This window comes from Lactuca serriola, chromosome 1, assembly GCF_051521515.1.
Source record: "Lactuca serriola cultivar US96UC23 chromosome 1, Lser_US96UC23_V15, whole genome shotgun sequence".
NCBI classification, from domain to species: domain Eukaryota; kingdom Viridiplantae; phylum Streptophyta; class Magnoliopsida; order Asterales; family Asteraceae; genus Lactuca; species Lactuca serriola.
Window position 1 is genome coordinate 94979808 of NC_136408.1, and position 72089 is coordinate 95051896.

A 72089-nucleotide genomic window follows, 5' to 3' on the forward strand; every position below is an offset into this window, starting at 1 on the left:
TCCGGCCTTCCCAAGGAAACGTTCCATAACTAATCACATCCTCTACCACTGTGAAGGACATATACTTCACTATATCCATTACTCCAGCCACTCCCAGTGCTGGTCACTACTGTCGATACACACTGAATACTTCTTGCTACTATAACTTAGTGTTGAGCATCCAACCCAGCGAATGGATCAGATAATCCTTCGAGTAAAAGATTCATCTTTGTAACGGTTAGACTCATACGAGAGCTGCACAACAGGGCCAAACCCTTCCCTATGAGATTATTCAACCCTGCTGTGAGAGGCGTGGCACTCCTCGGTCAACTAGCTGTCTCGCACCAAACTCCTCTTATCATTACTCCCTCTTACTGAGAACCCTGCTATCTCTTTATCTGCCTTCCGGATAAACCGAGACCACCCTGGTCCCAACTAATCTGCCATTAACTGGGTTACCGGACTCCCACCGGTTACTACACCCAGCACAATCTCTTAGTCGCTCCCAACGACTTCCGAAGATACTTCGGCTATCTAACTACTCTATTTACTCTTCCACTACAAGTCCTGGGATCCTCGATCCCCTATCTTGACCCTAAGGTCCCTACCAGGTGCCACCTGCACTGCTATAATGTCACGGGCCTCATCCATGGGTCTCACCCAACTATATCCTAGAGCGGTCCTTCCCTCTAGTCTCAACTGTCTAGATACTGTCGCACGGGCCTCGCCCACGGGTCTCACCCAGACCATACTACTGAGCAATCCTGCTCCCAGGTCTCACTTATACTGCTACTAACATACGGGCCTCGCCCACGGGTCTCATCCAACTGAATCCTGGACCGACCTCTCTCAAGGTCTCACCTCTCTGGAGCTACGCAGACCAAATCCATACTAATCTCAACGAACTACCATTTCCTGATACCTACCTTGCTAACTAGGATATACTGGCCTCCGCCCACACTCCACGAACTAGGAGATATGAACCCCAGCCCACACTCTGCTAATTAAACTGCTAATGAATGCTACGGCTTACCCACAGTCTTACATCACTTCCCTTACTAACTCGCTACTGGGATAAGTTGTGGCTATTCTGTAGCCCTACTACGCTCTCCATTCTGTCTCAACCACCGGCTACTAATCCGAAGGCATCCTAAATTTCACTTACTCCGACTCCTGACTTCCGGAATAGGTCTCCCCCACTTTGATTCGACTAGGTTCATATTCCCCAACTTAAGAAGGATTCCCAATCCTTCTCTCTATAAAAAAAGGAGTCAATCTGCTGACATCCAACACTTACCACTGCTAGCAAAAACCGACACCAACACTGCACCATTCTCGAGAAATAATAAGGCAATTCCCGAACCCCCACTCACACCTGCTACTGGGACTGCATCTGAAGAACCGGCTAGATAAGAGGGTACTACTATGAACTACCGACCGAAACCCATGGTATGCAAATGGCATATAGTCCGAACACAACAGGAAAATCATCACATACATTTACTTAACATAACTGCATCACCATAACAAAATAATCAAGAAATAAACTGATATGGAATCAAACAATACTCACCTGCAACGCTCGGTGCTGCTCACGCCTCCGTTGTAGACAACTGGAAAGCCCTGCTCCCTACCGCAGTCGCTTCTGCTCGGCGCAAACAGCCGTCCGTGATCCTCAAGGTCGCAGGGGCAGGTGCCACCACCTGTCCTGCCGAAAGCAAACTCGGACACTGGGCCTTCTTGTCGCCCTTCTGACTGCAATGAAAACATATCAAGTCTGGTCCCTGAGTGGTGGTAGCAATACAATCTCTACTGAAATGACCAGTCCGGCCGCACTTGAAGCAGCCAAATTCACCATCACTAACACTCCTACACGCACCCTCGTGCGTCTTGCCACACTTCCCACATTGGTTGCAGCTCTGATGATCCCTCGATCTCGAATCTGACCCCTTGGGTCTCTTGCCCGAACCCGTGGCTACCTGAATCTCATCCGGTTTCCTCTTCCTGATCTGCTCCGGGTCAATCTCTCTCTAGCCCGTGCAGTCATATCCTCCAGCATTTTGCAGCTGGACCTGCTCACAAACTACCTGATGTCACTCCTCAACATCTTGTGATATCGGGTTTTCTTCATCTCCTTGTCCATCACATACTGTGGAACAAGAAGATCCCTCTCCCTGAACTTGGCGGTGATTTCCGCCACTGTCTCAATAGTCTGTTGGAGGTCCTGAAACTCCCGTGCCAACTGCTACACCTCCATAAATGGTGCAAACTCAGCCCTGAACATGGCCGAAAAATCACTCCATGTCATCGCGTCCAACGCGGCATCATCCCCCAAGACATGACCAATCTCCTCTCACCAATCCCGCGCTCTGTCCTTCAAAAGACAAGAGGCGAGTCTGACCTGTCACCCTCGGGACACCGGCTCGTGTGGAAAGCATTGGCAACATTGGCCAACCACCTGCTGCTAGCAATGGGGTCCCTAGCCCCATGATAATCTGGTGCTCTGCAAGCTCTAAACTCTCGGAATGTCAAGGTACGCACTCCTACTAAAGCCATCATCTCTACGCGAAAGGCTCCAAGCCTTTCGTCCAAAATCTCTAGTATACCCTCCTTGACCGTGCCTAAGATCACAGGAGTCCGGTCTAAGATATTGCGCGTGATCTCAGCTTATACAAACTCTCTCATCCACTCCTCGAGCTGCTCGGTCCCTGAACCCGAGCATGATCCCTCTCTGGCGCCTGATCCGCCTACCGGTCTCTCGCGCAATGTCGCCATGCTGAAAACACATTACAATAACTATCAAAATACACCTCACTTCTGAGGAATCATACACACACTACATGTTTCCTGGTCTCATCTCGTCCCTTCTCGAATCGAGTACAGATCCTCTACTTTCAGTAGTACGGGCCCATACTACCTTCCACATTTATCTGTACTTTCCTCGAGAATTGCCTCGACTCCACCAAGTCCCTTTCTCTACTACTACTGCCCCCAGCACTACTCTCATCCTAAGCTTTCCCTAGGTTAACCTCCAACCCACACCCAGTCCTCAGCTACTGAAGGTATCTTCATAATGCCAATTAGCCACCACCTGAATACCATCACATGTGAAGAGGTTCAGATAATCCTTCGAGTAAAGGACGCGTCCCTACAACGGTTAGACTCAAACGAGAGCTGCGCAATAGGGCCAAATCCAGCACTCTGAGATTATTCAACCCTGATCACATGTGACTTAACGTATTCACCTAATGGCTAACTTCCATCACTTAAAGTCCCACAAAGCACAAAGCATGTAGCATTTAGACAAAAGGAAAATCTAACCACAACGTAATCAAATAGTTATATCCACATAACAAGGATCTGTACTAGCATGCAATTCATAAAGCTCATACACATATAACAGGCACATAAGGCATCCTTCCTAGATCCTTAGTCCTAATCTAGCATGTTGTTCTACTAACTAATAATACTACCATAAACTTGTATGGGTATTTTGGGGTGCTTGAGCTCGGCTGATTGCATGCACCATACCCTTTTCTCTTTTCAGAGTTCTTTCCTTTCTCAAAGTTCTTTTCGCTTTTTCTAAAACTTTTTTCTTTTCTCAAAAATCCATTTTTACAAAAATTGATTTTTCCTTTTGAAAATTTTATACCAATTCCTTAGTTTGAGTTCAGACACACCCGAAAGTGTGCCCAAATCCCTCAAACCATGGCTCTGATACCAACTTGTAACGACCCAAAAATTATGACATAAAATTTCATTTTTAAAACGTTAATTAAACCACATTTGTCAATCCATAACATAAATCATAACATAAAATCAATGTGCTAATTCAAAACATATTCTTATTATCAGAGTCAAACATCCCAGGCTAACTAACTATAGTGTGTGCCATGTGATCATCCCGAGCTCTTCCCTCTACTACCGGAAGTACCTAAAACAAAAACTGAAAACCGTAAGCACGAAACTTAGTGAGTTCCCCAACCTACCACATACCATACATAATCACATACTGCAAGCATTGGGCCACGCCCGCTACTTCGGGCCTTGCCCGCTACAACAGGTCCCGCCTGGCTTCGAGCCCCGCTCGGTGTACAGATCTATTTCACTTAGACCCCGCCTCTCTCTGGGCCCCGCCCGCTAACATATACTAACATACAATCATATCATGACGCATAAACTGAACATATACTACTGGATTCCTGTTCTAAGGCCTCGCTTATCCTGGGCCCCGCCCCTATCCTGCTACCGATGAGTCATGGAACCCCGTCCACGCTCTGACTCATAATGAGATACGATCTCAGCCCACACTCACTTCCTTCCTACCTTGGGCCTCGCCCCTGCTCTGCTGCTAATGAGATATGGAACACCGTCCACACTCTACTATTGGTGAGATATGGGACCTCGCCCACACTCACCTCCTTATCAGGCACATACATGTGTCACACAGACAACAAGTATAAACTATCATGTAAACCATTCCTTGGCCACTCGCCCGCTAACATTTGACCTTGGTCCTGAATATCATACTAGCATACAGTGCCTAGTTCTAACCCCCGGGTCTTCCTACTCATAACTACATGGGCCGAAATTGTGGTCGTAGACCCATCCACACAAAGGGAAAACTCACCTCCACTGCTGAACTTTGTTGATAACCCTCTGCTGCTAACTGGAACTTCCCCGATTGCAGCTTCTTCGGCTCCCCGAGCTACCAAGATCACAATATCACTTGGCCCAATATCATAGTTACTCTTAAGGTAAAATAACCATTTCACCCCTACCCCATAATGGTCCACAACTAGGGCCCAAAACATAATATAAAAATGTCCAACACTAGGTAGGCTTCCCAAGCCCACTATTGGCCCATTAATGGCCCAATTTTCTACATTGGGCCCAATCCCTTTATTGATCCTTACCCTTAGCCCAACACATATACTTGGCCCATAATCAATAACTCATGATGGCCCACTAAGGCCCAAAGACCTATAGTCCAAAGCACAACCCATACCGAGGCCCAAATGCTCAAGGCCCAAACCTGGCAACGTACGTGGGGCGTACTTCTAGGTATGCTGAGCGTACTGGCTGATGGCTTGTACGTCGTGCGTACCTCCTTGTACGCCCAGTGTACAACCCTGTTAAGTCAACTTCTTATTAAGTGCTTAATACCCAGATTCAGAAGCTACAAACTCAGATCCAAGTCCTTATTGATGTCTTAATCCATAAAGTCGACTACTTGGTGTCTTGCAACCCGCCAAGAGGGCCCAAACTTGAAATGTGACAATATACTTTCATGAAAATGGCTAGATCTCATGCATGAACCCATTAAGACACACAAGATGGCAACTTTCTGCCTTGGGGACTCATTTAGAACACAGAATGGCAACTCAAGGCCTAACAAAACATGTTGAGTCATAAAGCTCCAATCTTAGGACCTAAATGGTCCAAAAACTCATCCTATGGAAGATCTAAGAAAATAATCTTCAAGCTCAAGACTTTATACCTTTAAAAGGTCTGGAAAGAGGCAAAAGTCCCAGATCTACGACTCCTTTGATCCATCACTTTGCTTGCTTCTTCTTTGCTTGGAAAATTGTCCTATAACACCAAGATGCTCGCTAATGGCCACCAAAGTTTCAAGAACACTTAAGGAAGGATTAGGGTTTCGTGGTAGTTATCTTAGGATGAGAGGGAGGCTGATATATAGGGAAATATATTCCTTATATAGTGGCATACCCTAAAAATTAGGGTTTAGTGAGTATGAGCATACGCTGGGCGTACCTATACGTACGTTGGGCATACGCCTCTCCACACCCGCGTTCACTTCCCCTTCTACGCTGGGCGTCACCCAACTTACGTTGGGCGTACCCAGCTACTTCACACACACGCATTTCATGCATATATAGGACTACCTTGTCACAATTCCTTATTAGAGACTATTATTGGCATCATTTTCAAAGTATCGCCACTTCTTCATTCTGAGTCCGTTTCCGACGAAATTTATATTCATGAAAAGGTGGCAAGATGCCCTACACTTCTAGCAACACACCCCGGCCCAAAACTTTCTCAAATAAACTCAAAGCCCATAAAAGATCAAAACGCCCCTAGCCTTGGCCTCTGAAATCCATAATGAACACTTTTTAGAACTGGGCGTTACAATAGGTGACAGTTAGAGTTGAGATTCGGAGTTGAGACCTCGTCAGCTTTTGTCCAGTTTGTGAGGTGAGCTTTCCTCACTATACTTACAGCTCTAAGGTAGCAAGGATGGCCCCTAGGATTCATATCCTGTTATACATTGATATGTTGAGCATGTAATAGATCTGTATGATTATATGCTAGTTGTTGATATGCATTGACCGTTAGATCTATACGATTACCTGTGATCCTGTTTGCATGTTTATATGTATATGTTCGTTATATGTTATATGTCGACATATTGTGTTGGGTTGAGGTTGTACTACTTTGTGCAATAACCAACAAACCCTGGAGCATTCCAGATATGAGTTGAGGTCAATTGGCATGCCAGACTCATACTAAGGGCTCAGGAGCAATCTGTTGGATTTGGTGTCTAAGCCCATAACTATAATTGGTATGTACTTGACCCGATAGTAGCATGGTCCTTTGGGTTGCCTTCACCAGAGCAATTTGATAGGATGGATATTCGAGAAAGAGGTTATTTGTGATTTATTAATATATTATAAGAAAAATATATTAATTGAGAAATCATATTATTTAATTGGTATTGGTCAAGAATTAATTTAGTGATCAAAAGAGATTGATTAAATGTGACATCCCCAAATTCACGGCCAGATAGCCAAGGGTTTCCTTATATGAAATTGACATCATTACTATAGTTGCTTTGTGTATGCATCATGGTTGTACATAAATAAGATTCTATTGCCTAAAAATGTTCGATTTGGCTTTATTTCTAGTTCCTTCTTTGGTTGTGGGCTTAAGGTTACGTTGAATATTCGACTAACTATAGGATCTAGTGTTATGTATGATTATCTTATCCGAGTGTTGCAGGGTTGGTGGAAGTTTCATGGATGAGTTGTGTCGGGTCAGTCGACCAATTGTGTAATGTTTAGCCTTCCTCTAGGAAGTGGGGATAGATTGCATGAGAAATCTAGTATGTATTATTAGGGTTGTTGTGATGATCCCCTGATACAAATACACGTAGGTGTGGAAGGTAGTATGGGTTCGTACTACAGGAAGCACAAGACCCGTACACGCAGCAGGCAGTCACAACCCCTAGAGTTTTGTTGGGAATTGGTCCTTGTGGTGTTATATGTGTTTTATCTGATATCTCCCCGGTTTATTTTTAGTATGGCAATTACGAGACGATGTAAGATGGGATCCGGATCAGGATCAGGAGCTGGTGACCAAGATAGGCCAGCATTGACTGAGGAGCGGGTTAGGGAGATCCTTCAGGAGGAGGTTGTTTCCCTCTTCCAGACACAGTTTCCGGAGATGTTTGGGTCTATTAAGACCATGATGGTGGAGTACTTTGATGAGCGTTATGTTGCACTTTGTGAGGTTGTTGTTGCTGCAGTGACCACAGTCGTGGCTGCTGTCAGGATTGGCGTTGGGAGAGCCTTTCAGTATCGAAACTTCGACAATATCAAGCCCCTGAAATTTGATGGAGATCAGGACCCGATCATAGCCATGAGGTGGTTGTCAGATATTGAGAGATGTTTCTTCACTTGCTCTTTCCCGGCAGAATAGAAGGTCAAGTGCGCTCTGAACCTTCTACGGTCCGGAGCGAAGGATTGGTGGAGACTTGTTACAAGCTCGTATTCTCCTAGGCAGAGGACAGCAATGACCTGGGAGCAGTTCTATGAGATGTTCCGTTCTAGATACGTTCTGCTAGTGGAGTGGGAGAGGTTAGCCCAAGAGTACTTGTATTAGAGACAGGGGACGGAGACGGTGTTGTTTAAGGAGAGAGCCATGTTTTCCCCTAAGTTTGCTACTTCTGAGCAAGCTCAAATGACCCGGTACTTGAGCATGCTCAAGACAGACATACTGAAGTTTGTATCCATACAGCGTTATGGTTCATTGATTGCGTTATAGGAGGATGCTAGGCAACAGGAGATCTAGATGGAGCTCCAAACGAGGGAGTAGAGACAGGCCCCGGTGCAGTCGTAGCTAGAACTGAAGCGGTTTAGGGCCGTTGATGTTAGATCTGGGGGTCCGAGGGTCCGCACTTGCGGAAAGTGCAGCAAGGTTCATGAGGGTACTTGTCGATCTTCTTCAGGATTCCACAATTATGGCAGGCAGGGCCATGTGGCAAGGGATTGCCGCCAACGGGCCCCAATACCCAGCACTAGGATATGCTATCACTACAACCAAGTTAGCCATATGAAGGCCAACTGTCCCTTTCTTGCTGCTAGGTCGGCGCAGGCTTCAACGCCGGCTACTCTGAGGATCATGGATGGGATTCAGGGCATGTCGGAGCCTTCAAGGGCTTGAGGTCGCACTTTCCAGCTCACGGCAGAGGAGGCCAGGGCTGCACCAGACGTCATGACCGATATTTTTCTATTTATTATTTTGTTGATTATGCTTTATGGTATGCTTATGTTTATGCTCCTAATAGACACGTTCTTAGTGAACTCTTTTCCTGCTCTTGTGTTATTTGACTCGGGCACGAGTCGATCTTTTATGTCTCGATATTTCAGTAGGGAGTTTGATATGCCTATTGGGGAGTTAGAGTGTCCGTTGCAGGTTTCTATCGCCAACGAACACGAAGTTTCTGCATCCATAGTGTATCAGGGTTGTGTATTGGAGATCTTCAGAGTGCCTTATCCAATTGATCTGATCCCTATACCCATGGAGGATGTTTGCGTGATAGTAGGTATGGACTGGCTGAGCAGCTTTGGTTCCATGATCAATTATAAGGGCCAGCAAGCGGTAGTTCGAACCACAAGTGGGGGAACTGTTTATCTATGGAGAGGGCACCAAGGTTGATTCAGGGTTTTGTTCGGAAGCCAGGGCACGATAGTATATTCAGCATGGGTGTGCAGGTTATCTGGATGATATGTTTGATACCCGGGTTAGGGAGCAGACTTCAGTTTCAGATGATCCAGTTGTGAGGGAGTTCTCTGATATTTTTATAGATGAGTTACCTAGTGTGCCTCCCGAGATGCAGGTTGAGTTTAGGATAGATCTAGTGCCAGGTACGGCTCTGATTGCCAATTCACCATACCGCTTGGAACCTCCTGAGATGCAGGAGTTGTCCTCTCAGCTTCAGGAGCTGTTAGGCAAGCAGTTCATCAAACCGAGCAGTTCTTCGTGGGGGGTGCTAATACTGTTCATCAAGAAGAATGATGGTTCATACCGGATGTGCGTTGATTACCGGGATTTGAACAAATTAACGGTGAAGAACCGTTATCCACTTCTACGGTTTGATGGTCTCTTTGATCAGTTATAGGGTGCATATTGGCTCTCCAATATTGATACGAGGTATCGGTATCATCAGATGAGAGTGAGAGAGGAGGACGCGGAGAAGACCATGTTCCAGAATCGTTATGGGCATTACGAGTTTGTGGTGATGCCATTTGGGCTCACCAATGCGCTTGTTGTATTTATGGATTTGATGAATCGGGTATGCAGGTTGATGCTCGATTGATTTGTCATTGTGTTCATTGATGATATCTCGATGTATTCCAAGACTAGAGAGCAGCATGAGGAGCACCTTCAAGAGCTTTTGGGGTTTTCTGACGGGAACGACTTTATGCCAAGTTCTCGAAGTGTAAGTTATGGTTACGAGAGGTCTAGTTCCTGGGGCATCTCGTTAACCAGGATGGGATTTTGGTCGATTCCGCCAAGATTGAGGCTATGATGCAGTGGGAGGTTCCGAAATCTCCCTTAGAGATCAGGAGTTTCTTGGGTTTGGTAGGGTACTATCGGAGATTTATTCAGGACTTCTCCAAGATTGCGGTACCCCTCACTAATTTGGAGAGGAAGGGAGTGGATTTTTGATGGGACCCTGAGCAACAGTCGGCGTTTGAGATTCTTCGCCAATGGTTATGTAAGGCCCCGATATTGACCCTTCTGGAGGAAGTTAAGGATTTTGTGGTATTCTGTGATGCATCCATCATAGGTTTGGGGTTGTCCTTATGCAGAGAGGATGGGTTATTGCTTATGCTTCGTGACAGTTGAAGCCACATGAGACGCGATATCCCACTCATGACCTGGAGCTGGGGGCAGTGGTGTTTTCCCTCATGTTTTGAAGACATTATCTATAGGGGGTCCGTTGTATGGTCTACACGAATCACAATAGTTTGAGATATCTTACGGATCAGCTGAACTTAAACATGAGGCAGCACAGGTGGCTGGACATAGTCAAGGATTATGAGTGTGAGATCCTTTACCATCCGGGAAAAGCGAATGTTGTAGCAGATGCTTTGGGCCACAAGTCTATCGGATCTTCAGCTGGGGAGGTGTGCATGAGGATGTCTATTGATTCTACGCTTTTGGGATTGATCAGGGAGGCAAAGGCAGAGGGGGTTTGGAAAAAGAACTGGGAACAGGAAAGGATTTGGGGTGAGATCGACAGGTTTTTCATTGATAGTCAAGGGTTATTGACTCGGTGTGGTCAAGTTTGGGTTCCAGTTTCTGGAGGGAACAGATAGATTGTGCTGGAGGAGGATCATAAGTCTCATTTTTCTATACACCCGCAAGCCACCAAGATGTATCAGGATTTGAGATTGAGTTACTGGTGGCCGTTTATGAAGAGGATATCGTGTGGTATGTCATGAGGTGCTTGACCTGCAGGATGGTCAAGGCCGAGCATCAGTGGCCGCATGGCAAGCTGCAGCCTCTGTAGGTTCCCATGTGCAAGTGTCAATAGATTACCATGAATTTCATCACCAAGTTGTCGAGGACGACCAAGGGTTTTGATGCTATATGGGTCATCGTGGATTGATTGACCAAGAGTGCCCACTTTTTGGCCATTCGGGAGAGCTCTTCGTCCGAAAAGTTGGTCGATCTTTATGTCCAAGAGATCATTTCTCGAGATAGGGTCTCGGTCTCTATTGTTTCAGACCGAGATGTTCGGTTTACTTCCCGCTTATGGCAGAAGTGTCCACGAGGAACTAGGCACAGGGTTACATTTCAGCATCGCTTATCATCCACAGACCGACGGTCAAAGCGAGCAGACTATACCAACCCTTAAGGATATTTTGCGGGCCTGTGTTATCAATTTCAGTGGGAGTTGGGACTCCTACCTACTTCTCGCGGAGTTATCCTACAAGAAAATTTATCACTCCAACATTGGTGCTCCGCCATTTGAGCTCTTGTATGGTTGGAAATGTCGTACCCCGGTTTGTTGGGGAGAGGTTGGCCATAGGTTCATAGGAAGGATCGAAGTAGTCCTTCAAACCACGAAGCTTATTCAGCATATCTTGCAGAGACTGCAGACAGCATAGAGTCGGCATAAGATCTATGCCGACCGGCGCCAATCTGAGTTGGAGTTTCAGGTTGGTGATATGGTATTACTGAAGATCTCACCTTGGAAAGGTGTGATACGCTTCAGGAAGAAGGAAGTTGGGTCCCCGATATATTAGACCTTCTTGAGTGATTGCCAGGGATAGCAAGGTAGATTACAGGTTGGATCTACTTGAGGAGCTCAGTAAAATTCACAACACTTTCCATGTTTCGCAGTTGCGAAAGTGCATATTGGATGATGATTCAGTGGTTCCCTTGGACGATATCCAGGTCGATGAGCGCCTGAACTATGTTTAGAGACCAGTTGTATTCTGGAGAAAAAATGAAGATCTTGCACAACAAGGAGATACCTTTGGTAAAGGTTCATTGGTAGCATCGGAGAGGCTCCGAGTAGACTTGGGAGCCTGAGGCCGAGATGCGAGAGCATTATCCCAATTTTTTCATGATGTCAGACTTCGAGGACGAACTCTAGTTCAATTGGGGGAGAATTGTAACATCCTGATGATAAGTTACTTCTAATTTTAACCCTATAATTTACTTATCTTGCATTTTGGTCCCTAAGTTCAAGAAATAGTGCATTCAGGGCCCTAGTGGCATTTTCATAATTTAGCTTTGGGGGTGTACGTCATGCATACATGTGTACGTTGAGTGTACTAAGGTGTGCCCTAGTACATTGGGCATACATCTCGTACACGGGGCATACTTGCCAGAGATGAAAACCCTAATTTTTAGCGTTTGGATTGTATTTAAACACCCTTATGATCTCATTTCCCCTCTCCTCATCCGCCTCCATCCCTCTTGATACGGTTTGAAACCCTAGTTCACCTTGAGAAGCAATTCCAAGCCTAAGAGTGTGAGTTTTTGTGCTTAGAAGAAGAAGAAAGGAAGCCAAGCTCATCTTGAAGGAGTGAAGCACTTTGGATCTGGGATTTTTATCTTATTTTCAACCCTTGGAAGGTATAAAGCTTGCAACTTTATCCCTCTATCATATAGATCTAGATTTGGATGTCTTAATGATGCTTTTTGGCCCCAAAATGTTAGATCTTGAGCATGGCATCTTCTTGATTCATTAAGTTGTATTTTCAGACCTTGGTAGAGGACTTAAGTTATAAAAATGGAGTCCTAATGGTTGGTCTTGTCCTATGCATGTTATTGAGAGGCTTAAGGTATTAAGATGTAGGGTTTTTATGGATTAAGCACTTCTTAAGCATGCAAGGTCATAAAGTTGGAAACTTTATGACACCTAATGACATTTGGACCTTGGATCTGCATTTGGACATATTAAGTCGTTATATTAAGCACTTAATGAAGAATGAAAGGGGACTGGGATTACATCGAGCATACCTGGGTGTACGCCCAGCGTACGTGGTCAACGGCCCCGATGTGGTCAATGAAGGAGTACGCCCATCGTAACTTCGGAGTACGCCCTACATACTCGCTCTGTGGTGACTCGGTTGAGTTAACTCAGTTGGGTTAACCCAGTTTGACTCTGGATTTGACCAAGTTTGACCAAGTTGACCTTAGGACACTTTTGGTATTTCGGGATCTGATTGTGACTGCTCACTTGATTGGATAGGTGACGGTTAGAGTTGAGATTCGGATTCGCGACCTCATCGACTTTTTCCAGTTTGTGAGGTGAGTTTTCCTCAATGTACTTACGAGTCTAAGGCACCAAGGCCAACCCATGGGATTGGTATCCTGCTATACATTAATATGTTGAGCATGGAATACATTTGTATGATTATATGCTAGTTGCTAATATGCGTTGACCGATATATATGTAGGACTGCCTGTGATCCTATTTGCATGATTATCGGTATATGTTTGTTATCTGTTATATGTCGACATATTGTGTTGGGTTGAGGTTGTACTACTTTGTGATGTAACGAACAAACCTGGGAGAATTCTAGATATGAGTTGAGGGTCGTTTCCATGCCAGAATCATACTGAGGGCATAGGAGCATTCCAGATACGAGCTGAGGGCCGGTAGGCATGCCAGACTCATATTGAGGGCACCTGAGCAAGCCAGACATAAGCTATGGGCCGAGAGCAATCCATACTTTTGGTGTGGGCTTGGGTGCAAGCTAGATGTGACAACCCGAAATTTTCATGTTCAATAGATCAATTCTATCAAAGTTAGACTCATATTCCTATCTTGTAGCACTGTTTAGGGTCTATTGGAGTGTTCTAAATGTAATACAATCAAGGTAGGAGCTTAGAAATGGGTTAACTCGATGCATATCAATCAAACCGGGCCAAACACTCCAACACATCGAGTGTGCGGCCACACACCCATTTCAGCCACACTCCTTCATATAAATAGAACACTTGGCAAATTTTGATCACTTTTCCACTCCTTCAACGCTAGAACTCGAGATTCTATCAAATATTCATCTTGATCTTCATAAAAGTAAGTAATACTTCCCTTTGATTTGTTGATGCAAGACCTTAACTAGCCTTTCCCTTTGATTTGATCCATGAAAACATCCATTTTAAGTCAAAAACACCAAGAACACCAAGAGCACACACTAAGTTTTGGACCATAATCACCCCTTTCAAGCCTCTATAACGTGTACACACTTATCAAAACTAGTTATATGCTAAGAACACTTGAAATTATACATGAAAACATCATTTCGTATAATCTTCAAGTGTGTGCGGCCGCACACACCATGGTGGCCGCACACACCCTTTTTAGGTCCCAAAATGACAACAAACTTCATTTAAGGCTAAGGAATGAAGAATAAAACCTCCCCCTAGATGTCCCTTATAGCTTAAAATCACGTTTTGGCACATTCCATAAGGAGTGTGCGGCCGCACACACACATTTGTTGTGCATTTTGACCATACACTCCCTTGTATAATCATATACCACTCATATACAATCTTATATGGTTGTAACACTTCATAATAAGTGTTTACTAGTGCCTAAGGTGGTTCCAAATCAATAATTAGTTATTACATACACTAATTGTATACATACATATATATATATATATATATGTCATTATATGGTTAATAGGATTCATCTGTGCTTAAGTCTTCAATTGGCACTCAACTTCCTATATCGATCTTACATTCGACTTATTCACGGACGGGTGAGTTTATACACCTTAAACAGTCTTTTAAATGCTTTTATTACAAAACCTCCTTTCAACTTTTGTATTGTTAAAAACCATATCTATACACTTATGTAGTGAGTGTGTGTATATATATATATATATATGTATTTAATAAGGTGGCTGTGACTTCAGCTCCAGCACCTTGTTTAGCAAAGGTGTATAAACATACATGGACACTTCAAACTACATTACTAGTAAACTATAATAGGTATAGTTTAGGAGATACTAGTTACTATTCATAGTAAAATTGGAACATACAAGAGTTAGTTCATTCATGAGTCTATACAAATGTAATACATACTATATGAAGAGATACTATTTCATACTATATGAAGAGTTACTATTACATACTATATGAAGAGATACTATTACATACTATATGATGAGATAATATTACATATTATATAGGTAGATACTATTATATACGTACGGGAGTAACCATTCTACACCCAGCTGTTAGCTACAGAGGGAACATGCACATCGACGGATGTCTACGGTTAATACTATTCGGCAAGTTACTCTGTCGTGTTTATCCTAGTACCAAAGGATAATATTCCAATGATTATATTATTTTCCCTTTTACTTTTATTGTGTGACACATTCACTTAAACGATGAGGTAGACTATATATTTTGATAATCATTGTTACATGGGGAAAAACCTTCATTCATACGGAGAAGCGAACCTCCAAAACTATCGGGTCTTGGTAGAAGACTACTTTTATTACTAGTAGGAAATATGGGATTTTCTAGGGTTTTCACACTTATACGAACTTTTTCATCAAACAGTTACAAGTCTTTTCCTTACAGTTTTACAAATCAAAGACACTAAAATACTTATGAATTCACCAGCTTAAATGTTGATATATGCTTTCAAAATAACTTGTATTCTCAGGTCATCAGTAGACAGGTACCGGTGACAGGTGTTTTAGAAGACGAAGCCCAGACAAGACTCGCCTTTTATTTTTGATCATTCATTTTTGGTGTCTATTACATTACAAAGAACACACGTGTATTAAAATTATATATTTAATGCAATGGATGATGTTTGTTTACTTGTTTACTATTACTGTGTTGTGATATTATACGTGACGTCCTCCGCCCCAGAACGTTTCCGCCGTTCTCGGTTTTGGGGTGTGACATGTGACCATACACATCCTCTATTTTTATGTATTTTGATCTATGGGATACTCTGATATGGAAAAATATTTCGAAAACAATGATTTTGTAAACATTCTATGATTTGTGGTTGTTTTAAAAAAGTTTAAATTTCTTGTGATTTTTAGGGGTGTTCAGCAACTATCAGGTTTACTTTGACCAGAAGGCATTATGCTTGGTCACCGTCTTGTGGTTTGGGGACTAGTCCACCCCCCCCCCCTCCCAATTTTGGTTTTGGAGAGTTCAGACAATGTGTGTTCCCATTTGTGTCTCTTTCATGTTCGGTCAGAGTGGTTGAACTTATCCACGTGTTCAATAACTTACTTCATCAATTAAGTGATGTAGACACGGTGAGAGTCTCACTGTTGTTTATGCTAGAGCAAGCATTTTTGAGGAAATGCCCTCGTGTAACACCCCGTTTTCACATTTCAACAGGATTCACTATAAACCGTTATTTATAAAATTTAAAGTATAACTATACTACTTTTTAGCCATAGTAATCATCATCAACATGTAAGAAACGTCAATATGATTTTCGTAGATATATAGAGCGCTCGGATTTGATTTCGTATGGAGAAGTTATTATTATTTGAAGTTTTGTGTTCAACCTTATACGGAAAAGTGCATCATAAAATACGAATTGGAGATAGACTTCTTATTATCCTAAGTAATCTAAACGAAAGTTGGAGTAGTAGTAAAAGTGAGAGCGTGCATATGGACAACATCTAAATCTGTCTTCATATGAAGAAATTATTTTTAGTTTCAACAGAGCAGGGTGCGACACTGAAATCGAAATAGAGATCGGTTAATTATTAGCTGAAGCAATCTAAACGAGAGTTCAGCATCTCGTAGATACAATTATGTCGATATAAAGACAATTATGAACTGATGTCGTATGGACGAGTTATGACTTTTATATGGGTTCTAGAAGTCTAAGCACTTTAAAAATATAACATTAAAAATAATATGAGAATTACCCAACGGATTTTAAATGAAAGTTGTAGATCTCGTCAATAGCTACGTGTGGATATAAAGAATTGTCGAAAATGGAGCTCGTATGAATAAGTTATGGAATTTTAAAAAAAAAAATGTGTTTCACACAGCGTGTGACACGTGCGTCTAGAAGGTGGGACCCAGACCATCAGAATTGCGACATGTGGCAGTAGGATAGTGGAGAGATGTTGCAGAAGCATCCAACGGGCCTTTAGAAGTGCTTGGCGTGTGTCCATAAAATCTGCCTATAAATAGCATTTCACCTGCCGTTCACTTCTTACATCAAACTTTCTCATATCTCTTTCTCTCTACTCCAACTTTTGGAGTATTTTCGGGATTCTGAAGAACTTCACTTTAGGGAACATCTGAGGCAGAGGGTTGAGAAAATAAAAGTGAATGAAGGGGTTACCACATCTCATGCAAAAGAATTATCTATCAAAACAATTTTATAAAAAATATTTGATATGTCATTTTTGGGGGGCTGTAAGTGACTCAATACATACCCAAATAAGGTGTTTCTGGAGACTATAACTATTTCCAAACAGTGAACTACAACTTTTTTTTATCAAATCAGCCCAAACGGACTTATAACGAATTAGTTATGATATTATAAAGTTAACTAAAATTTCAACAACAATGTTGTAACATAAACAAAACATAACTAATATCTCATTTTTTAAGGGCTACAAGTGACTTCATACACATGCGAATAAGGTGTTTATGGAGTCTATATCTATTTCAAAATAGTGAACTACAATTTTAAAAAATAAATTATCCCGAACAGACTTATAACGAAGCAGATATGATAGTTTAAAACTAACTAAAAATTCAACAACAATGTTGTAATAAAAACAGAACTGAATTGATATCTCATTTTTGGAGGGTTTTAAGTGATTCAATACACATGCAAATAAGGATTTTTTTTAGAGTCTATAACAATTGCCAAACAGTAAGCTACAATTTAAAAATAAAATCAACTTAAACGGACTCATAACGAAGTAGATATGATAGTTTAAAACTAACTAAAAAAACAATAATGTTGTATTAGAAATAAAACAGAATTGATCTCATTTTTGGAGGGTTGTAAGTGACTCAATACAAATGAAAATAAGGTGTTTCTGGAGTCTATAACAATTGCCAAACAGTGAAATACAATTTTTTTTTAAAAAAATAGCCAGAACAGACTCATAATGAAGCAGATATGTCAGTTTAAAGCTTACTAGAAAAACACAACAACAATGTAGGGAAAAAAAAAAAAGAAATTCTGGAATAGGACCCATACCCGGAATACCCAGAACCCGGATAAGACTATATACAATTCTTTCAACAAATTTAAACATTTCAAAACAACCCTTTTACTAATAAAAGTGTTTACAAAATCATTGTTTCCAAAACATTATTTAAAATCAGAGTCTTCCAAGATTCAAGCGGTCGTAAAACCAAGGGTATGTACAATCACGCTTTCGCCTTGCCACGGTCCTCCTAACTACCTAAAACCATAAACCTAAATAATAAGCACGAAGCTCAGTAAGTTCCCGCAAAATATCACATCACAAACAAATCACATGCACAAACACTCATGATTGCTCAATCAGCCTCGGGCTGGAATACTAGACATGTCTACAATGGGCCTAATCATCATTGGGATGGAATACTCTCGTATCATAAGCATGTTTGGTCCAATCAACCATCGGGTTGGAATACCAAAATATGTCAGGTTCAATCAACCATCAGGTTGGAATACCCAATATACTATGGGTCCAATCAACCTTCGAGTTGGAATACCCCAGGACCACTCAACCATCTGGTTGGAATACCAATCTACAATAGGTCATGTCATCCTCGGGACGGAATACCCTTGGGCCCAATCAACCGTCGGGTTGGTATGCCCCCGACATGTTGTCTTACGCACAAAGTAGTAAAGCCTCAACCACTAATAATATGTACCCATATAATAGAAAAACATATAAATAGTCTACAGACAGTCAGGCAGATCTATAGATCACTAAGCATAGCATCATCCTGTATACCAGGATACTAATCTAACAGATCACTACATCTCGATGACATACCATCACATAACAGGATATCAAATCCAAAGGGTTGGCCTTGGTGCCTTCGACCTGCAAGTACAGCAAGGAAAACTCACCTCAATCCGTTGACAATCAAATGCCCGCTCGGGTTACTGAACCGGATCACCTCACACCAACAAACAAAATATAATCTTAATCAATAATTATCCCAATAATTTAAAATCTGAGGCCCACTCCGTAAACCAACTTCCTAAACGGTAAAAGACCATTTTACCCTTTTCTTATTTGGCCCAAGACCAAGGCCTAGCCTAATCACACAAACGCCCAAGATATCAACTCAAAGCCCAAAATGGTCCAACAAGTCCCAAAACCACATCCCACTTCATGACCAGTCCTGGTCACGTCGTGAGAGTTCACTCAAACAGATCCCAACTCATGACAACTCAGTCTAGCTAACTTAGCCAAGGAAAACTCAACGGGGTTGCCCTCACGTCGTGAGAAACCTTATCACGTCGTGAGCCTCAAGCAAATAACCAGAAACAGGAACAAACGCTTCTCATGTCGTGATACCTTATGGCTCACATCGTGAGAATAGTGTGAGGCTAAAAATCAAACTTTTAAGTCCTTAATCTATTAAAAATTTCAATCCTAGTTCTTCCAGAAGCTAACAAGGACTCCAAAGGCCACTAAAAACGATTACATGATGGACATGCTGTAACATCCCGAATTTCAGGTGCATTTCTTAAGCCCTTCTCCTTTTCCGAGATTGTCAAGTTAAGCCCTTAATGGTAATGTTTAGGCAAATGAGTACGTTGGGCGTATTGAAGAGTACGTTGCACGTACTCATGCGCTTAAATTGGACGCAGACTTGCCTAGGTACGTTGGGCATACCCAGGGTTACGTTAGGCATAGCAAGCCCAGATGCAAACCCTAATATATGGCTTGTGCACTATAAAAGGAATGCTAAGGCCTTATCCTCAGCCACCATTTCAGAGAGTGAAACCCTAAGAGAGCATTTCCTTCGTCCTAAAGCTTGTGTGTGAGTGTTTTGAGCTAAAAGTGCCTTTGTGTGTTAGTGAAGAAGAAGGGAGGTGCTTGTGGAGGCTAAGGTTTGGAGTTCAAGCTTGGATCTAATTTCTTCAGAGGGAGGAGCTTCACTTAGAGGTAAAAAGCTCAGAACCTTCCTCTTTATTTTGGTTTGGTGTTTTATGGTCCATTTCTAGGGTTTAAGTCCCAAAGGTGGAGACTTTATGAGCAAAAGGGGCTCTATGGACCTAGATCTGTCCCATTTCAGTGTTATGTGTGTTGTTGATCCATAAAAATCCCAACTTGGTCGTCAATTAGGAATTCATGTTTGAGTTATGGGCTTTAAAGTGTTGGAAGTGGAATGATTTGGGTGTTGGTGACTCTCACAGCCATGCAAAGGCTTAAAGTCACCAACTTTATGGATTAAGAGGCTTAGGGGTAGTCAGATCTGGGAGTTGGACGTGTGTCTTAACCGTTTAAGACCCCAAAAGCAAAGGAGCATGAAACTGGGACTTACGCGGGGAGTAATCCCAGTACGCGCAGCGTAGGGGGTCGCGTTCCCTGATTCTATGAGGTTTCCGGGTACGCCGAGCGTACAGGTTTGGTACGCGCAACATGACCTGGAGAGTTGACTTTTGTTGACTTTTAGGGTTTGGTCAATGTTTGGGTCTTTGAGCCATGAGAGGGGTAAAATGGTCTTTTACCCTTCTGAGAGTGCTAAGAGAGGGATTAGTCTAGCCTTGAGAGTTGTATTGATTAGAGTACTTATTCCATGTGATTAGGTGAAGGCTAGACCAAATTTTTACCCAGTTCGAGATTTACCAAGTTACCAAAGGTGAGTCTTCTCACTATACTTTACCTAGAGTGGTAATTAGAGTTGTATGACAGAGTATCTTGTATGCTATTTATGTGATGGTGATACATTGCATTATTTCTATGTGATTCATGCCGTGTATGTTCCAGAGTTTACAGAGTTAGAACCGGAAGGTTCACAGAGTTAGGACCAGAGGGTCCACAGAGTTATAGTCTTGAGTGGATAATATGTGTTATATGTGGTATTTTGGGGAACTCACTAAGCCTTTGTGCTTACAGTGTTTTGTGTTATGTGTTTCAGGTACCAGTAAGGATCCCGGGAAGGCACTGGCATGATCAGTACACACTATTGGAGTTTCATACATTTTGATCTTGGGATGTGATTTTATGGATTTGTTATGTGATACATTGAGAATTGAGAATATTTATGAATGAAATTACATTTTTAAAAAGTGAAAAATTGTTTTGAAATTTACGTTGTTACACATGCATGCCCGAAGCATGCCCTAAACCCATCTTAGGTCAAAATGACAAGAAATGGCCCCAAAATAAAACAAGATTCATCAATTATAACCATTCTTCAGATCCATAAGACTAAATCACAGAGAATGACGCATTGATCCATTAAGTTGCCAACTTTTGGATCCCAAGCATGCAATCCATCATAAACATGCAAAAGGGAGCTTAGAACTTAGATCTAGCAATTTGAGCTCATAAAGATTGGATCTTGGACACTTACAATGGTCCAAAATGTGCACAAGATGATGAGGATGAAGCCTCCTTGCTGAACCAACGACGATGGCATGAGTGTCCTCCAGCAACATGTCGCTTTCTTTGATCAAAACGACGATGGCATTGTTTATCCTTGGGAGACTTACACCGGTAAATTAAAACCAAATAAAACCAACTTCCCGAATGTTTGATTTGAATATTATATATATAACGATGCTCTAAACTCTTTTAGGGCTTCGAGATATTGGGTTGAATGTACTCTTCGCTGCAATCGTGGGATTAGCTTTCAATGTAGTATTTACTTACCCTACCCGCAGAGTAAGTTGATGTTTAGTCTATATGCTTTCAATCATGTTATGATCAACTACATGCAAAGTGAGGCTCATGTACTCTACTATACTTATTCTGATTGTTAACGTTGTTGTTTGGTTGCAGGGTTCCCTTCCCAATTTGCTGCTTCCAGTTTACATAGAAAACATACACAAAGGCAAGCATCCAAGTGATTCTGGAACATATGATACTGAAGGAAGGTGTGTAGTACTCTCAAAAAAAAAATACTGACCCCAATTCAGAAGGCAATATATTATACTGTATATAACATGATAATAAGTTTTTTTTTAGGTATCTTCCTGTTAACTTCGAGAATATGTTTAGCAAATATGGAAAAACATCCCCAGATAAGCTAACATTGAAAGAGCTATGGAACATGACAGAAGGAAATCGTACTTCATTCGACCTTCTGGGATGGTTTGTGCTTAGATCACATTAAACAAGAAATGGCCCCAAAATAAAACAAGATTCATCAATTATAACCATTCTTCAGATCCATAAGACTAAATCACAGAGAATGACGCATTGATCCATTAAGTTGCCAACTTTTGGATCCCAAGCATGCAATCCATCATAAACATGCAAAAGGGAGCTTAGAACTTAGATCTAGCAATTTGAGCTCATAAAGATTGGATCTTGGACACTTACAATGGTCCAAAATGTGCACAAGATGATGAGGATGAAGCCTCCTTGCTGAACCAACACTCTAGAACTTCTCCTTCTTCTACTTCTACCCACCAAAACACTAAAATGTATTCAAAATCACCAACATGGATTAAGGTTAGGGTTTTTTCTGAGTTAGAGGAAGGTGGAGGCTGAGAAGTGAACCCTAAAACCGAGTTAAGGGGTCTTAAATACGTGGGAAACCCTAAAATTTTGTGGGCTTGGGCTACAGCAAATCTCACGTAGTGAGCTCTTAGAGCTCACGTTGTGAGCTCAGTCCCAGATAGAATCTTCATGCGGCCCTCCTCAGGTCGTGAGCCTCCATGCCTCACGTCGTGACGACCCCTATTTTCCAAAATTCCAACCTTTTTACCCTCTAAAAGCCTAATTCGATTCATCCAACAAAACGGATGTTACACAAACCTCCAACAATAAACCATTTTAAACCATGAAAACAAGGAACCAATCTTGACCATTTGAAAGAAAATGATCAATGGGCAAAACGGGATGCACATTAAGAGATTTAACGCACATGCACCGAGTCATAACAAAGAACCCCACTTTTTTCGTTTTTTATGGCTATTATTGTATCAAAAAAATAATATACTGAAATTCAAGGTTCTAAATGGCGTGAGGTGTGGCGGGGTGGCAAGGTCAAGCCTCAAGTTTAACGAGCTATGACATTTTTCAAGGCGTATTGTAAGACGGCAATTTTGTAATAATATATAATTATATTACCACATAAATATAAGTTTATATTAAATATAACTACTTTTTTGAAGTGTTATATCAATAACTAATAACAAAAAGTTAACAAAAAACACAATACTTATATCTCCAATTGGAAAAGACATAACAAATAGCAAAAAAAACATGTCTCCAACGAAAACACGCGCCATAACGCGTCATGTCACGTCATATCACGCATTTACATGCGTCATGCCTAAAAACAACGTTATGAGGTTTTTCGTAACGGCGAAGTCGCGCCTCACGCCTTGGCACGCGTCATGGCGCGACTTTTAGAACACTGTCGAAATTCATAATTTTTTATCATCTTTCCATAGACATCAATGATACACAAATAATGAAAATTTTGTTTTATTTCAAAAAAAAAAACTCACTTCGTTTTACTAGTTTTTTTAATATTTATGTTTGTTTTTTATTAAAAATAAAATAAAATAAATATATCAAAATTCATAGTTGTTGGTAATCTTTAAATAAATATTCATATGGATGTAAACAAAATTAACTTATTTTCATCTTGTGAATGTTGAATACTGAAGAATATATATATATATATATATATATATATATATATATATATATATATATATATATATATATATTTCAAATATATATATTTCTAATATATTTCAAATTTATATTGTGAATAATAGTAAATCAAACTCATATTGTCAATCTTTGAAAATTGAATTTTATGCGGTTCATATTCAGAATGTGATCTAATTCACTTGTGAATTTTACAAAACCAATTTATAAGTAATCAAAACATTAAAATATTGTAAAACTACAAAGAAATATATTTTGATTGACATGTATATTTCATTAAATTAATTTTTGAATGAGCAAAAGTGATGAAGTAGCAAGATAGATTCACATTTTAAATGTCAAAACCAAAATTACATGCAGATCAGATTCACAGTGTGAATCTAATTCATAATGTGAATCTGACCTGTAAAGTGAAAAAAATATTTTTTTTTTTTACATTGATTTCACTATCTATTTAAAGAGTATAAAAAATATGAATTTTGATATATTTATTTTATTTTTTCAAAAAAATTAAGTGTAAATATTAAAAAATAGTAATAATAACAACTGAAGTGAGTTTTTATTTTGGAATTAAAAATTTCATTTTTTATATATCAATATAAATGTTTATGAGAAAAGGATAAAAAAAATTATGAATATTTCACACAACTAGAGCATTCATCCACGATATTCAAATAAATTCTATAAAGCATAAAAAAATTATTGTAAGGGCTTTTCATTTAAAAGCTTTTTCATGTAGTTTGAAAATGTACAAGCTCAATCAATAGAGTTTTATTTATTTATTTATTTTGTATATTTTTAGTATTGGTTTATTTAGTGCTCTATAAACTGATATAGTATAACCCATAAATAAGCTTTTAGAAATGTTTTGCTACAATGAAAGTTTGTCAAACTTTGTTGTTTGGTGATATGCCAATTATAGTGACACCAAAAAAGCTTATTCAAAAAATCTCCATTTGTGTTACTATTAGCCAGTTACGTACTTTTCATAATTATAAGAAAATAATGAGATACATAATTAATAAACTAAAAGGCTTTTACTTTAACGGTATATGATGTTTACATCTTTTTTTTAAATGGTGGGTTTATGAGACATATGGAAGTTTGAATAGTTTAAGGAATCACCAAAAGTCAGATTTAAAGGAAAAAAAAATAATAAAGAAACTAAAGAAAAGAAAAAAGAAAAAAAGGAGGCTGGTGTACGTTTTCCCTGGTGATTAATGTTTACCCGCTCGACTCTCCTACCCCATTTTGCGTTTTCAACTTGACTCCTAGTCCTATCCCACGATTATTTCCCTATAAATACCATTATATTAATATCTCTTTCTTCCACACACATACAGAAAGATGGCGATTAGCGATGACGAAGTTGCTATGGCGACAGTGGCACCAATGGCACCAGTCACATTTCAACGACCTGTTCGGAGTGACCTTGAAGAATTCTTTCCTAAGCCCTGTAAGTTCTTATACCTTCATGATATATTGATGAATTATAATGTTTCTTTAACTCAACTAATTAATTAATTAACTATGGTTTTCTCAAAAGACATGGCTAGAGCTATGGCTGCACCAGACATAGAACATCCCGATGGCACACCAGATCACAAAGCCGGTGGCATGAGTGTCCTCCAGCAACATGTCGCTTTCTTTGATCAAAACGACGATGGCATTGTTTATCCTTGGGAGACTTACACCGGTAAATTAAAACCAAATAAAACCAACTTCCCGAATGTTTGATTTGAATATTATATATATAACGATGCTCTAAACTCTTTTAGGGCTTCGAGATATTGGGTTGAATGTACTCTTCGCTGCAATCGTGGGATTAGCTTTCAATGTAGTATTTACTTACCCTACCCGCAGAGTAAGTTGATGTTTAGTCTATATGCTTTCAATCATGTTATGATCAACTACATGCAAAGTGAGGCTCATGTACTCTACTATACTTATTCTGATTGTTAACGTTGTTGTTTGGTTGCAGGGTTCCCTTCCCAATTTGCTGCTTCCAGTTTACATAGAAAACGTACACAAAGGCAAGCATCCAAGTGATTCTGGAACATATGATACTGAAGGAAGGTGTGTAGTACTCTCAAAAAAAAAATACTGACCCCAATTCAGAAGGCAATATATTATACTGTATATAACATGATAATAAGTTTTTTTTTAGGTATCTTCCTGTTAACTTCGAGAATATGTTTAGCAAATATGGAAAAACATCCCCAGATAAGCTAACATTGAAAGAGCTATGGAACATGACAGAAGGAAATCGTACTTCATTCGACCTTCTGGGATGGTTTGTGCTTAGATCACATTAAACAAAATCATTTTGTGCATTTTAATTAAATCGAGTATGTATTAAATATATGTGTTCGATGTCATCATGTCAAGCAGGATATTAGAAAAGGTGGAATGGGCGCTTGTATACCTTATAGCTAGAGACGACGATGGCTACCTTTCAAAAGAAGCCATGAGAGGTCTCTTTGATGGTAGTCTCTTCGAGAAACTTGCCAAAGCGAATAAAAAGACGGATTAAAAGCCATTATGCCAAACTAAATAAAATTGTACTCACCTACAAATTAAACCGTTGGTATCATTATATGTATGCAGTCTACCTATGTGAAGCGGACAATTCCTTATCTATTCCTTATCTATGTAATTCACTAATTACAAGACACGAGATATTTTATTACATAAGTAAATTATCTTTTCTTTGTTGAACTATTTTAGGAAGATGATCACATAATTTAATTAATAAACGAAAGAAAGATTATTTAATATATTAACGAAAAAAAAATGATTTGTTAGCCAATTATTTGGAAATTTCCAATAATGTTCAAAAAATTTTGATTAGTTTACGTTTTAGTTCTAAGTAATTCTTTTTTTACGAAAAATCCTAAAAACCGACAAAAGTTTGCATTTTGATCATTTTTGACCGGTTGAAACCGATAACAAATTAATTTGGGACTATTTCGTAAATTGACCCAAAATATTGAGATTTTTCTGTAAACAAAATATTATGACGATTATACAAACAAAATTCTTATTATTATTATCATTATTTTATTAAAAATACAAATAAGTTTACTATTTTTTTAAATTCATTATTACTAATATTGTTAATAACATATATAAATTCATTTAAATGAATATATATATATATATATATATATATATATATATATATATATATATATATATAAATGAATATTTTTTCTTTCACCACATTTATTTGAAACTCCCATGAGGCTTTTTACTCAATCCATATTCATTTGAAACATCATATTTGAATGAATACGCTCAAAAGTCTCTTAATAATGATTAACTATTCAAAGGTTTTCTAACTTATATAATATTTTTAATAAGCAATTAATGGATAGTCTACTATACTTATAAAGGAAGCATTTTTTCATTTCCCTACATTCATTTGAAACTCCCATGAGGCTTTTTACTCAATTCATATTCATTTGAAACCTTATATTTGAATGAATACACTCAAAATTCTTCCAATATTGATTAACCATTCAAAGGTTTTATAACTTATATAATATGTTTAATAAGCAATTAATTGATAGTCTACTATAAAAAGTTAGTCTCTTTGAGTAAACACTCAAATACCAATTACATACAAAATTCATAAAGAAAACAAGTTTAAAGGTTTTTGTGTTGGTTTGAGGGTTTTGGACCATTTTTCGAGCCAATTTATTATGTTAAAGTTTTTAATTTGTAAGTTTGTTATATACTAATTCTTTTTTTTTCTTGGTTTATGTATTCTTTTAATACAATCATTGTATGTTGTAGTTGAAATTTTAATGCAAATTAAATCAGATTTATGTTATCGATCATATGTTATGTAATGTGATATAGATAATATTTAATTAAATATTTTATATATGTTTGTATATTTGTGTTGCTTCAAAGCAATAATTAATTAAAAAGAATGGAAATGTCATATTATCCATATTATCCATGTAAGTCTCTTTTAAAATGCAAATTGTCTATCTTATCACTTTGTATTTTAGTATATGTTTAACATTTGAAATATAATAATAAGTGTTTTTTAAAAGTTTTTTTCACTTATTGATAATAATAAGTGGTTTTACAATTAACAAACAATAGTTATAAATAATAAAATCAAATTATAAAAATCATATATATGTCATATTATCCATGCAAGACTCTTTTGAAATGCAAATTGTCAATCTTATCACTTTATTATTTAGTATATATATGTTTTATATTTGAATAATAATATTAAGTGATTCTTAAAAGTCTTTTTTAACTTATTAATAATAATAAGTTGTTTAAAATTAATGAACAATAATTTTAAATGATAATAACATCAAATTATAAATTACATAACGTTACCTACAAATAAATTTTATTTTAAATGAACATCATTAATGAAATTAGAAAATAATTGCATAAGTATAGTTTTAAATTAATCAATCATAACAATAGTTAAAAATAATACTAAACAGATAATTATATTTAATTCTATTAATGACGAAGGCGGGTTAATGTCAATGAATATTATTGTTCAAAATAGTTGAGATTATATATATATATATATATATATATATATATATATATATATATATATATATATATATATAAATTAATGTAAAAATATTTTGTCAAAGTTAATGTCAATAACATAACCATTATAAACATATATATATATATATATATATATATATATATATATATATATATATATATTAAAGACATTTTTTAAGGGTGGAAGTGAAAGGGATGATGATGCTTTAAACATTGAAATTATGAATGTTTGTTTATATATTCTTACTTTGTATATGACCAGTTCATATATATATTAAAGACATTCATAATTTCAATGCTTAAAGTATCACCATCCCCTCTACCTTTACATTTAAAAAATATCTTTAATTTTCTTTCTTCATCTAAACGTATTTATATGTAATATTAATAATAACGAATTTAAAAAATAGTATACATATTTATATTTCTAATAATAATAATAATAATAATAATAATAATAATAATAATAATAATAATAAAGTTTTTGTTTGCAGAAAAGTCTTAATATTTTTATTGCGAAAAAGTATCAATATTTTAGATCGAATTACGAAATGGTCCCAAATTAATTTGTTGCCGGTTCCAACCGGTCAAAAAGGATCAAAACGTAAATTATTGCCGATTTTTAGAACTTTTTCGTAAGAAAATAATAATTTACGATTAAAACGTAAATTATGCAAAAAATTTAGAACTTTATTAGAGATTTCCTGAAAATTATTAACTAAGAATCGATATTAGTGAGACATAGTCAATTATTATTCAAAGAATAAGATATTGGTATGGAAACCGACCAACTGATGTTGGATTGATATAAGATTGGTTGTTCTATAGTCTTACTACCTTTCATTTTTTATTTGTGGATTCATTGTTATGTTATTTTTCTAATACCTTTCTCTCACCTTATGAAATACTCACCGTCTCATTTCTTTCGATCCTTTCAATCTCCTCACTTTTCTTAATATCCAAATATATAAAAAATTAAAAACTAGTTTATAACCAATGGGAACTACGGTTTCGAATTAATTAAACTTTCGTACTAAATACTCAAAATTTGTAATCAAATATTTTAAATAAATTATTAATTAAGATATATTTTTTAGTTATATAAAATTATAATCGTTGATTTAAATAAATATATGACCTTATAATTTGTATTAATTTTATTTAAATTTTTATTCTAATGTTATTAATTAGTGTAATTAGAGTGGAAAATTTAAAATTTGAAATTTGAAATGGAAAATCAATAGGTTGACAAGTAGCATGACATTAATTAGGAGACCTAATAGAATGACATATTACAAAAGGAGAATAAACATATTCTTTTGTTAGAATAGATAGATAATATATCAATATTATATTCTATTTATAAAGAATTAAAAACAATGAATTTTGATATAATTTTCATATTTTTTTTTAATATGTATATAATTTAATAAAAAAATTAAACAAATTTAAAAAAGAAAAAAACAAAAGGAAGAAGGATGTGGAGAAATTGAGTCACGCGGGAGATCACTACACCACCGCACAACAAGCGGTGTGGTGGTCATCACACCACTACGATGATACATTACCTCAATATGGTGTCAGATAGAAGTACTCCTACCAACCTAAGGGTGGACATCGTGGCAAGCGGATTGAAGGAGGGAGGCGGCAGTACTGCCAACATGGAAACTTCGAGCAAGAAATGGTACCGTTCGAATGGTGTTTTGTAGGTTCTTCAACCCATTAAGAAATGCATCTTCTTTATCTCTCTCTACTCTCTATCTATTCTTTCTTTCTTTTTCTTTTTATTCACACACACACACACACACACACACACACACACACATATATATATATATATATATGAATTAAAAATATGTTATGTTTTACTTTAGTTTTAGTTTTATAATTCAATTATAATAATAATAGTGATGTGGTAAGTGTGTTGGGAAATATATCATTTACAAATGTTGTGGTTTTTGAAAAATTTAAGTGAAAGAAAAGAAAAAAGTTAATGTAAAGTTGATATGGCAATGAGTTTAATGGGTTGGAAGGAATCCACTCCCTCTACCCTAAAAGTTGAATCAATCACTGAGTGAACTCCGATATTTAAAGTATCAATTTTTTATAGAATATAATATAAAAAAAATTAAACTTTGATACAAATTATAAATTAATAATAATAATAATAATAATAATAATAATAATAATAATAATAATTGAACATAAACTTGAATAGAAACATGTAGAGTAATACGTAGCTTTAGGAACATGTGTGAGTCGGTCACACAGTTGTGTGATAGGGGTGATAACCTAGGTCCTACCGTTCCAATGGACCAAAAAAATTTCCTAGGTTATGTAATTTTAGTATATAATTATTAGTCTATTTTAAAGAAAAATAAGATAATTGTTTTTCAACATGAGCCAATTGGTGGTTAGAAGTTAGTATCACCAAGTTAGTAAAAGTCACTAACGCCCAGACTAGAACTCGTGACCTCCAATCTAAGAGGCAAAGTGTCTACCAAGTGGGCTAGTCCATATTGGGAAGAAAAAATAAGATAAATTACATGAAGTAGAAATGAGCCAAAATGTAACATTCGGGATTTACCAGGTATTAATATTAATTATTTTGTTGAGTAATGGGTTATTTTGGTTTGGTCCAGGACTGTTGAGCTGCAAAAATTGGGTTGAGAAGGGTCGTATGTTGGGCATACTATGCCAGGTACGCTGCGCGTACTATGTCAGTTATGCTCAACGTACACAAGATAACGGGTCGTAGAGGCCATGCACGTACGCCCGACGTACCAAAGGGTACACACAACGTACGAGAGCAGATCCTAAACCCTAAATTTTAGGGTTTGATGCCCTATTTAAAGTACCTTATGTCCTTGGATCAGTCTCCCTATCACTCTTAGGCAGCCACATCGAAAACCCTAACCCCCTCTTGTGTATTTTGTCATTTGAGAGCTTCTTTGTGTGATTTTGGTGTTTTAGAAGAAAAGGAAGTTGAAGAAGAGACAAGGATTCAAGAGGATTCAAAAGGAGCTTGTAGATTGATAGTTTATTTTATTAACTTCTTTTTATTAGTTTATTTTAGATTTTTTAGGTCTTTTATTAGTATTGCATTGTATATTCTTTATATTCTTTATCATGGATCGTATTAGGTATTTTCTATTTTGCATGAGGTATTTTGCAGGGTTCTGGAGCTCGTTGCGGTTGCGATTTGACTGGAGATGGACATTGTGGGCTTTCGAGGCATTATTGGGATTTACAGATCCATCAAAGGAGATTTAGGCTTAAAAAGCTAAAGACTTGGATGAAGTGGGCTTGTGAAGATGGGTCATGGATTGTTATTTTGGGCTTGGAGCATCCATATTTGAAGCTAGAAGATGATTGGTTAATTTGAATCATGTGGGATATAGAGGGGACCAAAGGAATCTTGGGTAGTGGAATGGTGTAGTGGAGGAAAAATGAGCCAATAGCATTCCAGCAATATTTGAGAGGGTGGATTCTCACGCGCGCGGGTACCTGCGCAATTACCCGGTTTTGGGCATTTTGGTCATTGGCTTACCATTTACCTTGGGGTTTGGATCTTTCAGGAACAACTTCGATTTTACACCATTGGAGACCAGGAGAGGCAATTTTTGGAGCTTGAGACTCATTTCTTCTCATCTTTCTAAGCAATTGGTAGTTTCTTGATGCAATTAGACTTTTGTGATTGTTATTTTGTTGCCATGAGTGGCTAGTTTATCTTTTTTGGTTAACTTTGGCTAAAACCCTTGGATATTTGTGGGTTTTGAAGGATTCATGTTTGATTATCATGTAACGACCCAAAAATCAGGGGTAAAAATTTCATTTTAATATAACCCAAAAATAGATATCATCTATTCCAATCACTCCAAAACATTGTTAATTAAAACATTGACACCATTTATTCCAAACATTTCAAATCATCATTAAGTAAAACATTTATCAGAGTTCGTCCCAAAATCATTCAGTGCGGAAATCATAGGTGTGTGCATTGCGATCAATCCGAGTTCTTCATTTCCAAATCTCAGATACCTGAAACCATTAACAAAATTGTAAGCACGAAGCTTAGTGAGTTCCCCAAAGCATACCCCACACACACAATCCACATAACACATATCATATTAGCTATAAAAGTTATCTCTACCGCATACCGCATATCATATTGGCTATAAAATCTAAACATACCACATATCATATTGGCTATAAAAGCTATCTCTACCGCATAAGCCATGCATACTAACATATAAGGATTCCCTGGGCCCGTCCCAAGGGTCTTACTTCAGGATGCCATGGGCTCTCCACATGGTCTTACACCTAAGTGCCATGGGCTCTCCCATGGTCCTTAGTAGGAAAGCCATGGGCTCTCCGCATGGTGTTAAATCTTGTTGCCATGGGCTCTCCCATGGTCTTCCATGCAAATATACAGAAACAACTAGCATACCATCTATCACAGACATATTTAGTATACCATATAGCACATAATGCCTAGCATACTACATATCATGAAATGGGCCGGCCTTGGTGCCTTAGACCCATTGGTATGGTGAGCAGACTCACCTCGAATGCAGAAGCTTCCTGAAAGAAATCTTTAGCTGCTGCTCTGCCCGCTTCCTGAGCTATCAATACCAACCAATATACCCAATTAGCAATTGGGTCCCATACCATAATCCTTAATCCATGAATGGAGTAGAATGACCATCCTACCCCTGACCCAGTATGATCCAAAGCCAAGACCCAAACCCAAAACAAAAGCCCATCACATAATGTCCATGAATCCATCAATGGCCCAATTTTCCAAATTGTGCCCAAACCTCTACATGGGTCTTTCCATGAGGCCCAAATCCTTCTTTTAAGTCCAATACACTTCATAACATGATGGCCCAACAGCGACCAAAACAACAAAGCCCAGAAGATGGCCCAAACCGAAGCCCAAAAACCAAAATCCCATTCTGCTGAGTACGCGGGGCGTACTCAACTTGTACGCTAAGCGTACTAGCTTAAGGGTTTGTACGCCCAGCGTACAGGCTTGTATGCCCAGTGTACTCCTCCTGTTGACCAACTCTCAATCCTAGTTCTTAATCCATTAAGCCAAGATGTCCAGAACCTCAAAATGGCTAAATATAAGTGACTTGATCCATAAAGTCGAATGCTTTAAGCCTTTGCATGGTTTAATGAATCCCAAACACCAAAGATGAATTCAAAAAGGTCAAAATCACTCCCAAATGTCTTAAAACTTCTTAATACCTTGAGACCTCAGTCCAAACTTTCATATCTGATTTCAAGGGACTTCTTAAGTCATAAAGTCTCCAACTTTATGACTTAGCATAACTCAATGGAGTCTAAATCTAAACCCTAAGTCCCAAACTTCCATCAAATAAATACCAACTCATGCATGGAAGGTTTACACTCCTTAAGATCCAAACTTTTATGACTCCATAACCTTAGTAAGGACCAAATAAGAGGCTCAAAGGTTCTGGAGTAACTTCTACTCACAAGAACCACCTCAAAGGGACCAAAATCATAACAATGTACCACTTAGCTAGATCTACATGAAAGAGTTGTAAAGGTTGAGACTTTATACCTCCAGAAGAGAGATCTGGGTGCACAAAGCTTTGATCCAAAAGCTCCAAGTCAAACAATGACTCTTCAAGAAGTTCCTTCTTCCTCTTCTAGCACCAAAACACACCAAAAATCACTTTGAAGCTCTGTAATCACTCAAATCGGGGCTAAGGGTCGTTTTCTAGGGTTTGGAGGGATGGAGGTTGAATGTATTAGGGTTAGGTTATGAGATAAGGAGCTTAAATAGGGTCAAAGACCTTAAAATAGGGTTCAGGTCTGATTGGCATATGCCAGCGTTCATATGGTATGCCCAACGTACTCCGAAGGATATTCACGCCCATCCTGGTCAGTACGCCTAGTGTACTCTTTGCGTACGCCTAGCGTACTCGGCTAAGCCTGAAACTACTAAACTTCCATAGGCCATAACTTCTTCGTTATAAATCCGTTTTCGACGATCCTTATATCCACATAAAGGTAACGAGAGGCCCTACACTTCCATCAACTCATATATTCCTAAATACCTTCCGAACAAAAGTCCATTTTCCACAAAAACCCGAACTGCCATTTTACCGAAATACCCCTAGGCTCCAAAACACGTACCGAACACCCGGATCACTTCTAATACATCACCCGCACCCAAATGAGCCTAGATCTTACCTTCCCAAAAGCCATAATCCTTATAATGATCAACCTTCGAGCCACCGCCTCATATTAGGAGTCAATTCGGAACAGAGCTTTACATATCAATTATCTTATGTTTATGATTCTAGTTCATATTTCTTATGCTTGTTTGATACTTTGATCATGAGCTTGGTACTTAAATGAGAAATTGTTGGTTTATTTCTTTGGTTTAGCATTGAATCATTGAATTTACTTAGAAAAAGGTCTTTATGATGGTAGAAATCATCTCTAGCTTATGGATCATAACTCCTTTATGGATGTGTAAGCATTGACATTCTCTAGGAATTAGGGATTACTTCATTCTTAAGGCTAATCTACTTCTTGGGTTTAATTGCTTCAATTGAATCTTTGATTTTGATTAAGAAAGTGTGTTGTGGGCTTCCCCAACCTCCATGCTACCTTTGAGGAATCTTGGCATATCATGCTTCATGATTGTTATAACCAAGTTGGGATGAATGATAAGCTTCATATTGAATCCTAATGATAAACACAAAAATGTTCATTGTGTTGAATTGCCTTGGTTAGCCAATTATCCCCAATATTTGAGCGTCTCATCATCTTGCTTAATTGCAAGCTTTTTAGTTATTCAAGTCTTTTAGTTTTCAAGCAATTAAACCCCCTAGTTTAATTGTAGTTAGTTAGTTTATTTACACTGGTTTTATTGGATTGCATTGGTGATTGAATACAACCATTTCCCCAAGGATCGATACCCCTTTTTACCATTATATTAAGTTGTATTTGCAAACAAAGGGTGTAATTTTCTTGGTGGACTTGACATCCCACCAAGTTTTTGGTGCCGTTTCTGGGGAAATTGGTTATTGTTATTTTATTTTTTATGCCTAGGTCTATAAGAACCGGTGAACTCGTCTACAATCCGAAAATTGAAAAAGAAGTGAAAAGGTTGAAAAAATAGCCAAACAAGCAAAGCAACAACAACTCATTCAAGCTTCTTCCTCTTCTCCACTAATCAACATAGAAGATCAAGTTCACACTTCAAGTGATACCGACACTAAACCGAGTTCTCCAATTGTTGGTCATTCCTTTGAAGATATTCCGTTTGAAAACTACATAGACATGAATCACACTCCATCTCACAATCCCAACCCAAACCCAAACAATCAAGATTCCAATACTGTAACGCCCGTAGTTCCGGGCTAGTCAATTTAGAGATAATAGGGGTCGAAAACGACTTTTCGACAAAAGATTATTTAGAATAAATAATCTTAACCAATTTTTATAATATGTCTCAAGGGTTCCGTACATATAAAGAACGCCGAAATCCGAGTTATAACGAAGAGGTTATGGTCCGTCGAAATTTTACGGCAAAACCGACACGGCACCGGGAGATGTAAATAGTGAATTTTTGATAAAGGACTTTTTAGCCTTATCGATCCAAATAAAAGTTGTAGTATATGTTAAAACAATAACATACAAAAAAAAAAAAAAGAACGCCCAAATCTGACTTCGTATGAGGAAGTTATGAATTTTCTAAGATTTGGCATAGGAGTGCACGACCTGAAACTCGAATTTTAGTTCGACCGGTTTTTGGCCTACGCGGCCTAAATGAGAATTGAAGATCTCATTAATAGGAACTCAACGGTAAAAAGACGGACGAAAACAGAGTTCGTATGTAGAAGTTATGAATTTTATGCGGACATTTAACAGTATAATCTCCTCGTACTGTTAAATTTAAGATTGGTCGAGAATTAGCCGACGGAGTCAAAATGAAAGTTGTAGATCTTATTTTTACCTACGCGTGGATATAAAAAACGTCAAAAACAGAGGTCGTATGTGAAAGTTATGGATTTTAGAAGTCGGAAGTGTGCTGTGCGAAAATGGGTGATGTGGCACAATCTTGGCTATTGCTTTCTCCCCAAGTCTTGCCACTAGATCGTGACATGTGGCACCAAGTTCAGCCATTTTCATCCTATAAATAGAACCTCTCCCACCCTCATTTTCTTCACACCTTTCCCATTCTTTCTTCTTTTTACCCTCTCTCTCTCTCTCTCTCTCTAGAACCTTTCTCTAGCCCCGAACCCCCCCCCCCCCCCCCCGAAAAGCCTAGGGAACCTCCCTAGCATGAGGCGGAAGCCCCGGAGTGCTCAGCGGCTCCGAGAAGAAGAGATTTTCGTCTCAGGAACGCTACTCCAAGCAAAGCCCGGTTTTCTATAAAAACCCGTTGTAAGTGAGCTACGCCTACGCTATTTTTAATATATCGTTTATTTAATTATAGTAACGTTATTAGGAACTTATAATAAGTACTTGGACTATTATTAGGGTTATATAAGTATTGTTTAACGCTTATATAATAGTAATAATAGGTAGACTATTAATTAGTCTCGACAAATAATAGACTAAACTCTAGTGGTAATAATACTAGGTTTCGTCGAAGGAAATTATTTTTAAGAAGGGAAGCACTGTCTAAGTTCGGAATCACCACCTTTTCAAGTGAGTGCATAGTCTCTTTCATGAACATCATTTTAATACAAGTATTAAATATATGTTAAAGAGTTCAATATTTTTTGAAGATTTTATGCATGAGTGCATATTCCCTTTCATGAACATGATTTTAATACAAGTATCGATTGAAGTATTAAATATATGTTTATGTGTGAATTATTTGATGTTGCCTGAGATACTTGTTAAAAAACATACCTTATTATATATGCTGATTTAGGACAAAGAGTAAACCTAAATTAATTATGAGGAATATTGGATAGTGTTTTCTTACGAGTACGAGTGAATTATACTCAGAGAATAAAACCTTAGTATATGTCATTGATCCGCGAGCATGGATTAGACATAGTCATTGTCCCTAGTCCGATAGTATGGATTAGGCATAATCATTCATCATTAATCCGAGAGTATGGATTAGGCATTCGTCCCTAGTCCGAAAGTATGGATTAGGTAAAGTCGTTCATTTCTGATTCGGGAGTATGGATTAGGTAAAACGGTTAATCTTAGGTCCGAGAGTATGGGTAGTCTCGTTGTGAGGATCGACAGGGTGGGATAAGAGTTGTTTATATATATGGTGAAATTGTATATTTTGTGAGTTTTAAACTATATATATGGTATAACATTGTGGGATTGAAATCCCTATGTACTCACCAGGTTTCCCAACCTGACCCACTCAGTTTATTTATATCACATGTGTTGATATGAAGTCACATTACACTGAGAGATTAAGGAGATATAAATCGCTAGTGATAATAAATGTAAGTTCTGTTTATGCTTATGTTTCTGTATTGACGATGACATCCCAAATGTTTAAAAATGAATAAAAATACTTTTCTTCGGAAGTGCTTTGATAACGTATTTATCGTGTTTTACTGGGAACAAATTTTGCAACATTTTTATTAAAAGAGGTACTCTGATTTTTATAAAGCATAAACAAAATCGGTCTTTTCTAGCCGTGAAAATGGGGATGTCACAGTTGGTATCAGAGCATTAGTTTAAGCGAACTAGGAATTTATAGGATTTCTAGACTTAAACTTAGAATGCTAAGCGATGATTGTGAGATGTCAGCACTAGCTTATTTTAGGAATTATGACTAAAATGCTTTTATGTTCTAAATGTTTTGTGTCTGATACGCTGTTATTTGTTCGGATCTATGGTCTGTTGCCGACCGGGTCTGGAAACCTTATGTGTTTAGGATTCTAAACGTACGACTACGATATTAGAACTAGCATATAAACGTTTCGGAGAGATAAGGATGATTTAAACGTCAGTCCTAAATAAAGATCTATATTCACCTTATTCGGTGTATAGATCAAGATGGCAAGGACCCGTAGCGGAAACGTGAATGCAAATGGGAACCGAGATCAACCCCCAGTGATACAGCAAATACCATTCGTAGTAGAAGTCGCACCTGAGCCAATCACCATGGCGGGAGTACAAGCCATGATGCGGGCTATGTTAGCGGAAAAAAATGGAAGAAATGAGGCGGATGATGCAAGAGAATAGGGACGAAGCCACCGTTCCCATTGTGCAACAGCAGCTGACTCCCAAACAATCGGAGGAAGGAAACTACAGTAGGTCAGTGGGCCAAGTTGATCTACCAGTTAATAGGAGAAACGACCAAGATGATGTAGTCAAGAGAAACAGGAGTACAAGGATTTTCTGACTTGCAAGCCATCGACTTTCACTGGAAAGGAAGACCCAATCGGATTCATGGAGTGGATCTCAGAAATGGAGTTAGCTTTTATGACGTGCGGTTGCAAAGGCAAGCTGCAAACCACCTTTGCAGTGCGTCAGTTCCGAGGAGGCGTTGTGCGCTGGTGGAGTACACTAGGGAAGACTCTAAGCCCCAATGAGCCCCTGCAATTCACTTGGGTAGAGTTTTTGGTGCAATTCAAACGTAAGTACTGTTCAACCCAAAACCTACTCGAGCTGGAGAACCAATTCCTAACCTTGAAGAAAGGAAGCATGACCATCGATGAATACACCAATAACTTCACATACAAGATGGAGTTTGCTTTGCGCCTTGTCCTGGACGAGCTGACAAAAATTGACAAGTACGCAAAGGGACTTCCATGGGAGTATGCGGTGCCAGTACATCAGGCACCTACTCTGGAGGCAGCTATCTGGGCTGCCAAGTCTGTTGAAGATATGATCAAGGGAAGAGCCGCCATCAAGATGGAGGTTGGCGAGAAGAGAAAGTTTGAAGGATCCTCAAGGTCTGACGAGAAGAGAAAATTCTCGAATACTGGTTCAAAGAAGTTCGAAGAAGGAACGCAATGGTCTGACAAGTGCAGAAAGAAGCACATTGGGAAATGCTCTAAAGAGATGACTTGCTTTAAATGTGGGAAGACCGGTCATTACGCCAGTGAATGCACAACCAAGAGAGAAGTCTGCTTTAAGTATGGTGAAGAGGGACACTTCAAGCAAGACTGCCCAAGGAAAGAAGAAGCTACAAAGCCGAATATGGCGCCAAAACCAAAGGCAAGAGCATTTCAGATGATCCTTGACGAAGCAGATGACAACGCGAGGAATCAAGGATGAGGACTTCATATCCGAAGATCGAGTTATGCAGCAGCCATAATATCGTATGATGTAGCCTATTAGAGGCATAGTCTAGGGTGAACTTGAACACCTATGTAATTGTTTCAAGGAATAATATAAAAAAAACCTTCATTTTGCTATCCAATGTGTTAAGCTGTCGTGTGATTTTATTTTATGGTGACTTGGGAAAACTGCGAGACAATACTTGGGATGAGTATGAGTAGGTGTGAATGGTAGTAGAGGCCTATACTACCGGAAGCACAAGACTCGCACTTGGATCAGGGAAGGTCACAACGTTACCAAGAAACTAGTAATTGGTACTGTTTTATTCAAGAATATCGTTACCATCGTTTCGGTAATGACTAAGAAGTTGATTGTTATACCAACCCTAGCGGTCATATCAAATTGAGTCTGACTACGATAAGTATGATAAATAGTTCAGAGAATCAAGTCCGATGTAGCAACTGACTTAAGCTAAAATCTTGAAGAGAAAAACAATCAAAGTGATCAGTAGAGGTATCGCGATAGTTGCTTGTAGCTAGAAATGCTACCTTTTAAGATGATATTGGAACATGAACGAAAGTATAGTCTGTTCTGGAAGACTCTAAGAGACCTGAGTCTAAGCGTGGAAGCATACGATGATAAGTCATTAGAATATGACACATCGGTCCATTTTAGTAATAAAATAACTTATCTTAAGTTTGTTAAGAAGAAGAAGTAGTCTCCAGTAAGGATCGAGATTGTGATTTGAAGGTCATAATTTGGAGTCTAACGTGAGATAGGGAGCAAGTGCAAGATCGAGCACCGCCTGCAATCAGGAAGTCTTAGAGTTAGATATTCGTTAGAAGAAACATCAAAGTTACGGTTATTACTTCGGATGAAGAGATAACGTATGGAGTCATCATGTGAGCCTATTCCGTTGATGATTTTGGGACGTAATCATCCTAAGGGGGAGATAATTGTAACGCCCGTAGATCCGGGCTAGTCAATTTAGAGATAATAGGGGTCGAAAACAACTTTTCGACAAAAGATTATTTAGAATAAATAATCTTAACCAAGTTTTATAATATGTATCAAGGGTTCCGTACATATAAAGAACGCCGAAATCCGAGTTATAACGAAGAGGTTATGGCCCGTCGAAGTTTTACGGCAAAACCGGCACGGCACCGGGAGACGTAAATAGTGAATTTTTGATAAAGGAATTTTTAGCCTTATCGATCCAAATAAAATTTGTATTATATCTTAAACCGGGAACATACAAAAAAAAACACCCAAATCTGCCTTCGTATGAGGAAGTTATGAATTTTCTTAGATTTGGCATAGGAGTGCACGACCCGAAACTCGAATTTTAGTTCGACCGGTTTTTGGCCTACATGACCTAAATGAGAATTGAAGATCTCATTAATAGGAACTCAACGGTAAAAAGACGGACGAAAACAGAGTCCGTATGTCGAAGTTATGAATTTTACACGGACATTTAACAGTATAATCTCCTCGTACTGTTAAATTTAAGATTGGTCGAGAATTAGCCGACGGAGTCAAAATGAAAGTTGTAGATCTTATTTTTACCTACGCGTGGATATAAAAAAAGTCAAAAACAGAGGTCGTATGTGAAAGTTATGGATTTTAGAAGTCGGAAGTGTGCTATGCGAAAATGAGTGATGTGGCACAATCTTGGCTATTGCTTTCTCCCCAAGTCTTGCCACTAGATCGTGACATGTGGCACCAAGTTCAGCCATTTTCATCCTATAAATAGAACCTCTCCCACCTCATTTTCTTCACACCTTTCCCATTCTTTCTTCTTTTTACTCTCTCTCTCTAGAACCTCTCTCTAGCCCCGAAACCACCCCCCCCCCCCCCCGAAAAGCCTAGGGAACCTCCCGAGCACGAGGCGGAAGCCCCGGAGTGCTCGAAGGCTCCGAGAAGAAGAGCTTTTCGTCTCGGGAACACTGCTCCAAGCAAAGCCCAGTTTTCTATAAAACTCGTTGTAAGTGAGCTACGCCTACGTTATTTCTAATATATCGTTTATTTAATTATAGTAACGTTATTAGGAACTTATAATAAGTACTTGGACTATTATTATGGTTTATATAAGTATTGTTTAACGTTTATATAATAGTAATAATAGTTATACTATTAATTAGTCTCGACAAATAATAGACTAAATTCTAGTGGTAATAATACTAAGTTTCGTCGAAGGAAATTATTTTTAAGAAGCGAAGCGCTGTCTGAGTTCGGAATCACCACATTTTCAAGTGATTGCATAGTCTCTTTCAGGAACATGATTTTAATACAAGTATTATATATGTTGATTTAGGATAAAGAGTAAACCTAAATTAATTATAAGGAATATTGGGTAGTGTTTTCTTACGAGTACGAGTGAATTATACTCAGAGAATAAAACCTTAGTATATGTCATTGATCCGGGAGCATGGATTAGACATAGTCATTGTCCCTAGTCCGAGAGTATGGATTAGGCATAATCATTCATCATTAATCCGAGAGTATGGATTAGGCATTCGTCCCTAGTCCGAAAGTATGGATTAGGTAAAGTCGTTCATTTTTTATCCGAGAGTATGGATTAGGTAAAACGGCTAATCTTAGGTCCGAGAGTATGGATAGTCTCGTTGTGAGCATCGACAGGGTGGGATAAGAGATGTTTATATATATGGTGAAATTGTATATTTTGTGAGTTTTAAACTATATATATATATATATATATATATATATATATATATATATATATATATATGGTATAACATTGTGGGATTGAAATCCCTATGTACTCACCAGGTTTCCCAACCTGACCCACTCAGTTTATTTATATCACAGGTGTTGATATGAAGTCACATTACACTGAGAGATTAAGGAGATATAAATCGCTAGTGATAATGAATGTAAGTTCTGTTTATGCTTATGTTTCTGTATTGACGATGACATCCCAAATGTTTAAAAATGAATAAAAATATTTTTCTTCGGAAGTGCTTTGATAACGTATTTATCATGTTTTACTGGGAACAAATTCCGCAACATTTTTATTAAAAGAGGCACTCTGATATTTATAAAGCATAAACAAAATCGGTCTTTTCCGGCCGTAAAAATGGGGATGTCACAAATACACCACCCCAACAACCAAGACAACCACAACAAGAACCTTCCATTGATTTGCCACCTTGGAATCAAGCCCCTCTCCAACCAAATCAACCCAATTATCAACAACAATTGCAACCACAAAACCCAAACTTCCACCAAAACAACCAACCTTAAAACATTGTTTTTCAAGTTCAACAACAAGCACATTTACCAATTCAACCTAATTACTAACACCATCCAATGTACCAACACCCAATATACCCACAACAACAACCCCCCTACAACCAATATCCCAATTACCAACCTTATCCACCACCTATGTACAATCACCAACAATATACATACCCACCTTACCAACAACCTCCCATTTACATGCAACAATACCCTAATCCACCTAATCCCCCTCAAGATTTGACACTTAGACAAATGATGGAGACGGATGTTACTCATACACCTCTTGGTATTTTTATCCCGCAAACCATCGAGGGATTGAATTAAAGTCAAGTTTCATACATCAACTCACCAAGTTACATGGGTTGGATAGAGAAGATCCTCAAAAAAAATTGAAGTCCTTTCATATGATATGTGTTAGCATGTTGTCCGAACATGTGACATTAGATTATTTCAAGCTAACCGCCTTCCCGCTCACCTTGGAAGATAAAGCTAGAGAGTGGTTATTCAACTTACCACCGGGATCTATTCACACATGGGAAGAGTTACTCAAGGCCTTTAATAGCAAGTTCTATCCCACTTCCCGGATATCAAGTCAAAGGAGTGACATTTTGGGGGTTTGTCAAGGGGAGACTGAGACTTGTCATGATTTTTTCGAGCGATTCAACAACTTGTATACAAGTTGTCCTCAACACAGTATACCCGAACAATTACTTATTCAACAATTTTATGAGGGTGTGAATGAAAAGGATCGAAGTATGATTTATGCTTCAAGTGGTGGTGACATATTCAACAAGACCCCTCACGAGATCCGATCACTTTTTTGTACCATTTCTCAAAATTAAAGAAACTTCAGGACTCGAAATGAAATGAAGAGAAATTCCCCAAATTTTGTAGGTGAAGTTAGCAACACCCAACACTTGGAATCAAAGCTCTTGGATTTGACTAATGTGTTAAGTCAAATGGTGGTGGGAAGTGGTCAATAATTGTTGGTGTGTGGTATTTGTGCAATGACGGGGCATTATACGGATAAGTGTCCCACACTTGGAAGTGAATCGGAGGATGTTAATGCCATGGGAGGATATCAAGGTCAACCAAGACCCATGGGATTTCAAAACAAACATAACCAAATTTGGAGGAATAACATCCATATGAATCTGATATCCGTCCCTTTAATCCATTGGGAGTCCAAGCCTCCTTATATGCTTCTGATGAGGAGCCAGATGAAGTTGTTACTGAACCTGGGGATGTTGAAGAAGAAAAGAAGAAGACAGTGATGATAAGGAAGATTCTATAGAAGATGATTCAAATGTTGAGGACTCTGAATCTCCATCAATTACTGTGAAGCAATTTGTTATTCGAAGCCCTTGGTCCCATTGGTGGTGAAACTCAACTGCTCATAACTCTCAACTACTTGTTCAAGCTGAGGGAGAGCTTCATCATGTGAAACCAAATCAACCAGCTCTTCTAACACTCCTTGGGTTAGTTGACATTTTTTATGAGAATCGAGATATATTGGAAAGATATATTGCTAATATCAAAGAAGATGTTGCTTCTATCACAGACCGATCCAGCATCGGTCTACACACACGGTTCATGAGGTCCATGAATGCGGCAGGAGCATTGGTGAGCCCAAACGGCATCACCACGAACTCATAATGGCCATAACACGTCCGAAACGCGGTCTTCTGCACATCCTCCTCTCTGACCCTCATCTGATGATAACCTGAACGAAAATCTATCTTGGAGAACCAAGATGCTGCCTGCAACTGATCAAAGAGGTCATCAATCCTCGGGAGTGGGTAACGGTTCTTCACCGTTACCTTTTTCAGCTATCGGTAATCTATAAACATCCGATGCGACCCGTCCTTCTTCTTCACAAACAGGATCGGGGCTCCCCAGGGTGAACTGATCGGTCGAATAAATCTCTTGTCTAGCAGCTCCTGCAGCTGCGTAGACAACTCCTGCATCTCGGGAGGAGCCAACCGATAGGGTGCCTTGGCTATCAGAGCCGCACTAGGAACTAGGTCGATCCTGAACTCCACCTGACGCTCCAGAGGTATTCCAGGAAGCTCCTCCGGGAACACATCAGCGTAGTCTCGCACCACTGGAACCTCGCTCATCATCGCCCTACCCGTCTCCCGGGTATCCATAACATACGCGACATATCCCGCGCAACCCTGCTGAAGGTAGCGCCTAGCTCTCGCTGATGAACATACTAAAGGTCCACGATGTGGCCTCTCGCCGTGGATCACCAACTCTCCCCCACTTGCGGTCCTGACCCGCACTAGCTGTTGTGCGCAATCTATCACCGCCCCATTAGGGCTCAACCAATCCATGCCTATAATCACCTTGTTCCCCCGCAAAGGGATGGGAACCAAATCCACCAAATAGCGTTCCTAAAATAACCTTAGGACACAATCCCTGAATACTGCTGACGCTCGCACCGATCGATTATCAGCAATCTCTACCTCTAAAGGGCCCGAAGACTCAGTAAACCTCTTACTAAGCGCAAGGGAAACAAATGATCGGGTGGCACCCGAGTCAAACAACATCTGAACAGGAATACCGTTCACTTGGAACGATCCTAATGCATATACACAGAGCACATATCAATATCATAACATCACAAAAATAAAGTAGAGGGAAAGAATCATACCCGTCACCACATCGGGTGCGGCGCGTGCCTCCTCTGCCGTTAGCAGAAACGCCTGGCTTCTCACCACTGGAGCCTCTGCCTTGCCCTGCCAACCATCTGTAATCCACAGGGTAGCTGGAGCCGGCGCCTTAACCGGCGCTGATGCTGTCAACTGGGGGCAATTGGCCTTCTTGTGGCCCCTCTGGTTGCAGTGAAAACACAACAACTCCGATGTCTAAATCACAGGTGCAGGGACGGTACAATCCCTGCTGAAGTGCCCTAACTTGCCGCACTTGTAGTAGCCTAACGATCCCAACTTGCACGCTCCCTCGTGCGTCTTGCCGCATTTCCTGCAACGGCCCCGCCCCTGTTGGCCTTTTGGCCCCGCATCTGATCCCTTGGGCTTCTTCCCCGAAGCCCCCATAACATGCCCCTCCTCCGCCTTCCTCTTTCGGATGTGCTCCAGATCTATCTCCCTCTCCCTTGCCCTGGAACTCATAGAGTCCAGGGTAGGGCAAGCTGAAAAACTGACATGCTGCCGAATATCAGCTCGTAGCATATCATGATAGCGGGTCCTCCTCATATCCTCGTCACCCGCGTACTGGGGCACCAACAACGCCCTCTCCCGGAACATGGTGGTGATCTCCGCCATAGTCTCCGTTGTCTGTCTCATATCTAGGAACTCCCTGGCCAGATGTTGAAGCTCGACAGTCGGCGCAAACTCTGCCCTGAACCTGGTCACGAAGTCCGACCAGGTCATAACCTCGATAGCCGAGGCTCCCAACGAGTCACCAACGGACTCCCACCAATCCCTAGCTCGATCTCTCAAACATCCTGCTGCATATCTCACCTTCGACCCCTCAGGGCAGAAGCTAGTCAACTGTGCAGACTCAATGTCTGCAATCCATCGTCTAGCAGCTATGGGGTCCTTCGCCCCGTGAAAATCCAGCGCACCACTGCCTCGAAAGTCCTTGAAGGACAGTGTGCGAGATCCTGACTGGCCAGATGTCATGTCGCTCCTGAATGCCCTGAGGCGATCCTCCATCATCTCCAATATCCCTTCCTTGATCGACCCGAAGATAATGGGGGTCGACTCAAGGATGCCTCTGGTGATCTCAGACGCGATGAACTTGCGTAGCCCCTCATCTACTGGCTCGGAACCTGATCCCGAACCCGATCCCTCTCCTGCACTGCCAACTGTTGGCCTCGAGCGTAGTACCACCATTCTGAAATACAAAAGAAATAACCACTATTAGCGATATTGATACCTCTGGAGGGATCACACCTACTACAAGTTCCCTGGTCTTATCTTGGCCTTCCTTGGTTCGGGTACGGATCCTCTGCTTTCAGTAGTACGGGCCCATACTACCTTCCACATCTGTCTGTACCTTCTCCAAGGACTGCCTTGACTCCACCAGATCCCTTTCACTATCGCTGGTCTCTGCTACTCTTATCCTAGGCTTACCCTAGGAAACCTCTGACTCCACCCAACCCAGTCCTCAGCTGCTGAAGGTCTCTTTGTGATGCCAATAAGCTATTACCTGAATACAATCACATGCGACGAGCCTCGGATAATCCTTCGAGTAAGGGACTCGTCCCTACAACGGTTAGGACTCAAACAAGAGCTACGCAATAGGGTCAAATCCAACACTCTGAGATTATTCAACCCTGATCACATGTGACTTTAACGTATTCACCTAACAGCTAACTCCCATTGCTCAAAGCCCACATAGCACAAAGAAAACAGCATTTGGACAAAAGGAAACAATCTCAAGCAACTCTATCCTCTTAGAGAAAAACTGAACTAGCATACAATGCTAAACTCGTACTATCAGGCATAACCTAAACAGGCTATCCTACTGCTGTCTACTCAATTCTAGCATGCAACTTTTCATACACTGAAGCACATAAAGCAGGCACATAAGGCATCACTCCTAGATCCTTAGTCCTATTCTAGCATGTTGTTCTATTGAAACTGATAAGCATAACATAAGCTTGTATGGGTACTTTGGGGAATACTTACTTGAGCTTGGCCGGTCGCGCACATCACACACTTTGTTCTTTCTTAAAACCCTTTACTTAGCCTTTTAGAAAACATTTTCTTTTTCCAACATCTTTTAATCCCTCGATTTGAGTTCAAACACCCCCGAAGGTGTGTCCGAATCCCTCAAACCAGGGCTCTGATACCAACTTGTAACGTCCCAAAAATACGAGCCAAAAATTTCATTTTTAAAACATGTACTTAGCAAAACATTAGGAATAAAACGTTCAACGATCATATCATTTCACAAAAGATAGTGCATGTCTGGAAACATTTTTATAAAACATAAAAGTGTCAGAGTACAAATCCCCAAGAAGATCTCATGATGCGGAATACAAGCATGTGTGTGATGTATTGCTACCGCGCCAGCTCCTTCCCCTTCGAAGAAGAGGTACCTGACACCAAAACTGAAAACTGTAAGCACGAATCTTAGTGAGTTCCCCCAACATACCACATACCATACAATCACATACGTACATATATTGTCAGGCATATCTGGGTGCCCGGCCTACCCCTTCGGTCCTCTCGACCGGATACTGTCTAGTACATCTAGGAGCTGTCCTCCCCTTCGGTACTCTCGACCGGATATTGACCAGTATATCTGGGAGCTTGCCTCCCCTTCGGTCCTCTCGACCGGATACTGACAAGCATATCTGGGTGCTGGTCTCCCCTTCGGTCCTCTCGACCGGAATCTGGGGACTACTTCACCCCCTACTACTACCACATAACACATATCACATAATCTAACTAGCATGGCTGGGCACGACAGCCCCTTCGGCCCTTTCGACCGGTAATCTGGGGACTATCTCCCCCTACTGTCACTAGCACATAGCAACATATCATACTAGCACATAAACATATCACATGTAGTAGCAACCTTAGATGAATATCACAGAGACAATCATCTATCATACAACTCCTACTGGTGGGCCGGCATTGTGGCCGTAGACCCACCGCTACTGGAAGGTAACTCACCTCAAAGTAGTCGTTGATCTGCGTGGGAACTGACTGTCTTCTGCTGCTGCTGCTCCGGAAATCCTTCGGCTATAATTCCCACAAAACCCTTAGTCAAATACTGCTAACCGACCTCGGGGTAAAATGACTATTTACCCCCAACCAAACCAACAGTCAAAGTCAAAGTCACTGCCAGTTGACCCGACTCGCCGAGTTGGCTTGCCAACTCGCCGAGTCCCTATCCCTTTGTCTGACCATAAACCCGTCTCTACTCGTCGAGTTAGGCATTGAATCTACGAGTTTTCCTCCTAAACCAAAGTCCAATAGTCCTTCATCCTACTCGCCGAGTTGTATAAACAACTCGCCGAGTTCATCTTCATCCGAAGAACACTCTATGCTGAGACTCGCCGAGCTGTTTGATCAACCCGCCGAGTCTGTTCTTGAGGCAAGAAGATTGCCTTGAACTCGCCGAGTCATGGCATTGACTCGCCGAGTTACTTCATGAGTGAGTCTGGCTTCCGACCCATTGAGTCGCACCCAAGCTCCTGGAGCTCAATCATGCCTAGATCTAGAGGTTAAACAACTTATTACCAACCCTAGAACACAAACAAGCTTGGGAAAGGCTCAAGAAGCACTTTCATGGAGCTACAAGAGACAATAAGCATGAAAACAGAGGGAAACTGAGTTATACCTCAAGGAAATCACTGAGATAACACAAGAATGCCTGGCCTCCTTCTTCTCTTCTTGATCTACTCTCCTTCCCTCTCCAAATCTTCAAGAAAACACACCACAATGCTTCAAACTCACAAGGAACAAGGCTTGAACGAAGTATAGAGCTCTGAGGGTGAAGGGGGCGAGCTTGGGGGCGGATAAGAGGGTTTAAATAGGGTGCAAACCCTTGAAATTTAGGGTTTCATCAGACAGCGGGGACTCGCCGAGTCCAAAATGTGGACTCGCCGAGTCGCAAACTTAAACGTGCCCCCAAACCCGTCTCTACTCGGCGAGTCGGGCCTACAACTCGCCGAGTCCAAGGCCAAGAATGAAAAATAGTTAGATAGATTTTACGTACCAAAAACCAGGTGCTACAAATCTCTCCCACTTATTTTAAACTTCGTCCTCGAAGTCTGCTGCTCGATCCTGAAACAGCTCGGGATAATTGTAACGCCCGGGTTTCAGGGCTAATCATATTTATCAATGTAATAGTTTAGGTCAACTATTGTAACTCTTTTTGAAGTAATAAAGATGAAATATTTGAGTAATATGTGAATTATATGTGTTCTTGTGCTTATTATTTAATTATAAATGTATAATCAATAAAGAATAAAAATAAGCGTTAAAATTAAAGTTTGAGATAAACCCGATATCTCTACATAAAGTTGTAGTGGTCGAAACAAGGATTTCGGGGATATAAGGAACGCCGAAATCCGAGTTATAACGAAGAAGTTATGACCCGTCGAAGTTTCGCGACGGAACCGACACGATACCGGGAAGCGTAAATAGTGAATTTACGATAGAGCGAGATTTAGTCTTAGCGCTCTAAACGAAAGTCGTAGAATATGTTAAACTAAGAAAATCAATAAAAAGAACGCCCAAATCTGACTTCGTATAAGAAGTTATGATTTTTCTAAGATTTAGCATAGCAGTGCACAGCCCGAAATCTGAATTTTAGATCGGTCGATTTTTAGCCGACGGGATCTAAATGAAAGTTGTAGTACTCGTAAATACCAATGCGTGGATATAAAGAACGTCGATAATAGAGCTCGTATGCGAAAGATATGGACGAAGCTTAGTCTCTACTTTTCGAGTGCGGCGAATTCGATACAGTTTTGTAAATCCGAGATAGAATGAGAATTAGCTAACGAGGTCTAAATGAAAGTTGAAGATCTCATTAATAGGAACTCAACGGTAAAAAGACAGACAAAAACGGAGCTCGTATGCAAAAGTTACGGACGAAGTTTGGAGACTACTTTACTATACACTTCCTATAAATAAGAGATGAACTCTTCATTATTTCCTCACACCTTCAAACCTTTCTTTCTCTCTCTAACTTCTCTCTAACCTCCCTAAACCCCTCCCAAGTCTAGGGAACCTCCCTATCACGAGAAGAAAGCCCCGGAGTGCCCGACGGCTCCGAGAAGAAAAGCTTTCGGCTCGGAAACGCTGCTCCAACGAAGCTCGGTTTTTAATAAAAACCCGTTGTAAGTGAGTTACGCCTATACTATATTTAATATAGCTTTTATTTAATTATAGTAACATTATTAGGACCTTAAAATAATTATTTGGGCTATTATTATGAGTTATATTGAGTGTTATTTAACGCTTATATAATAGTAATAATAGCTAGACAATTAATTAGTCGCGATTAACGTTAAAACTAAACTCTAGTGGTATTAATACTAGGTTTTGGTCAAGGAAAAATTGTTTTAAGAAGTAACGAAGAGATGTCCGAGTGCCGAGTCACCACCTTACCAGGTGAGTGCATAGTTACTTTCAGCTTACACATAGATATGAAGTATTTTATATAAACTGCGTGCTATGTGTGCATATTATCTGAATACTTGCTATCTATGCTGGATGAACATTGTTATACATGTTTTCAATGATTTGAACTGTATATGTATTTTATATCTACAAAAAAGTTGGGGTAAAACATGGGTAGATGTAATAGGTGATGTGTGATAAAATGATGAGAGGTCTCGATGTTGATGTTGTTGATTCTGTCATCTAGCGGAGTATGGATGACGACCACGGACTCTTCTAGACAGTCCAGTGGAACACTAGCAGGCTCGCAGCCTGTAGGTGTTTGTGAACAATGTGTTCACCGGTGTACTCCATCCCCCACATGGTTGCCTTTAGGACATTTATTGTTAAGGAATCCCCTTAGCATTAATGTCCATCCCGATGATGATCCTTAGACTAGGTCCCTTATGATAGGTGTTTAGGGACGTAAAGTGAGGATAACGGGAACGGGTAATCGGGTTATTGTTGATTGATGAAATTAATAAACTTATTTATTGTGGGTTGAAAACCCTATGTGCTCACCAGGCTCCCAAGCCTGACCCACTCAGTTTTATGTATTACAGGTAGTGGCGCTTGAGCATAGATATGATGTTTGGACGAGGGATTACGGATATAGGCCTGTAGATATGAAATAATGTAGTAAGGCTTATATTGTACTGTTTATGCTTTTGATCTGTACGAACATGACATCCCAAGTCTTTTAATGAAATACATTTCTATGGAAATGCTTTTGATAAATCTTTATCATATTTTGTTTTGGGACAAATTCCGCAACACTTTTATTTAAAATTTTACTCTGATTTTCAAACAAAGCATAAACGAAATCGGTCTTTTCTGGCCGTGAAAATGGGGATGTCACAATAATGTTCCATCATTTCTTCCACCGGCTCCCAAGTCCACTCTGACCCTTTTCGATGTTGCCACTGCACCTTCACTAATTCCACCCTCTTGTTCCTTAGATCCTTCGACTTTCAGTCGAGGATTGCGACTGGGCGCTTAATGTAATTCAGGTTGTCATCAACTTGTATATCCTCTAACGGCACCACCGCTGAATCATCCACGAGACACTTCCACAGCTGGGAGACATGGAAGGTGTTGTGGATATGGTTGAGCTCGGCTGGCAGATCCAGCCTATATGCCACCCGGGCTACAACCCTGAACGGACCAATGTATCTCGGACCCAACTTGCCCCGCTTCTTGAATCGAATGACGCCTTTCCAAGGCGACACTTTCAGGAGAACCATATCGCCGACCTGGAACTCCAGCTCTGATCGACGCTTGTCGGCATAACTTTTCTGCCGACTCTACGCAGTCTGAAGCCTGCTCCGAACCTGCTGGATTTTCTCGGTCGTCTTGAGCACCACCTCGGTGCTCCCCATGACCCTCTGGCCAACCTCACCCCAACATATCGGGGTCCTGCACCTCCGACCGTACAACATCTCGAATGGAGGACGGTCAATACTCGTGTGGTAGTTGTTGTTGTACGAGAACTCAGCCAAGGGAAGATAGGTATCCCAGCTACCACCGAAGTCTAGCACGCATGCCCACAACATATCCTCCAAAGTGTGATGGTCTGCTCACTCTGACCATCCGTCTACGGGTGAAAGGCGGTCCTAAAGTGCAGACGAGTGCCCAACTCATCATGAAACTTCTTCCAAAACCTGGAAGTGAACCACACATCTCGATCTGATATCACTGACACTGGCACCCCGTGCCGCGCCACTATCTCCCTGATGTAGATATCGGCCAACTTTTCGGCCGAGATACTTTCCTGAATCGGAATAAAATGGGCGCTCTTGGTCAATCGATCCACGATGACCCAAATCGAATCTACTCCTCGCGCCGTCCGGGGAAGCTTTGTGATAAAATCCATCGTAATATCCTCCCATTTCCACAACGGGATGTCCAACGGCTGCATCTTGTCGTGCGGTCTCTGATGCTCGGCCTTGACCTTCCTGCAGGCCAAACACCGCTCGACGTACCACGCCACATCCCGCTTCATGCAGGGCCACCAATAGTCTAGACGAAGATCCCTATACATCTTCGTCGCCCCTGGATGAATAGAGAATCGGGATTTGTGCGCCTCCTCCATCAAGATCTGGCGCACACCTCCATGATACGACACCCACACCCTACGGTGTAGTGTCAATAATCCTCGGCTATCATAATCGAAGGAGGTGACTTGACCCACTATTCGCTCACTCTTCCGATGTTCCTCCTTCATAGCCTCCTGCTGAGCCTCCCGAATCTGCTCCAACAGGGGAGTCACCACAGTCATCCTCATGCAAATACCCCTGATCGGCGCCGCCTTGCGGCTAAGCGCATCGGCCACCACATTGGCCTTCCCCGGGTGGTAAAGGATCTCGCAATCATAATCCTTCACCACGTCCAACCACCGACGCTGCCTCATGTTCAGATTCGGCTGATCCATTAGGTACCTCAAACTCTTGTGGTCCGTGTAAATGGTACATCGAACCCCGTAAAGGTAATGCCGCCAAATCTTGAGGGTGAAGACCACTGCCCCCAACTCTAAATCATGCGTCGGGTAGTTCGCCTCATGAGGCTTCAGCTGCCTCAAGGCATAAGCAATGACATGAACCCTCTGCATCAATAATGCGCCTAAGCCTGAGATAGACGCATCACAGTATACCACAAAATCCTCTACGCCCTTGGGCAGGGCTAAGATTGGCGCCTCGCACAATCTCTGCCTCAGAATCTCGAAACGCTGTCTGCTGCTCAGGCCCCCATCGAAAGACCACGGCTTTCCCAGTCAATCGTGTCAGGGGTACAGCTATCTTGGAGAAATCACGAATGAATCTCCGATAGTAGCCTGCTAATCCTAGGAAACTCTGAATCTCGGATGGAGACTTCGGAACCTCCCATCTCATCACGGCCTCCACCTTGGCCGGGTCTACTGAAATCCCGTTCTGGTTGACGAGGTGCCCAAGAAACTGCACCTCGCGCAACCAAAACTCACATTTGGAGAACTTGGCGTACAAGCTCTCCCTCCTCAAGGTCTCCAAAACCTCCCTCAGATGCTCCTCGTGCTCCTCCTGCGTCTTGGAATAAACCAAGATGTCATCAATGAAAACTATCACAGACCGATCCAGCATCGGTCTACACACGCGATTCATGAGGTCCATGAATGCGGCAGGAGCATTGGTGAGCCCAAACGGCATCACCACGAACTCATAATGGCCATAACGCGTCCGAAACACGGTCTTCTGCACATCCTCCTCTCTAACCCTCATCTGATGATAACCTGAACGCAAATCTATCTTGGAGAACCAAGATGCTCCCTGCAACTGATCAAAGAGGTCGTCAATCCTCGGGAGTGGGTAATGGTTCTTCACCGTTACCTTTTTCAGCTACCGGTAATCTATACACATCCGATGCGACCCGTCCTTCTTCACAAACAGGATCGGGGCTCCCCAGGGTGAACTGCTCGGTCGAATAAATATCTTATCTAGCAGCTCCTGCAACTGCGTAGACAACTCCTGAATCTCAGGCGGAGCCAACCGATAGCTTGCCTTGGCTATCGGAGCCGCACCAGGAACTAGGTCGATCCTGAACTCCACCTGACGCTCCAGAGGTATTCCAGGAAGCTCCCCCGGGAACACATCAGCGTAGTCTCGCACCACTGGAACCTCGCTCACCGTCGCCCTACCCGTCTCCCGGGTATCCATAACATACGCGACATATCCCGCGCAACCCTGCTGAAGGTAGCGCCTAGCTCTCGCTGATGAACATACTAAAGGTCCACGATGTGGCCTCTCGCCGTGGATCACCAACTCTCCCCCACTTGCGGTCCTGACCCGCACTAGCTGTTGTGCGCAATCTATCACCGCCCCATTAGGGCTCAACCAATCCATGCCTATAATCACCTTGTTCCCCCGCAAAGGGATGGGAACCAAATCCACCAAATAGCGTTCCTAAAATAACCTTAGGACACAATCCCTGAATACTGCTGACGCTCGCACCGATCGATTATCAGCAATCTCTACCTCTAAAGGGCAATCCAACATGCCCGAAGACTCAGTAAACCTCTTGCTAAGCGCAAGGGAAACAAATGATCGGGTGGCACCCGAGTCAAACAACACCTGAACAGGAATACCGTTCACTTGGAACGATCCTAATGCATATACACAGAGCACATATCAATATCATAACATCACAAAAATAAAGTAGAGGGAAAGAATCATACCTGTCACCACATCGGGTGCGGCGCGTGCCTCCTCTGCCGTTAGCTGAAACGTCTGGCTTCACACCACTAGAGCCTCTGCCTTGCCCTGCCGGCCATCTGTAATCCACAGGGTAGCTGGAGCCGGCACCTTAACCGGCGCTGATGCAATCAACTGGGGGCAATTGGCCTTCTTGTGGCCCCTCTGGTTGCAGTGAAAACATAGCAACTCCGATGTCTGAATCACAGGTGCAGGGACGGTACAATCCCTGCTGAAGTGCCCTAACTTGCCGCACTTGTAGCAGCCTGACGATCCCAACTTGCACGCTCCCTCGTGCGTCTTGCCGCATTTCCTGCAGCGGCCCCGCCCCTGTTGGCCTTTCGGCCTCGCATCTGATCACTTAGGCTTCTTACCCGAAGCCCCCATAACATGCCCCTCCTCCGCCTTCCTCTTTCGGATGTGCTCCAGATCTATCTCCCTCTCCCTTTCCCTGGCAATCATAGAGTCCAGGGTAGGGCAAGCTGAAAAACTGACATGCTGCCGAATATTAGCTCATAGCATATCATGATAGCGGGTTCTCCTCATATCCTCGTCACCCGCGTACTGGGGCACCAACAACGCCCTCTCCCGGAACATGGTGGTGATCTCCGCCACAGTCTCCGTTGTCTGTCTCATATCTAGGAACTCCCTGGCCAGCTGCTGAAGCTCGACAGTCGGCGCAAACTCTGCCCTGAACCTGGTCACGAAGTCCGACCAGGTCATAACCTCGACAGCCGAGGCTCCCAACGAGTCACCAACGGACTCCCACCAATCCCTAGCTCGATCTCTCAAACATCCTGTTGCATATCTCACCTTCAACCCCTCAGGGCAGAAGCTAGTCAACTGTGCAGACTCAATGTCTGCAATCCATCGTCTAGCAGCTATGGGGTCCTTCGCCCCGTGAAAATCCAGCGCACCACTGCCTCGAAAGTCCTTGAAGGACAGTGTGCGAGATCCTGACTGGCCAGATGTCATGTCGCTCCTGAATGCCCTGAGGCGATCCTCCATCATCTCCAATATCCCTTCCTTGATCGACCCGAAGATAATGGGGGTCGACTCAAGGATGCCTCTGGTGATCTCAGACGCGATGAACTCGCGTAGCCCCTCATCTACTGGCTCGGAACCTGATCCCGAACCCGATCCCTCTCCTGCACTGCCAACTGTTGGCCTCGAGCGTAGTACCACCATTCTGAAATACAAAAGAAATAACCACTATTAGCGATATTGATACCTCTGGAGGGATCACACCTACTACAAGTTCCCTGGTCTTATCTTGGCCTTCCTCGGTTCGGGTACGGATCCTCTGCTTTCAGTAGTACGGGCCCATACTACCTTCCACATCTATCCGTACCTTCTCCAAGGACTGCCTTGACTCCACCAGATCCCTTTCACTATCGCTGGTCTCTGCTACTCTTATCCTAGGCTTACCCTAGGAAACCTCTGACTCCACCCAACCCAGTCCTCAGCTGCTGAAGGTCTCTTTGTGATGCCAATAAGCTATTACCTGAATACAATCACATGCGACGAGCCTCGGATAATCCTTCGAGTAAGGGACTCGTCCCTACAACGGTTAGGACTCAAACAAGAGCTACGCAATAGGGTCAAATCCAACACTCTGAGATTATTCAACCCTGATCACATGTGACTTTAACGTATTCACCTAACAGCTAACTCCCATTGCTCAAAGCCCACATAGCACAAAGAAAACAGCATTTGGACAAAAGGAAACAATCTCAAGCAACTCTATCCTCTTAGAGAAAAACTGAACTAGCATACAATGCTAAACTCGTACTATCAGGCATAACCTAAACAGGCTATCCTACTGCTGTCTACTCAATTCTAGCATGCAACTTTTCATACACTGAAGCACATAAAGCAGGCACATAAGGCATCACTCCTAGATCCTTAGTCCTATTCTAGCATGTTGTTCTATTGAAACTGATAAGCATAACATAAGCTTGTATGGGTACTTTGGGGAATACTTACTTGAGCTTGGCCGGTCGCGCACATCACACACTTTGTTCTTTCTTAAAACCCTTTACTTAGCCTTTTAGAAAACATTTTCTTTTTCCAACATCTTTTAATCCCTCGATTTGAGTTCAAACACCCCCGAAGGTGTGTCCGAATCCCTCAAACCAGGGCTCTGATACCAACTTGTAACGTCCCAAAAATACGAGCCAAAAATTTCATTTTTAAAACATGTACTTAGCAAAACATTAGGAATAAAACGTTCAACGATCATATCATTTCACAAAAGATAGTGCATGTCTGGAAACATTTTTATAAAACATAAAAGTGTCAGAGTACAAATCCCCAAGAAGATCTCATGATGCGGAATACAAGCATGTGTGTGATGTACTGCTACCGCGCCAGCTCCTTCCCCTTCGAAGAAGAGGTACCTGACACCAAAACTGAAAACTGTAAGCACAAAGCTTAGTGAGTTCCCCCAACATACCACATACCATACAATCACATACGTACATATATTGTCAGGCATATCTGGGTGCCCGGCCTACCCCTTCGGTCCTCTCGACCGGATACTGTCTAGTACATCTGGGAGCTGTCCTCCCCTTCGGTCCTCTCGACCGGATACTGACCAGTATATCTGGGAGCTTGCCTCCCCTTCGGTCCTCTCGACCGGATACTGACAAGCATATCTGGGTGCTGGTCTCCCCTTCGGTCCTCTCGACCGGAATCTGGGGACTACTTCACCCCCTACTACTACTACATAACACATATCAAATAATCTAACTAGCATGGCTGGGCTCGACAGCCCCTTCGGCCCTATCGACCGGTAATCTGGGGACTATCTCCCCCTACTGTCACTAGCACATAGCAGCATATCATACTAGCACATAAACATATCACAGGTAGTAGCAACCTTAGATGAATATCACAGAGACAATCATCTATCATACAACTCCTACTGGTGGGCCGGCATTGTGGCCGTAGACCCACCGCTACTGGAAGGTAACTCACCTCAAAGTAGCCGTTGATCTGCGTGGGAACTGACTGTCTTCTGCTGCTGCTGCTCCGGAAATCCTCCGGCTATAATTCCCACAAAACCCTTAGTCAAATACTGCTAACCGACCTTGGGGTAAAATGACCATTTACCCCCAACCAAACCAAGAGTCAAAGTCAAAGTCACTGCCAGTTGACCCGACTCGCCGAGTTGGCTTGCCAACTCGCCGAGTCCGTATCCCTTTGTCTGACCATAAACCCGTCTCTACTCGTCGAGTTAGGCATTGAATCTACGAGTTTTCCTTCTAAACCAAAGTCCAATAGTCCTTCATCCTACTCGCCGAGTTGTATAAACAACTCGCCGAGTTCATCTTCATCCGAAGAACACTCTATGCTGAGACTCGCCGAGCTGTTTGATCAACCCGCCGAGTCTGTTCTTGAGGCAAGAAGATTGCCTTGAACTCGCCGAGTCATGGCATTGACTCGCCGAGTTACTTCATGAGTGAGTCTGGCTTCCGACCCATTGAGTCGCACCCAATGACTCACTACTCCAACCCGCAAATACGAAAAGGGGGAAAACTCGGGGACTCGCGACTCGACTCGCCGAGTCATATGAACGACTCGCCGAGTCGGCCACATGCAAATACTATACACGCGATTCTGGTTGAATCCAGCTCATGTCATTCATAGATCTGGGTTTCTAGGGCCTAATTAAAACGTAAAGTTTCCAACTTTACATGTAAATAAACACCCATGAGGGTTTTAGGTCTCAAAATGCACCAAAAGATTAGATCTAGGGCTTTCATGCAATATGGCTCCATAAAGGCAGTAGATCCAAGCTCCTGGAGCTCAATCATGCCTAGATCTAGAGGTTAAACAACTTATTACCAACCCTAGAACACAAACAAGCTTGGGAAAGGCTCAAGAAGCACTTTCATGGAGCTACAAGAGACAATAAGCATGAAAACAGAGGGAAACTGAGTTATACCTCAAGGAAATCACTGAGATAACACAAGAATGCCTGGCCTCCTTCTTCTCTTCTTGATCTACTCTCCTTCCCTCTCCAAATCTTCAAGAAAACACACCACAATGCTTCAAACTCACAAGGAACAAGGCTTGAACGAAGTATAGAGCTCTGAGGGTGAAGGGGGCGAGCTTGGGGGCGGATAAGAGGGTTTAAATAGGGTGCAAACCCTTGAAATTTAGGGTTTCATCAGACAGCGGGGACTCGCCGAGTCCAAAATGTGGACTCGCCGAGTCGCAAACTTAAACGTGCCCCCAAACCCGTCTCTACTTGGCGAGTCGGGCCTACAACTCGCCGAGTCCAAGGCCAAGAATGAAAAATAGTTAGATAGATTTTACGTACCAAAAACCAGGTGCTACAATGCTAGAGCTTTTGGTTTTGAGCGTAATGTTGGTACACGAGACAACGTTCTTCTCAAGAAATCAACCCTAAAAGTTACTTTTGGTAAAAGCTCCTTACCTGAACATATGGCTGCAAGCAAACACTTTAATGTTAAGGTTGACAAGAAAAAGAAAGTTGAAGATATTCTCATCTAGATTGATTGTTCCAAATATGTTGATGTTATTCATAAAAGATACTCTCTAGATCGTATTGTGAAAGTTATATGTTCCAAACCTAAAGTACAAAGAGTTCTCACTGTTCATTTAATCATAACATATTATAAAGGTGACTATCCTGAAAAGATCCATGTAACTGATCTTGTAAAATATGGATATAGTGAATGGTTAGAAATTCAAGCAACCATAAAAAAACACAAGGGTATTCATGCACTAGAGTAAAAGCTTATTATTATCTTAATGATCAACAAAGTTAGGAATTTCAACATGGTTCCTCTCCCTAATGCATCCTCTATGCCGACTACTTAATATTTTGCTAGATGTGGATGAAGGTCCCAGTATTGAAGGTTCTTACTTACCTATGAGACTGTCTACATCAACAACACTCTTCCACTAGGTGTTATAGGTATTCAACATCTTTTCATCAAAGAACATAAACATGGATTGTTCTATGTTGATAGTAATGATTAAATGTGCTATCAACGATCAATTGATCTTCACAAAGATCCTACTGAACATCTTTTTCATCTGAGGATGGAGTGTAAAGGAAAACCAGAAGCTGACTATTATCATTGTATTTTCTCTTATGAGTTGTATAAAAGAAGAGATGAGTTAGCTTTTGATGACTTCAAGTGGATTAAGCCAGAGATTATTTTAGACGTTGAAAAGGTCCTTGTCGAAGATTTTTTTTAATAAGTTTTGACATCATCGGATTGGGGGAGATTGTAAAGTCAAACCTTATAATCTGATGACTCAAATCTATATTACGTTGATTACATCTTCAGTGACATATGCTGTTGATCAAGCTTCTGGACAACGTGATATGTTTCTTTGTTATTAAGCTTTCTGATTTGTTATCTTAGTGATAGGATATGCTTTGTATTATGTATATCTTTTATGTAAGATAGTTACTCAAATTCCTGATATGTAGGGATTTGAATCTAGAATAATCTCATACCTAATATATAAGTTACACTAGGTATCAATGTAAAAACGCTTGGTGCATTCTCTTTGTATGAGAGATTTCTTTAATCAAAATTGGTTTTTGATTATCTTTGTCTTTTGTTCTTTGCATTGCTTGATATTAAATGTTCCATTAGATCTTTGCTTAAAAGGGCCATAGACAGAAATGTGGAAAACATGTATCGGTAGAGACGGTGGTCGGCTAAATCGGGCATTGTTGAGATGTGAATATATGATTATGATTTTATGTAATTTACAATATCCAAAATAAATGTAAACATCTTATGAATATTTTGAAAGATGGATACTATAAAAGCAAAAACATAAAAGCTCCATGTAAAACTGGATGTAAATTTTTGAAAGTGGTATGATATCAAAGCAAAAAACAAAAAATAAAAAAAGGTTTAAAAATAAAAAGTAAAACTAGTTAATATATTAGAGGAATTTTCAATTTTCTATTTAAAAATTGAAGCTTCACTGTCTTTTTCTTTCAGATAAGTCATTGATATTTATGAATGTTTTCATACAAATCATTTTGGGTTTTTGGTACTGTTGCACAACAATGTTTTGTGAATTTACACATTTAGTCATTCAAGTATTTTTTGTACTCAATTAGTTGTTAGGAAATACCGACTAATTAAGGGTTTTAGGGAAATTGTATCCGGTTTACGGGTGACATATTGACATGGCTTCACATATTTGGGTTTGTTTTTAGCAATGTAGCACAACAAAGTTTGGCGAATTTACATATTTAGTCACTCAAGTAACCGACTGTTCCTGTATCAAGTCATATAATGGTGTAATTGATAGGTAAAATTCAACTTTAGTGGTCTATTAGATACAAAAAATAATTGAGTGACTAAATGTGTAAATTCGTCAAACTTTATTGTGCTACAGTGCTAAAAACTCAATCATTTTTGACCTTCGGAAATCTTTGGGAAAGTTTCTTGTATTCATTAACTATTAAATTATTATTTTATTTTTTTAAACAAAAAATTTAAAGAAAACTTGCAATTGTTTATAAATTTTGGATTTTATCCGGGATAAAGTCTTCAACCAATATAAAAATCTTCAATATATATATATATATATATATATATATATATATATATATATATATATATATATATATATATATGGGGGGCTTAGAGGGGGACAAAGTGGGTAGCTGCACAGGGCTCAGTTTTTTTCATTATATATTTTTATGTTAAAATATAAAATTATAATAAAGATAGGGGCCATTTTTTTCTTGTCGTCCTGGGCCCTTAAGAATATTTTATTTTTTAGGACCGGCCATATATATATATATATATATATATATATATATATATATATATATATATATATATATATATATATATATATATATATTAAATGCTCATTAACGATAAAGTCATCATTTTATTTTTTTAACAGAAAAAAAATGTTATTGTTTACACATTTGTGATATTATCTGTGATCAATAGGGACCTTGCTAAGGGGTGTTTGTGATTGATTGTTAGAAGTCTAAAACTTCTTTTGGGCAAAAGTGGTTATTGATATATGATGGTGGCAAAAATAGTTTTAAAAAATAATGTTTTGATTAGCTTTTGTGGTGTCGAAAGCTAATAAGTCAATAAGTTAAAAAAATGTTTTGTTTAAAAAAAAATTAAAGCCATTAGGTTAAAAAGCCAAAATGAGTTTCAAAAAGTCAAGTTTTACATGTTTTTTAAAATCTAATTTTTGAAGATAATGAAAAAACTAATTTGAAAAGTTTTTTGAGTTTGTGAAACAGTTTTTTTTTTCACTTAGCTCATCTGTTATGCTTGTCACGAAGAACGGAACCACGAAGACCTTCACGAACCACGGAACTGTGTTGGTGTACCGGAGACGACAACGAACGGAGAGAGAGGGAGAAGAAGAAGGATGGCTAAGAGAGGCAACGGTCGTGGTCTTCCGTCCTCCCCACCACGAACCACCACGACCACGAATGTCTGGGGTGGTGTGCACGGACAACGCTCGTGGCCACGTAGACCACGAACCCCTTCGTTGTCGGTATACCAGACGGCCTTAGGGTCGTTTGAGTTGCTTTCTAATAGGGTCTAAATCTAGGACATGGTCCGCAATCCCAAATCAACATGTTTGTTTTCGTCTGCACCCTTAGACTATACGGCAAATTGGGGTGTCTTTTTAGCAACCCCTTGTTTTCCGTCTGCACCCTTAGACTCGGTTCCTTATTTTTTGGAAGACTCATTCCCCTTTGTCTTCCCTTTATAATTTTTTCTTCATTTTGCATCTTATTAGCCCTTCCCTTGGATTTCTTCCTCAATCCACATGTTTGGTGTTCTATTTTACTTCTAACCCAATCCAAACATCTAATCCAGTCAGCTAAAACGACTACTTATTGTTTCTTTTTTAGGGAAATCTCTGGAAAAATCCCAATATTTTACCATAATTTATGAAAAGTCCTAAACTAAAATTTGTTTATAAAAAAGTCCTAATTACCAGTAAAAATAACGATTTGGTCCTATTTCCCCGGTTCAACGGTTTCATTACTTAACCGGTTTTAAAAAAGTCTCATTATTTTATCATAATTTACGAATAAGTCCCAAATTATTGTAAAATAATAGAACTTTAATGAAAATAATGAGACTTTAATGTTTCCGGGTAAGTAATGAAACGGGTAAACCGAGAAAATAGGGTCAACTCGTCATTTTTACCAGTTTTTGGAACCTTTTCATAAACCAATTTTAGTTTGGGACCTTTTATAAATTAGGGTAAAGTATTGGGACTTTTCCGGAGATTTACTTTTTTTTAAAGCAATAATTTAATGATTTGTTTTGGAAAGCAATCACTAACACAACATAGAGGATATTAAATTTCTCAAAACACAATCACAAATACAATAGGGTTTTTTATTTTTAAAAAAAAAAAGTTTTTAAGTATATGGTTCTCCCCATGACAATTTTAATTTTGTTTACGCCTAAAGTTGATCAAATTTTTTTCATTTTGTCTTTTGCAACAAAAAGTGGTTGATTATGAAATCAAATTTGCTGAATAAACCTTGTGTACAAATCATTTATTTTTCTAAATTTTTTATCAAGTTCTTAAGCTTTTATCAAATTATATCGGTTGTCCCTAGTAACCAAACATTAAATGTATTCTGAACCACTAGAAAATAAAAACTTAAACTTTGAACATTAACAAACAAAAAACCTTAATTTGTCCAAAATATGAGACCAATTTAAACTCAATAGAAGTTACTTTCAAAAACATCTAAATTTTCACTATATTAGTTTGCACAGGTAAATTGGCATTCAGAAAATAAAAAAACGTCATATATTTGTCATTACAAAACTGTGTGATTTAAACAATAGCATTAGCAGCACTTGCAATCCTTGGCCATAAATCAGCACACTCTTTCCCAATTGGTCCAGTAATGGCAGAACCTTTCATTTCTCCTTTAGGATTCACGATAACACCAGCATTATCTGTTCAAGAACAAACAAAGATTTTAGAAATGATAGTGTGATTAAACTTTTAAACTACAAATATTTCATTGACAATGGATTCAAATTCAAATGTAGAGACCAGATGTAGCAGATGTGAGCAACAAAAAGTATCACAACATCTGTAACGATTGGTCACAAATTGATTTCCCAGACGTGTAACAGTATCAAACAATCAAGATGAAAAGATACTTGACTAGTCTGGTTAAAAGAATCAAAACAGAATTCGAAAAAAAAAATTAGGGTTTATGTAGAGTCTAAATGGAGCAAATGTGGGCATGAATAGCAACATCTGTAACGATAGGATCAATTCATCTTCCAAACAAGTAACTGTATCAACAGTAGAAAAATCTAATTGATACATGACTTATGTTTGGTAAAATTCATATAAAAGAATAGAGTTTATGTAGAGCCTAAATGGAACAAATGTGAGCATGGATAGCAACACGTCTGTAACGATAGGTTCGATTTTTATTCCAAACAAGTAACTGTATCAACCATGGAATTGAAGTAGATACATGACTAAGTCTGGTAATGATAAGATAATCAACAATTAGAGAGAATATTAATTATCACCTTCGAAGTACATGAAGACGCCATCCTTTCGACGCCATGGTTTGCGTTGTCTGACGATAACAGCAGGCATAACTTTCTTACGAAGATCGGGCTTTCCTTTCTTAACTGTAGCCATTACCATATCTCCGACACATGCCGATGGTAATCTGTTCAATCGGCCCTTGATGCCTTTGACGGAAATGATGTAGAGATTTTTAGCTCCGGTGTTATCCGCACAGTTCACCGTCGCTGCCACCGGAAGACCGAGTGACATACGGAACTTGTTCCCCGCCGATCCTCCTCGTCCTATACACAGTAAAAGTAAAAGAAACGGGAAACATTGAGAAGAAATTCGCGAAAAAAAAATCAGTGAGCGAATTGAATACTCGATTGAAGAACAGCAATGAATCATAGAGAATGCATACCTCGCTTCGACATCTTTGATGTCAAAGAGCATGTTAGGGTTGAGAGATTGTAGTGTATACTTATAGGTTATAGCATTTCGTTAATCTAGGGTTTGTAATTCAAATTTGGGCCTCTTCTTAAAATGGGCTTGATAAAAGTTGGAACACTTTGAGTTTGCAGTTTGGACCTTTAGATATGTACGACACAAACTATAGACAACACCAACTGCCCAGTCGCCACCGGTAAGGGTGTTCTTTTCCTTTAGATGAAACTGTAAAAATGGTCCTTGAGGTTTTTCATTCTATATTGTTATGGTCCAAACGTTTGAAAAGTTATAAATTTGGTCATTTTCAACAAGTTTTATTGTGGTTTTGGTTCCTCGTCCGTTAAGTTTAACTAGTTTGCTGTAAACTTTTTAAAAATGACAATTTTACCCTCATGGATCATTTTTGCAGTTTTGTCTTTTACTATACTATACGGACCATTTTTGCATACACTTTTTTTTATTTTATTGAAGTATTATATATTAATAAATTTTATTTTTAATATATAATATTATATATTAATAAATATTGTTTTTTGGATTATTAATTTATTTTAGTTGATTTTTTTAACTTTTTTTTGTTAGAGTAATTTTTTTATTGAGTTATTATATATCAATACATATAGTTTTTAATATATAATATTTATATCATAATAAATATTATATTATTGGATTATTAATTTCTTTTAATTAATATTTTTAATTCTTTTTTTAAAACTATTTTTTATTGGATTATTAATTTTAATTTATTATTTTCTTCATATACTAAATATTGTTTTATTGGATTATTTAATTTATTTTAAATAATTCTTTTTTTTAAAAAAAAACTTTGTTGAAATAATTCTTTTTTATTGAAGTATTATATATCAATACATATAGTTTTTAATGTATAATATTTATATCAAAATAAATATTATATTATTGGATTATTATTTTCTTTTAGTTAATTTTTGTAATTTCTTATTTTTAAACTATTTTTTATTGGATTATTACTTTTAATTTATTATTTTCTTCCTACACTAAATATTATTTTATTGGATTATTAATTTGTTTTTAATTTATAATAAAAGTTATTGTTAATTTTATTGGTTCCACAACAAAGTCGCGAGATACGCAAAATCGTCGTCTCTCATCATCAAAATCGTTAGGATTACTGTCAAACACCTTCATTTCATGTAGCCTATAATGAGAAACCGTAAGGAAAATACCACCACCGTCACTCGGTCACCACCACCACTTATAATTGTTATAGGGGTTTGTTGCGCATTATGTGGGATATTGTGAGAACAAAGATACGATGCACATGGAAAAGGTTCAAAAACTCAAACTTTGAGTTAATGCTTAGGATCAATGTCTGCTTCTGATTAAGTGTTATTGTCAAGTCTAGCAAAACCAATCGAGAGTGAATAGAGAAATCAACAAAGTACTTCAAATATTAAATAAGGAACTATGAGTATAATCAAGGTAAAGACAATAAATGAACAAGTAGAATGTTTGAAAGAGTTTGATTTAAGAGAAAAGTGAAAGTGAAATAAATTCGAATATAACTATCTTTGGAGCAACAAACCGTCACTTATTATTGTCATTAAACACTCCTTATATAGCAAAAGGAGATACAACTTACATACCGAAATGCATATAAATGATTGGATAAACAAGTTACTTTTGACGCTCTGATTATCCCAATTAACAAAAATACTAAGTCTTATGTAAGGTTACATCACGTAAAAGACAAGAATAGTTAATGCACAGACGGATATACTATCTCGGAACATCTCTTCATCTCGTACCACGAACTCCACTCTAGACTTCAACCACCATTTCGTACCCTAACCATTTCTGATATAATCCTGACTTTGGAACAACGGAAGTTAGAGATTGCTAGACGTTCACTTTCAGGTTCCAACAGATATGAAGGATTCCAGTGGATTATGAATAGGTTGTCGTAGGTGGCTACTAGCAACGCTGGGTGGAACAGGATAGGGTATCTATTAAACCTCTGATGAAGGTTTGTGGAGGTGATCCTGCCAATTTTTGACGATCATAAGCGATACTTTTACGTATTTCGGCGACTTTATGGTAAAAGTAATAAAATTAAAAAGAATTAATAGTATACATTAAAAATAAAATAATAATCCAATAAGATAATATTTATTATATTAAAAAAAATAAGTTAAAAGTAATAATTCAATAAATTAACAATTCAAAAAACAAAAAAGAAATTACAAAAATAAATAATCCAATAAAATATTATTTATTATGATATAAATATTATATATTAAAAATAATATTTATTGATATATAATAACCTAATAAAAAAGAATTGCTCCAAAAAAAATTATAAAAAGAATCAACTAAAAGAAATTAATAATACAATAAAATAATGTTTTGTACTATATAATAATCCCATAACATAATATTTATTATGATATAAATATTATATATTAAAAACTATATGTATCGATATATAATAATTCAATAAAAAAATTTATTTAGACAAAAAAAAATTAAACAGAATTAACTAAAATAAATTAATAATCCAATAAAACAATAATTAATATATGAAGAAAATAATAAATTAAAAGTAATAATCCAATAAAAAATAATTAAAAAAATGAATTACAAAAATTAACTAAAAAATTAATAATCCAATAATATAATATTTATTATGATATAAATATTATATATTAAAAACTATATGTATTGATATATAATAATTTAATAAATAAAATCATTCCAACAAAAAGAAATTAAAAAAACTAAAAAAATTTAATAATCCAATAAAACAATATTTATTAATATATAATATTATATATTAAAAATAATATCTATTAATATATAATATTTTAATAAAATAAAATAAAAAAGAATGTATGCAAAAATGGTCCTTATAGTATGGTAAAAGACAAAACTGCAAAAATGGTCATTGGAGGTAAAATTATCATTTTAAGGAAGTTAACTGTCAACCAGTTAAACTTAACGAATGAGAGACTAAAACCACAACAAAACTTGTTGAAAAGGACCAAATCTGTAACTTTTTAAACTTTTGGACCGTAACCACATAAAATGAGAAACCACAGGGACCATTTTTGCAGTTTTGTCAAAAAATTAATAATCCAATAATATATTATTTATTATGATATAAATATTATATATTAAAAACTATTGTATTGATATATAATAATTCAATAAAAAAGAATTATTCCAACAAAAAAAAAATTAAAAAAATCAACTAAAAAAATTAATAATCCAATAAAACAATATTTATTAATATATAATATTATATATGAAAAATAATATCTATTAATATATAATACTTCAATAAAATAAAAAAGAATGTATGCAAAAATGGTCCTTATAGTATGGTAAAAGACAAAACTGCGAAAATGGTCCATGGGGGTAAAATTGTCATTTTAAGGAAGTTAACTGCCAACCAGTTAAACTTAACATATGAGGGACCAAAACCACAACAAAACTTTTTGAAAATGACCAAATCTGCAACTTTTCAAACATTTGAACTGTAACCACATAAAATGAGAAACCATATGGACAATTTTTGCAGTTTTGTCTTTCCCTTATTAGATTTTTTTGAAAGTTTTTGTTTTTAGGAAATCTAGTAATCTAACCATTTTTCAATGGTATTTAAAAAATAATAATTTTTTTGAAAAGTGACTGTAAGGTCCTAAACGTGTTATTCTTGATCCGTTTTATGGAAATGATAACGCCATAGGATCCGACCCGATTTTGTGTTCCCCCCCCCCCCCTTATAAATACATTTTTCAAGTTCATTTCGACGTCACTGCTCAAACCTATATTTTGGAGACCGTTTCGAACTGCTACAACCTACATTTCGAATATTCTTTCGATCCTAGTAATTCTCAAATGTCTTCTTCTAACGGTGAAGAGTATCCGTTTTTATATGTAACTTTATAATTATATGTCTTTACTGCAAGTTGTATGTTAACACATATATAATTTATGCAATTATATATGTTTTATTTGTCGTTATGTTGTTTTTAGTGGTTTAAAGGCAATTACATGATTACATTTATTTATATATGTATGTTACATCGAAAAATCATCCACACCCTCGAGAAAGGTCGGTATCGGAGCTTTGCACAACTTCTATCTAAAAGTCTAAAATGTCGTCTGCTGCTTAGGCCCCCACATAAAAGTGACATTCTTCTTTGTCAACCGGGTCACATGAATTGCAATCTTGGAGAAATACTAAATGAATCTCCAATAATACCCTGCTAAACCCAAGAAGCTCTGAATCTCAGATAGATACCTTAGGACTTCCCACTGCATCACGGCCTTGATCTTGTATGGATCGACCAAGATACCATTATGGTTGACAAGGTGACCCAAGAACTGCACCTCGCGCAACCAAAACTCACATTTTGAGAACTTTACATATAGTCTCTCCCTCCTTAAAGGCTCGAGAACCTTTCTCATATGCTCCTCATGTTGCCTTCTGGTCTTGGAATAAACCAATATATCATTAATAAACATAATCACCGATCGATATAGCATCGGCCTGCAAACCTAGTTCATGAAGTCCATGAATGTTGTCGGGGTGTTGGTGAGCCCAAAAGGCATCACCACACACTCACAATGCCCATAGAGAGTCCTAAAGGTCGTCTTCTTAACATCGTCTCTGACCCTCATATAATGATAACCCGAAGATGGTGAGCCCAAAAGGCATCACCTCTTTCAGATGCTTTTGATGGCGTTTTGATGAAGTTTGAAGATCAAGAAAGTTCTTTTGGTTGCAAGGAATGTTTTTTCAAGTTTGGATCCATAAAATTCACTTAAATTATGGAGTATTATGAGTATAAAGTTCATATCTTTCTCTTTAGTTCTTTAGATCTTGTCATTTGTAGGTTTTGAGACTTTTGGTCCATTTTATGGGTGATCTTTGGATTTGAGTGGACTCCAACATCTTTTGATCAGTTTGGAATGCTTCTTGGATCTCATGGACCAGGAAAGTTATGATCTTTTGCCTTCCCTTTAAGCCAGACAAATTATCTTGGTCCTTTACATCACTTTGGTGTATTAGAGTTTAGATCTTGAATGTTTGTGGCATTATTATGGATAAAGTTGGAAACTTTGTCCATCTAAACATCATTTTCTCAAATTTTATCCATTTAAACATCATTTTTATTCAGATCCGAAGGTTGTATAATTCACAAAGGAATCGTGCCTTTCATTGATCAATAATGGGATTAAATACCCACTGTACAGAGAAATTACAGGAGGAAATTAGGGAAGATCTAGGCTAAATAAGTAAGGAATAATTTACATTAATTACACAATTAATATAAAATCAGAAATATATAGAGGGTGTATATGTCGGTTAATACTCCCCCGCAGTCGAATGGTAGGTTGGCCGAATAGAGAGACTGGAACGGAAACGGGTGAATAGTTGATGAGGTAATCCTTTGGTAAATATATCGGCTTATTGGTAATTGGCAGGAACATGAAGAACACGAAGGGAACCCATGCGAACTTTTTCTCGAACGAAGTGGATGTCGATCTCGATATGCTTCGTGCGTTGATGCTGAACCGGGTTTTGAGTAAGATATACGGCGGAAATGTTGTCACAATATATGATTGTGGCTTGGCGCAGTGGAAGATGTAGCTCGATGAGTAGGTTGCGGAGCCATGTAGTTTCAGCTGCGGCATTGGCAACTCCTTTGTATTCAGCTTCAGCACTGGATCGGGAGATAGTCGGTTGTCGTTTGGAGGACCATGAAACGAGGTTATTCCCGAGAAATACGCAGTAGCCGGACGTGGATCGGCGAGAGTCGGGACACCCCCCCCCCCCAATCTGCATCGGAGTAGGCTGTGAGTTTTGTAGATTTGGAGGGAGAAATATGAAGTCCATGATGACAAGTGCCTTGGAGGTATCGTAGTATACGTTTCAGATAGTTGAAGTGTGGATTGCGAGGGGCGTGCATAAAGAGGCATACTTGTTGAACAACATAAGCAATGTCGTCCCTTGAAGCTTATTGCCGACGTCTCAAATACCTGTCAAGCCAACTGAATGACGTCGATTGCCCTGTAAACGAGAAACGTTTGGTCCTTCAACTTGTCCGTGGGCTGCCATCAGAATTTGATACAGTCGGCGCCTACATCAATCAAACCCTACCTCCATGGGATACCGCATGCTCCATGCTTCAACTTGAAATTCAGCGACAGCGTGCTCGAGATTCACACTCATCCACAGAAATCGTTGCTACTGTTGAACACGACCCACCAGCAAACTCAAATTTCCGACGGGGCGAATCTGGAAACAAAGGTCGCCCTCACCAGCAGCGCAACACCAATCGTCACGCACCAGCATCTGCATCTCCTTCTCGACCTAATTATCCATCTTCTGGGTGGCAACCACAAACCCAATTGAATAAGCGACGAGGTTTTGTGTCCAATCAAACACACCCTACATGGGCTGGCTACCCACCATCATACTAGACCCAACCCCTATTGGGCTTCTCCACCGCCGTGTCCATATCTCACTCAAGCTGGATGGGCCTCTCCCTGACCTACCTCTTTTGCCCAGCAACAACCAAGACAAACAAAAGCTCAAGCCAATCTCATAGAGGTAAACCCACTTGAACCTTCTGAACTTGGGGCTGCCTTTTCAGCTATGACTCTGGACCAAGAAAATGATGATTGGTATATGGACACTGGATCTACATCTCGCCTCACAGCCAACGCAGGTAAAATCTCGATCCCTAGTTTGTCATCTATTAAATATGTGTTTGTTGCAAATGGCAATCAAGTACCAGTTCTTGGATCAGGTCATACCACCTTACCCCATCCATCCAAACTTATTCATCTAAAAGATATACTCCACACACCTCACACCGTTACAGATCTTGTATTTGTTCGTAAATTTTGTCGTGATAATTTCTTTTCCGTTGAATTTGACCCATTTGGTTTTTCTATAAAGGACTACAAGACCAAGAGGCACCTCTCTAGACACGATAGCTCTAGTGATCTCTACCCCTTCACTAAGCAAGCCAACGCTCCGGCTTCATCCTTTTATGTTTCTTCTAGTTCGCCTCTTT

At 39.3% G+C, this 72089-nt stretch overlaps 3 protein-coding genes across 3 annotated transcripts; 2 read left to right on the forward strand and 1 right to left on the reverse strand.

Annotated features, from left to right (window-relative positions):
- Positions 1 to 21357: 21357 nt before the first annotated feature.
- On the forward strand, positions 21358 to 22062 carry LOC145059109 (peroxygenase-like). Its single transcript, XM_079006972.1, has 4 exons — positions 21358 to 21443; positions 21526 to 21611; positions 21729 to 21823; positions 21915 to 22062. The coding sequence occupies exons 1-4, from the start codon at positions 21365 to 21367 to the stop codon at positions 22060 to 22062; spliced, it is 408 nt and encodes a 135-aa protein (XP_078863098.1). The 5' UTR covers positions 21358 to 21364.
- A 2824-nt stretch (positions 22063 to 24886) lies between these two features.
- Positions 24887 to 26294, forward strand: LOC145095474 (putative peroxygenase 3). Its single transcript, XM_079033346.1, has 6 exons — positions 24887 to 25032; positions 25123 to 25272; positions 25355 to 25440; positions 25558 to 25652; positions 25744 to 25869; positions 25968 to 26294. Exons 1-6 carry the CDS (start codon positions 24924 to 24926, stop codon positions 26107 to 26109), a joined length of 708 nt encoding a protein of 235 aa, XP_078889472.1. The 5' UTR covers positions 24887 to 24923; the 3' UTR covers positions 26110 to 26294.
- Positions 26295 to 63764: 37470 nt separating this feature from the next.
- LOC145095480 (Ribosomal protein L14p/L23e family protein) lies at positions 63765 to 65129 on the reverse strand. Its single transcript, XM_079033348.1, has 3 exons — positions 64994 to 65129; positions 64590 to 64874; positions 63765 to 63995 (listed from the first exon to the last, which is right to left on the reverse strand). The coding sequence occupies exons 1-3, from the start codon at positions 65004 to 65006 to the stop codon at positions 63871 to 63873; spliced, it is 423 nt and encodes a 140-aa protein (XP_078889474.1). The 5' UTR covers positions 65007 to 65129; the 3' UTR covers positions 63765 to 63870.
- Positions 65130 to 72089: the final 6960 nt, after the last annotated feature.

What these genes read in the sequence shown, in the direction of transcription:
- LOC145059109 (XM_079006972.1), top strand. Translation starts at nt 21,365, where the DNA reads ATGAGTGTCCTCCAGCAACATGTCGCTTTCTTTGATCAAAACGACGAT. An exon ending in TCCTTGGGAGACTTACACCG is followed by an intron (nt 21,444 to 21,525) that starts GTAAATTAAAAC and finishes AAACTCTTTTAG; the next exon opens with GGCTTCGAGATATTGGGTTG. An exon ending in ACATATGATACTGAAGGAAG is followed by an intron (nt 21,824 to 21,914) that starts GTGTGTAGTACT and finishes GTTTTTTTTTAG; the next exon opens with GTATCTTCCTGTTAACTTCG.
- LOC145095474 (XM_079033346.1), top strand. Translation starts at nt 24,924, where the DNA reads ATGGCGATTAGCGATGACGAAGTTGCTATGGCGACAGTGGCACCAATG. An exon ending in TCCTTGGGAGACTTACACCG is followed by an intron (nt 25,273 to 25,354) that starts GTAAATTAAAAC and finishes AAACTCTTTTAG; the next exon opens with GGCTTCGAGATATTGGGTTG. An exon ending in TTACTTACCCTACCCGCAGA is followed by an intron (nt 25,441 to 25,557) that starts GTAAGTTGATGT and finishes GTTTGGTTGCAG; the next exon opens with GGTTCCCTTCCCAATTTGCT.
- LOC145095480 (XM_079033348.1), bottom strand. An exon ending in CGTCTTCATGTACTTCGAAG is followed by an intron (nt 63,996 to 64,589) that starts GTGATAATTAAT and finishes GTTCTTGAACAG; the next exon opens with ATAATGCTGGTGTTATCGTG.